A 72,089-nucleotide genomic window follows, 5' to 3' on the forward strand; every position below is an offset into this window, starting at 1 on the left:
GGATGCTGACTCATAATGGGGTGGGGGATGGAGAAACTTTGGGCAAAAGGAAGGGAGGCAAGAGGAGGGGACATGGTGACAGGAATGTTGGTGGAATGAGATGAACGTCATTACTGTAGGTACATGTATGACTGAACATGTGGTGGGGCTCTACATCGTGTACAACCAGAGAAATGAAAAGTTGCATTCCATTTGTGTTCAATGAATCAAAATGCATTCTGTTATCATATATAACTAATTAGAACAGATAAAATAATTAAAGAAAAATAAGTTTACACAGGGGAAGAACACATTGAGAGGAGCTTAGAATAGCATCTTCTCTGCCCATAGAATGAGAAAACCTGAGTATCTTGCTATAATCATCTGGTTTCCATGCTACCTGGCATTTGAAATACTTGCCAGGTATTCAACTCCTTACTAGCTCAACTTTTTATTTTCCCCCAAAATAATTAAAGATTTTGAAACTTGGGACAGGGTCTCTATGCTCCAGCTAAGATCTAGCAGCCATTGTAGAAAAAAAATGCCATTTTATATGTAAACTGGGAATTATTTTACATTCTATAGTTTTGTCCATATTGTACATTTATACAAATGCATTTTTATTATTTTGTACAGCACATGCATACAAAAATCACACTAGAATAATATATTTAACAAGTAAAATATATCTAAACAGAGGTTTACTCAAATGATGGTACAGTAAATATTAAATTCAAGGGAATAGAAGTATAGTTGGAATGACACTGATCAGGCCACAATTTTCAGAAACTTAATCTTTTCAAACAGACAGTTATTAATCTCTCAAAATTTCAGAAAAAGTGCAAAATAACCATCTTCAAATATATGTACACATAGGTTTTATCTGTTAAGTAATGATAATGAGAATATTTTCCCTCTAAACAAAGAGAGTTTAATTAAAGTACAGAGGTACTACATCCTGGTGAATTTCTAGCTCTGGAATATTTTTACTTAGTGTAGCAGAGTTTCACAGCATAAAAAAAAGTATGTGAAAGACCAAGTATTTGATGAAAGTACTATTTAGAAGCTCAAATCATTAGACCCATAAACCTATGAACCAATACTATTTTTGAGTATATTGACAGTCTAACTTCACTTAAAAATTATGTTCTTTCAACTTCATTTAATTTTTGAAGCTCTGAATGTTATGCTTTTCTATAATAAAATGGGCTGTCAAGGGAACCTTCATATCTCCTGTCTTAATGAGCAACTCTTCTCATTTATACTTGTCATTAAGGGTCAGAGAATCTTCTCAACATAGACTAACCCACCAGGACACAAAATTAGAGCCACAACATGGTTTGTGTCAAAATTAATCATAGTTTGTGTTTAAAACAATCCCTCCTGAAGCAGTAGATTATATCTGCTTATTTTGTTGTAATTTTGATGGTGCACTTCATGAATGCTAATAACTTTCTCTTCAGGGGAAGATCTAAACACAATTGTACTTGACCAAAGAACAACCAAGCTATGCCTACCAAAAAAAAAAAAGGCATAAACATAAAGAACAATGAAATGTAAACAACATTGTTAGCTTTGAGCAAATGTCCATTTTGAAACTATTTTTTTAAGAGCAAATTTTTCCTGTTGGAAGTAACAGTTTCCAGAAAGATTATGAATAATTCTGTAGTATTATGCTTGGAAATTGAGAATATCTTTCTTGTAGGAAAACCACATTGCCAGGCCCACCAAACTCTAAGCAATTATAACTGTAATTATAAGAAGATGAGTGTGATAAGTGAATGGTAACCTTGTTGTTTAAAGGCGCATGTGTGCTCTCTCTCTCTCTCTCTCTCTCTCTCTCTCTCTCTCTCTCTCTCTTCATTTTCCCTTTAAAATGATTGGAATTTTTCTTCTAATGTAAAGGACTGGTCCAAGATATGGCTTCCAATAGAGTCGATAAAGCACTGATTATTTCACTACGTATACAAAGGGAAAAAGGCACAAATTAGAGCAACAATGTTCAGAGCAAAAATGTTTGAGATTACCCCAAGTATAGCAAACCTCAACTCTACTCACACTTCTGAGTCTCAAATTTAGATAAAGGTCTCCATATAGCATCAAGAGAGGCTAGGAGATATAGTCTGTGTAGACTGTGGTGGGTGGTGAATACTCAGAGAGTTCTTTACCAAAGGAGAGAAGGGATTTAGATACAGGGACACCATCTTTAGTTTATACCTCATGGGGACTTGAAGGGTTTTGGCTGCAGGCCTCCATCCTTTCAGGAATTCCCTATGTGGATCCACCCTCTCCTGCTTTCCCTCTAGAAGAAGCAGTTTGGTTTTCATTTTATGACTCCAGAATTGGGGTATTTCACCCAGGTCACATTAATCAGCATGATTTTTTCTTGTTGGCCATTATTGTTTCTGGGTGGGACTGAGCTTAACTAGGTCCAAATAAAAGTCTTGGTCCCAGACTGGATTTTGTATTCTTTTTCATTTGATGTGAATATGATACCATTTCATCATGGCATGGAGTCTGAGAATAAGGTCAATATAGAGGAAAGCCAAATCAAAGAATGGAGAAAATTATAATGATCATCCATGAGCCCTGTACCCAGGCCTTTTTAAACTTATATTTATATCTAGAATTTTCAGTTCTATAAGCTAATATAACCCATAAGACTTAGTTAGCAAAAAAAGAAAGATGGAAAAAATAAATTAAGGAAGCACATCAGTAAGAAGATGTAATTTTAGATGATAATTCTAAAATAGAAAAAAATAGTAAATATTCACCTTATAAGCACTTACTTCAAACATGTAGAATTTTGAAAATATTTTTCATGAGTTGTTCAGTTCATTTAAGGTTGCTATAACTAAATATCATCAGTAACATAAATGACAGATTAAGTTTCTCACAGTTCTAGAGTCTGGGAAGTTCTTAAGGTCCAGTATCAGCAGATTCAGCATTTGGAAAAGGTCTGTGTTGTGTTCCATAGATGATGCTTTCTCACTGTGCCCACAAAAGAGAGAAAAGGCCAGGGAACTCCCTGGGGCCTCTATAAGGGCACCAATCCCATAATGAGGGCTCTCCCATCTTGATTTAGGCCCCACCCCCTAATACCACCACCCTGGAGGTTAGGATTTCAACATACAATTTTTGGGGACACAGACCATAGCCTAGGTTATTAAAAAAAAAAGAAAAAAACTATGTATATAATTACTTTGTAGTCCATCATATACAAACTCAGAATGTTGAAATAGAATTTTTGCCAATGTATTACTCTGAAGTGATTTCACATTTTTAATATTAATAACAATTCTATACTATTGTGCCATATAACATTATGACATAATTATTTTAAGACTGATACTCAAACAGAAAGCAAGATTTCCCACAGTAAGTTTTCTCTGGTATTTTTGTTGCTTATGTATCCTTTTTCTGTGCTCTATCTTATCACTCATTTATATTAAAATTATTTATCTAATTGTCAATCTCTATCACTACTATGCACTTAAACCATCTTTATACCCTCAAGACCAATAAAGATGCTGGCACGTATAAGGAGTTCAATTGCTTTTTAACGTAGACTTTATTTTTTGAGGGGTTATAGGTTCACAGGTTCATAGCAAAATATATAGAGAGTTCCTATATACTCTCTACTTTCTTACATCCACTACCTCCCACACTGTTAATTTCCTGACATCTCCATAGGGATATATTTGTTACAATGAATGCACCTACATTAAAATCTCATTATCACTCAAGCTCCAAACTATGCATTAATTACAGTTCAATCTTGGTTTTGTACATTCTATGTTTTTTGGCAAATGGATAGTGGGGTACATGTATTTACCATTATAATTTTACATATAATAGTCTCACTGCCCTAAAATGATCTTCCATGCTCTGCTTAATCTTCCGTCTCTCCTCAACACATGGCAATTGCTGATGTTCCAGTGTTTCCATAGTTTTCCTTTTTCCTGAATGTCGTATAATCACATTCATGCAGTATAGAATCATTTCAGATCAATTTCTGAGATGATTTGTACAAAATTTTAATGTGTTCCCTAAAGGTTCATGTGCTGCAAGCTTGATCCTTAGTGTGGCCACATTGAGGTGGTAGAACCTTTAAGATATTGGGCTTAATATAAAATAATTAGGTCATGGTGGTTACCACCCTTGGATGGAGTTAGCACTGGTCTTTCAGAAAGAGTTAGTTATTGCAAGACCAGGTGATTACAAAGTAAGGCTACTTCATGTGCTTTGGCACTTTTTATGCACATGGAAAATTCCTTTACCATTTCTCTGCCATGTTATGATCCCTTACCATGTGCTGAACAGATGGCGCCACCTGATTGGACTTTCATCCTCCAAAATGGTAAGTTAAATATAACTCTTTTCCTGATGAGCTATCCATCCCTACATATTTTGCTGTAGCATAAGAGCAGAATATGACAGTTCTTTTACTAAGTAATATGACTTAAAGTTCCTATGTGTCTTATTAAATTTTGATACCTGATTTTTTAAAATTTTTGAATCATAATCTATTGTATAAATGTACCACAGTTCATTTATTTATTCTCCTACTAAAGGATATCTTGATTTCTCAAAATTTTTGACAATTAAGAATAAAGCTGCTATAAAAATTGATATGTCAGTGTTGGTGAAGATGTAAATTTTCATCTCATTTTGGTAAATATAAAGGAGTGTGATTGCTGGATCATTTGGAAAGAATACGTTTTATTTTGTAAGAATCTGTGAAACTGACTTCCAGAGTGGTTGCTTCAATCTCCACTAACAATAGGAAGGGGTTCCTATTGTTCCATGTCCTCACCAGCATTTAGTATTGTTAGCATTTTGAATTTTGGTCATTTTAATAGATGCTGGTTGTATCTCACTTTAATTGCACTTTGCTAATAACATGATATTGAGCATCTTTTCATATGTTTACTTGCTATCTGTACATATTCTTTGTTAATCTGTCTATTCAGATCTAGTGCCTTATTTTTATTCAGCGTGTTTTGTTGTTGTTGTTATTGATGTTGTTTTAAGTGTCCTTTGTGTCTTTTGGATAACAGTCCTTTGTCAGATAACATCTTTTTCAAAAGTTTCATACCCATCTGTGACTCCCTCTTCTCATTCTTCGGACAGTTACTTTCACGGAGCAGGAATTTTTAATATTAGTGAAGTTCAGATTTTCAGGTCTTTCTCTCATGGATCATGCCTTTGGCGTAGCATCCAAAAAGTCATCAGCATGCACAAGGTCACCTTGACGTCCTCTTACTGTATCTCCTAGGAGTTTTATGGTTTCTTAATAGGCAATGCATGTGTGATTGCTCCTCAGATTCAGAATGCTATATGGAAGCAGTAAATTCTCATCAGACTGTCAGCATAGTGGAATTCCTCACTCCTCTTTGTTTTTAAGTGGCACTGTTTCCCTGATAGGATAATTTACTTTCTCAGTCAATAATAAACTCTGATGCTACATGTCCACAACTCTTCCATATATATGAGGGATGGCAAGAGAAGGCATCTTAGAACACAGTGATGTTTTCCTGTTTCTACTGTAGTTCAGAACATAAAATTCTTAAAGAAACCAAGATGTATATGATAGGTTTCAGTAATATTTTGAAATAAGCTATGCTGCTCTAGAGAAGTTAACTCTGAAACTCTTGAGAGATTTTTTAAAGGGGTATATGTATGTCTTTATGAGCTTTGTGTGGTTTTGGATATAAGATACTAAGATTTACATGTAAAAAATACAGGATTTTGCACGTTTCCTTTATCTAATTTTATTATTTAATCATTAATGACTTTAAGCCATATGTTGTTCATACTAAATGTCATTTTATTTAGTGGCATGGACACTTCGAGAGAGATAAAAATTGGTCAAAACAGAAGAAAAATACAGTGTATTTGTGAATCAACAAGGCAAGTTCTCTCAGAAGTTAATATAAAATGATTAATTTTATAAATTTTACTCAGAGAAAGAGAAGTCATAGATTAAACTTTAACTCAAAATGTAGAGAAAATGTTTTGTTTCTCCACACTGTTACTATATGTTTAATGTTTAATATATTTTATTATTTAGAAAATTTCTCTCATTCTTCTCAATCAAAGAGAAGATCAGAATGTTTTTTAGAATATGAGAATAGTTATTGGGAATAATCTTTCAACATTAGATAATCGTTTGTTAAAATTTTTTTAAAAAGGAAGTTTTTAAGCTCTTATTAAATTTCAGATGTTGTGTCCAACAGTGTATAGTTAAAACTTAAAAAAAATGATATCTAGATATATGAAAGAGTATCTCTGTCTGGGAAATTTTTAAAAAGGAAACATAATAAAAAATAAAAATAAAAACCTTTGGAGGAAAGTTTTTATCTGACCCATGTCAAGAAACAGAAAATTCAAGTGTAGTAGAGAAAATATATGTGAAACCATGAAAATCAGAGGGATTAGGGATTCTAATTAAATCTTAAATGAAATAGAGAAAGTGTCACTTTGTACACATGTATGCATACACTCAAATGTGGATTTGGCAACAGACAACTCACTGTATTGCAGAGAGGCAGGTATTCATTACCACATACTTGAATTGAAGCACCAACCCTAATAAATTGAAATGAAGGATATATTTTTAAAATCTTCAAAGTAGAAGTAAAAATATTTGGTGACAGAATGGTTGTGGATGATAAGGGAAGGTAAAGTGAGATCACATTGGGGATCTTAATTTGTCAGATCAGAATTTGTTGGTTTTGAAAAAGCATTTAAAGCAAGTATTTTGACAACAAAACACAATTTCTTTTGAGACTTAAAACCTCCCAAATGTTAGTGTTTTGTTTTGTTCTTTTAGACTAGATCAAAGCCAGCAGTAAATAGCAATGTTAAAAACGCCTAAATGTTTTCTCTGGTACTTCCTTCAATTGATAGACTAGTTCTCAGAATATAACTTTATTTCTAAACTACAAAATGAGATTGTGAGACTATGTTGATGGAGATTTGTAAAGAATCATATGAGGAGGTTTTTCAAAAAGCATACATTCCAAGTCATGCACAGATTCTGTTATACCCTGAGGTGTCCAGAAATGGAAAAGAATGAATGGTCAAATTTACCTGTATTTGTTCTCATTTTCTCAGTTGGGAATCTTTGAATTATAGTCAGAGTATACAAAACATGAAGGATTATATGTATTCATCATGCCAAGAACAGACTTGAAAATGTATTTTAATGATCTAGTCAACTTCTCAATTAAAAATATAAATTGAAGGTAGAAAAGATTATGGATTTGTTGACTACAAGTGTATTATTCTTACAAAAATATTGCTTTCAGGTATAAGATAAATACTAATCCTGGGCCCTTGAGAAATGTATATTTAAAGATGAAATTAAAAACCTGTTATTTAAAAATGATCCTTTACCATATTATTACTAAATTTGGTCATAGAGCATGCATAATTACAATTACAAATGAATTTAATTATGAGAGGAAACTGAAGTATTGAAAAGATCATAAGCTTGAATTCAGATAGTTCTGAATTCCTGGGCTGACACTTTTACCAAAGTTCTGTGATCCTGAAAAAATAAGTACTAAAAGTCATTTTCTTCATGAAAATTGTTATAATAACACTATATAACTCAATATGTTGTTAGAAAATTTAAATTAGATGACCCAGTTGAAAAGAGAAAAAAATCTGAATCTAATAACTACTCTTTGAATATGTACTCCATTATCCTTCAAATTAAAGCAAAACACTACAGAATTAACTTGTCAGTAATGTAGTCATGGATACTGAATATTTTCTATAACAATCTACTAGCATAATCAGAATAACTGTGTGGTTATGTTTAAGACTGATATGGACACCCCAAGCAAAAGCAAAAGAAACTGAAACAAAAAAAAATCCACCAAAAATGACCTCAGTAACTTTAATAACCTCAAAATAATATTTTTATGATTTTATAATAAACCTACAAATAAAATTAGAATTTGTTACATATTATGTCCAAAATGCCAGTCATAATCATGATTTTTTCCCTCTTTTTTGAATTTTGAAATACTGTTGAATTCATTGAAAGTTATAAACACAGTACAGAGAGTTTCTCTGTCATGTATCAAGCTTCGCCATTTTTTGTACCACTTTTGCTTCGTAATCTACAAATATATACACATACCTCACATACTCACACATACACAAACACATATACACACATCTATATATGACAATTTCATGTATGTGAATTTATATATACTTATTTAACTTTAATTACTATTTTCTTAACCACTTGAGGATAGATTACAAACCTTATGCAATATTACCCATTCAGACTCTACTATGTATTTCCAAAGAAGAAAGTTTTTTTTTTGTATACAAACATTTAGAAAGCTAATGTTCATAAATTTATCTTATCTGCAACTCAATTGAAATTTATCAATGATAAGAGCATAAATACATCTTTCCAAATCAATATTTGTGTATTTATTGAATACCTGCTTATCCATCAAAGACTGAAAACTGCACTGGAAATCCATAATTAAACCAATAATTGGTTTAAATATTGTTAAACCAAATGTATTTAACAATATTTAAATTGTTAGTAAGAGTAGTTAGTTGCCATCAGAATAACTTGGAGCTAATACTTGGTCCAGCTCTTTCTGAGATTGTTGAATCAGCATATGATCACAAAGTTATTCTCATCTCCCCAGTAGGAGTGATAAACCTTAGAGCTGAGTCTCCCCTCCTATCAGTAGATACAATTCACTCACCACTTGATGGAAAAAAAAAATATTAGGTCCAGCATCCTTCTTCCTTTCTGCCACACTTATTTATCATGGCTTTGTAGAGTGTAAAAGGAAAATATTGTGCATGCTACTCTTTATCTTATGTTGATGGTGAAAACTACATTGTGGATTTCTTAAAAATAATGACCAGTTATAAGATATCATCTCCCTACATAATTCTGGGAATATAAGTGCTGAAATGGCCTGCTTAGAAAGATTTGGGGCTGTGTAATTTAGTTTCTTCTGCTTTGTATCCATCACAGTGTATTATGACATTCTTGTTCTCTGTCCTTTTCCTATCACTTAAGACCAAAATGACATCTCTTATGCTAAACTGATAACATCAATCTGTGCACCTTGCCTGAGCTAACAGGTAGACCCTCCTAGCTAATTTACTTCTGATAGATGAAAATTACTCACCTGATTTAAGCATGAGCAGACTTTAAATACAGGCCACATCCTCCTTAAATCACAGCAGTTACCCATTTACACAACTGAAAACAGGAACAACATTGTAAAAACCAACATGGTGATGGTTACTTATTAGGTGCAAACTTTATTGCTTCTAGGTTAGTAACAGTGGCAATACTATATCCTTATCTGTTTAATTAATGATGTAGACTTTTAAATGTGGTTTTCATATGAAATCAGTTGTTGCTTGGTAACAGATCAGCCTGTGGGCTCCCAAAAGAAGCTGAGCTTTGTAAGCAAAGCACCCTGTTGTCTTATGAATAGGGCAGTAAAGCTTGCTCAGACATGCCTTAGGCATTCAGCATCTCTTCCCCTGTACACTATCTGATTCTGGCTGGGAAGTTTTCTTCACCAGAGACACACACAAATGGACAAAGAAGAAGAAAAAAATTGGCCCTGATTTCCATTTTAACCTAATAATATGAAGAAGACAAGAGAACAGTGAGATATTTGCTCTCATTTCCCAAACTGGGAAAATAAACTACTTCAGGGAAGTATTAATTAGCTGAAAATAAAAATCAATTATGATTCCTGGACAATTTAGCTTCAGGACAAAACAAAAGCACAGCAGGACAGTGGCAAACAGTGTAACCAAAACAGACATTGAAGAATTCCTACCTACAGAAATCGACTCTGTAGATTATGTATCTCTAAGCATGAGGAAAGGTTTTGTTCAGTTAGGGTAACTGTTCTCTGTGCTACCTTTTGTTGCCTGAATAAAATTCACTTGTATTCATTCTACATAGTGGTTTGTTTCCTATGTCACTAAAAGCTTCAAGAGGGTAAGGTGCTTTTCTTCTTGCTAGCCAGTGTTCACAACACTGAGAACAGAGAGGATGGCACAGGGTATTCTAATAAATGTTGGCTGAATAAAAGTTGAAAGCACAAGTAATGTGTAAGTTCTTTAAGGAAAGAGTGTAAAATTTAGGGTTCGTTTTTGTTTAGGTCTTATTTTGTTTTGTTTTAATTGCTATTGCTCAGAACATAGTTGCATATCAATAAAGTTTTATTAAATGATGGCATGTAGGAATGCATAGATGGACAAGTTAATGAAGAAGGGAAAGCAGGAAGGAAGAAAGAAGTCCTTTTTTGGTGAAAGATGTAGTTAAAAGCTACAAATATCAAAGAACACCATCTAGTGGTGGTGACTAAATGATTGTATATAAAACAGTTCAAAGTAGACAGTACTGAAAAGTGCTTGAGAAAGCAGTATTGATACAACCACTGAAAGTGGATATAGGTAGGACAATATACATTCTAAAAATCCATATGAACATTCACTAAAATATGTCTCCCATAAAGACACTTTATCATTTTTCAATTTAGCTTCCTTTTATTGAACATCTACTATATTCCAGGCACTTTTTTTTTCAAATTATTTATTGTTTTATTATATTTTAAGTTAAGTATACATCATATATTAAGTTATCTTACCTTTTTATACTTAGAAACAGACAAAAAAGAGACTAAGAGACTTGCAAAGTCTTTATATAAACTCTGTAGAATATAACTATGATGTATAAAATAAATTGAAAGTTTCTAAAAAATGATATTAACAATATGATTTTTTTTAAATTTAGAGTCAGATTAATATTTAGAATATATCTTCATGGGTAAATTAAATATTGGCTAGAAATTCCATAACTTTCCTTAGATTAATAGCCTGTTATACAGAATCAAGAAGAAAGAAAAAAATTCTTGTAAATATTGTACACTAAACAAGCATACTTTTGGTTGTTATTATTGCTATTATTCTTGCTTTTTGCTATAAATAACAAAGATGAGAAAATTTATTACATCGACATTATAATAGATGTAAATGAAAATTGTTTAGTCAACTTTTTAGCAAAAACAGAGCTCTTATTAGGAAAGGTTAAAATGTCTATTTTGTGTGTGGTGGAGGGATAAAGATAAATCAAACTTTACTGTTTCCCATGCTAGTAATATAATATCGACATATTAATATTATTTGAGTCTCAGTGTAAATAATAAATTCATTTTCTTAATGCAAGAATTATAAGTGAAGTATATTGTATTTTTAAAGATATACTTTTGGCGCTTACTAAAGTAATAAAATCTAAAAAAGTGAAAAAATCAAACCCATTAAACAGAATATTTTCTATTGTTTGATAATCATCAATTGTGCTATACACAGTACTATAACCTGTATGAAGCAGCAAATAAAATACAAAATGAATTGCTCATCTTTATATACATTTGTAATAGATTTCTCTTAAAATAGCCATTTTGCTGCATCTGTCAGATTGGAAACAGATCAACATACTAGCAACTCTAGGAGGGGATAGTAAAAAATGATGGAAAAGCAATGGTTCTGAAAATATAGTTTTGCAGTTTGAGCCAAGTGGAACAGAACAACTCAACGTATCTAATGGAGTACAACTAAAACTACATTCCGTGAATTGATTTATTCAAATTCACACTCTTAACTTTGGATCAAAACCCAAAAAGCCGAAAACAGTACCCTCTAAAACTTAACTTTTTCTTGTCTATTGAGTGATCCTTCCAAAATAGAAGCTTTTTTTCTTAATTACTTCAATTCACAAATGTGTTACCTTAAATAAATATCACCTTCAATAAGTACTATGTACGCATTCACCAAATACAACCGAAGGTCTTCAGCTGCCTTCATTAGCCCTTGGTGAGGCATCTTCATAACCACATGTGAGCTGCCACAGTAGTGATGGCTAGTGATGGCAGTGTGTCAGGGTGGTCAAGCATGCAGGCTGGAGAGTTGGACTGCCTGAGTTCTGGCATTTTGTAATTCTGCAATCTTGGCTTTACTACTTTGCATTTAACAGACTCATAAAATCGGGATAGTAAAAGTACCTCTTCTGTATGATTGCTTTAAATATTAAGACAGACCAATGGTGGTCGATATTGTTAGCTAATTCTGATAGAATCAATCTAAACTCAACACAGTTTAGACTTATGTATATTTTTCTTCATCTTTGACCCCTAATATCTAATGCAATATCCAGGAAACAATAAGAATTTAACAAATATTTGCTAAATAAGTAAATAAATGTACTACAAAGAAAACAGAAAATTGGATAGATGGATAAAAGAAACAACTTGACCATCAATTCAGTAGTTAACACATTTTAAAAATGAAAAATTGAATATTCAACCAATAATTTTATTCCCAGTAAATTGCTCTATTGTTAGTGCTAAATGGATAAAATAAACCTTGTGGTCTTGGAGCACAATTATTCCACTGTTGCAAGAAACAAACAATTTTTCCTCAATAGAATTTCAATGGATCTTTCCATCATCAAGCATTTGGAATAATAAGGGAATGTAATGGAAATATGTTAACGAGTTTGGAAATCCCCCTTCTTACAGTTCATATTATGATACTTGAAGTATATAGATTGATATTTTCCAAGTAATCTGTAATTTTTACTTGGTAGAGGCAATTTCACTTTAGTACTCATAGATGGAGAGGCTGAATGTGGTTTAGGCTGACACCAAAACTAGGAACTTTCAAACTTTCTCAGTTTGATTTGAAAACAGGGAAGTTGAATTAAGAATAGTCAAAATAACATTTATAGGAGAACCAACTATGCTTTGTGTTCTGCACAAATTTTTATCATGTATTCTCTAATCACAAGACAATTTTGATTTATAGGTAAAGGAATCTAAGATTCACAGAAATGAGGAAATTTAAATTAGTTATAAAGTGGCAAAGAAAGACTCTAGACTCAGCTGCAAAACATTCTGAAACCCTCTCTTATGCTGTTATGTTATTTTTTCTTTAATGCTGTTTGTTGTGTTATATAAAAACATAGTAGTTCCTAAACTGTGTTTCAAGGAATACTGGTGTTCCTTGGAGTGACAGTAAGTTAGAACATGTTCTTTACGAAAGGGGATTCACATCTGTGAATGTGAGTAAACACTGCAGTTTGAAATTCACAGTGAGTTTTATTGACCTTCATATTTTTCATATCAAGGACTTCAATTAGCATGAGGACAAACGCATAATAGACATTTGTCAAGTAAACTGAAAAAGAGGTTATTCAAATGAACATTGTAGTCATAGGGAGGAGTAATGATGGTGAGAAAGATCAATAGTGTAATGAGTTATTTTAGTTTTGTAAAGGAAATAATATTATTTAATTTAATCAGATGTTTTTTTAAATGCCCAGAGCTTTGCAAATATTCTTGGCATATATGTGCCAGTGTCAGTTGATACACAATCTGGCAAGAAAATAACATGCGCTAATTTTCTTAGGCTGTAGACACTATCTAGGTGCATTATGAATTCAGTAGCAAAACCCTCACACTCAATGTTTTAAATTATAAATAAACTAGACTTTTGAACCCTTTTTTACTTAGAAGCCATGAGATAGGACGATTAACTACACAGGAAATCAGTACATCTCTTAGATCAACGGTGTAACAAAAGTCCAATTCCATGGTACCAATTTTCTAAACTTAAAAATCTATGTATTTTATGCTTGACCGTATGTATTTCTTCCAGAGTATATTTCCCTCAAACCAAAAATAAAACATAGGGAACCAGGTATAGTTGTACATGTTGTAGAACTATGAAGCTAGTACTTTAAAAAGCTGATCCAAATTAAACAAAATTTTAGAAAGAATATTTTATTCCTTCATAGATAAGCCTATTCTCCAGTCACCTACAGATGCATATTTTAGAAGATTTAATTATCAGATCCTAACTTCTAAAGAATAGCTGCTATTTGCCATTTTATTTATTTATTTAATTTATTTATTTATTACTAGGGATTGAACCTAGCTAGGGACACTCTACCACTAAGCTGTATAAGCTATATCCCAAGCCTTCTAGCATTCTTTTTGTTTGTTTCTTTTTACTTTGAGGCAGGTGTTTCTAAGTATCAGGCTACCTTGAACTTGCAATCCTCCTACTTCAGCCTCCTGAGTTGCAGTGATAATAGTTGTATACCACCAAGTCTTTTTAATAGATATTTAAGCCAGTTCACTTGTGTGACAGCAAGAACTAATGGTTCACTGATATTTATGATCCTTTATGGTGTAAAGTTGTACTTGAGAACATTGGTTTGTCCTTTATATACAAGTGATGTTGTTTGACTAATTTTAGCCAATGAAATATAATCAGAAATGGTAAATGTCAATTCCAGGCTGAGATTAGGTATAAATGCTCTTCTCCCAATTTAATAAGTTAGGAAACCTTGTTTTATAGGTGGCAAATTCACAAGCTGGATCAAGCCTGAATCTTTGAGAGGCACCACATGGAAGAGAGCCACCCTGTAGAGGTACTTGACAGGAACATCAGCATCGGAATTTGCATAAACAAAAATATTTTTTTTGTATGTTTAGCACTCTAGTTTGAAGCTTGCTTAATAGAGAAATTAGTGTACCTGACTAGTGAAAGATGTCTAGACAATTCAGAGGACACAGAAGTAATTTTCATTATGCTTCAAAATTAGTCAATTATTAACAAGTAAGTTCTCCTAAGGAACATCAAAGGAATAAAAAGACTTGTTCTTTGATTTGAATTTCTCTAGCATCTTTCCTCTTTTGTATGTCAAACGTCATTTCATGAAACTTTTGAGCACTTATTATGTCCTAGTCATTAGGTATGTACATTCAGTCTCTATCTTCTAGGAGTTCAGAGACATGAGATGACACTGTAAAATCATTATAAAATATTATGACAGATCCTAGAAGTACACACAAAGGGCATAGAAAAATAGAAGAGTTGGTATTTCAACCTTCTTTGGAGTATCAGAGACATTTTCATCTGATAGTTAATTTTTAAGCTGAAAAGTATGAACAGGAGTTTGACAGATGGCCAAGAGGAGTGGTAGATACTTCAGGCAGATGGATTATTATGAAAAGATAGCACCAAATTTCAAAAGACATGGCATGAAGAGAAGTTCTATAAGGAGAAAGTCAGAAGATATGGTGGGTGGTAAGGGGATTGGAAATTACTGAGTGGTAGAAATTGGAGATGGAGGCTAGACTGAACTTGGGAGCTGTGAGATTACATATGCCTTACTAAAGAATTTCTCACCATGGCTTCTTAAATAAGTTCCTTTTATATTCATAAAAGGTTATTCTGTAACTACTTGGTCCAATTATCTGTCTCCTAATGTGAGCTTTTTCATGCTATAATCTGAAATAACCACACTGTATGGATAATGACAAATTACAGAATGCTCAGTCCATTGGAAATATGATTAATACATATTTGTTTAAAAATTGATTTGATGCATCACAAAATTGGATTTTGAACTTATCTAAGATGATTGGAAGAGTTGGAGTTCAGAGAAAATGTATGAAATCTGGGCCAAAGTCCTCAACAAAAGTCATTTAGAGGCCTGTGCACAAGAGCTAGGATGATAGAAAGTGGGAGGCAGAACAATCCCATGAAATATATTATTGTGAGCTAGTTATTTTATAAAAATTAGAAATGACCTCAAAATGTCAGTGAAATGCCAGAAGAAAAGTAATTTTTTTTTTAAACTGGACCAAGTAATGTCAGTAAAAGAGAGTATAGATTAAAAGAAAGAAAAAAACATGGCCAAATTCTATTTAAGAAATCTAAGAGTAAAGAGGGGTCAAATGGATTTGTTTAAGGTCACAGAGTAGATGAAGTATTATAGTAAAAGCGTGGTATATAAAAGAAATGTTTGTAAACAGAATTTCAGAGGATATAGTGTAAAATATTAGAAGTTAAAGGAAAGTACAGAATGAGATCAAGTTTGATTTAATAGCAATGAATCTATGGTAGCAACATTTCTTAACTTTCAAGGAATGTGTCTGTATTAGTCAGTTTTGCGTTGTTGTGATCAAAAGGCCTGACAAGAACGACACAGAGGAGAAAAAGTTGATTTTGACTCATGGTTTCAGTTGCCCAACTCTATAGCTTTACACCGAAGTGAGGCAGAACATGCAGAAGGGAACAGTGGAGGAAAGCAGTTCTGGACATAGCAACCAGGAAGCAAAGCCAGCTCTGCTCACCAAAGACAAAATATAAACCCCAAAAGCACACTCCCAGTGACCCACCTCCTTCATCCATAACCTACCATTACAACCCAGTTAATCCATGTCAGTGGATTAGATCACACTTCTCATAATCATAGACTCTAACCTCTTAAAATTTTTTGCATTGTCTCACACATTAACTTTTGGGGAACACTTTGTAACTAAACCATAACAGTATCGTTTTCAGAATAACTCTTTGGCATATTGTATCAAATGTCACATTTGACCAATGTGGGAACTGGGAGAACTTAATTGAAGATAAGTTGAGTGTATGATTCTCCATTACATTTATTGTTTGTGTAATCGGTGGAAGATTAAAAAAAAAAACTCACTTTATCACAGTGGTTATGCCAACACACTATCACATTGCAGCGTGATAACTTGTGGTCACCATGAAACTTGAAGACCTTTGAAGGCAATTGCTTGCTATTACCTACTATGCAGATGCATGATCAAAGTTGATGCTCAACAATCACTGGTACATAAAATATATGATTAAAAATTAAAGAAGCTCATTTATACTGATTTCAAGTTACCATGTCACTAAATAATGGAAAAAGTAGAAACATTTCAATTAATTCTATTGAAACATAGAAAGGACTTGAATAGCTTCTTTTAAACTCCTTGTTCATCCATCTATGAATGTATTGTCATTTTCTTCACAGTGGATGAAAATTTAGCCATGTTTATGAAATAATCACCATGAAATGGAACACCTGCTGCATTTTTTCTAAAGTACAGGGGAATGATAAGTCAACCAGATAATTCAATTGAGCACTTTTTCTTGACACCAGAAATGATGGATTTATTTTTTTCTTGTTGTTAGAATGATGCTGATGAAGTCTATACTTCTTTTGAAACACTAAGACATGAAATTCTTATCATTAGCTAATGTTTTAGAGGCTGAATTTTCTTTTATTTCATGAGCTTCTAAACTCAAAGATGTCAATAACATCATTAATAAAAGAAAGTCATTTGAATTTAATCATGACTTTTCAGAGTTGTTAACTTTGTCTCATTCAGTCCCAGTTCCCTTAATTTCACTGGACTGCCGGTCAAATGAAAGCAAGCAAAAAGTAAATAAAAAATACAGTGTCCAGCTGTCTTATTATTCATGTATAAGACCTAGCTAAAAGTTTTATATGAGAATTTGATACAAAGACAAAACTATAAATAGATTAGAAATAATGGATGAAAGATTAGAATGAAATTGTATGATACCAGCTGACACTATTAAGGCAATGGATGCTGTTTGCTTTAAGGGAAAATAGGCACATAGTCTTATTTCCATTGCTTCTCTCTCCCTTCTGAGATCATTTTAATTTATGTTGTGATATGGCAAACCCACAATCCATGAGATTATAATTCTTTCTGAATATGGAGTAATATATATTCCTAGGTAGTTATTGAACTGAAAAATTTATTTTTCTCTCAAATATAAACATTATGTCAGTTCCTGTGACATATTGCCATCAAGTGCACATATCTTGTAACTTAATAATTTTTAAAAGGAAAGAGTTTTTGTTACTTTTACTATTTTTTTTCATTAACCTCCATATTTAAGCAATTATGTAGGAAGAATAATTCTTGTTCCTAAAAACAGCAATTACAACATAACTTCCTAATTAATTGTTGATTCATCAGGTTTTAGACTTGATAATTTATTATTACTATTGATAGACTACATCGTTTTGAAAGTCAGCTTTATTCACCAACTTTTATTAAATAAAATACTCACTTAGTGTCTACTATATATGTTAGGAACTTATATGAGAATAAAAACATAATCCATCAAAATATTAAAATATGGTAAGGTTCACTGTATTTAATTGCCTTCTAGAAATAAAGTTTTTTAAAAAAAATTAGTGGTACATAAGAATTATATGGAGTAGTGAGTTTCATTGTGGCATATTTGTTATATATATAAAAATTTGAATCAGTTTTACTTTTCAATAACATCCTTATCCCTTGATTCCTCCCTCCACTACCTTATGGGTCATTTTTCTATTTTCATGAGATTCTTTTTCTTCTTTTATTTCCCTCTCTACCTTCTATTTGTGAAATAAAACATATGACCCTTAACTTTCTGAATCTGGCTTATGTTGCTTAACATGATACTCTCTAGTTCCATCCATTTCATGCAAATGACATAATTTTGTTCTTTCTTGCTGAATAAAATTCCATTGTGTATACATACCACATTTTCTCTACCCACTCATCTGTTAACAGATACCAAGACTGATATCATAACTTGGATTTTGTGGAGTAGGCTATTGTAAACATGGGAAAACGTGTGTCTCTAAAACATGCTGTCTTTAATTTATTTTGGATAAATATCAAGGAGTAGTATAGCTGGATCATACTGTGGTTACATTCCTAGTCTTTTGAAAAATCTCCATACTGATTTTCATAGTAGGTATTTTAACTTATATTCTCACCAACAGCATATTAAGAGTTTCTTTTCCCCTGTATACATGCCATATTTATTGTTGTTTGTATTCTTGTTGATTGACATTCTAACTGAAGTGAGATAAAATACCAGCATATTTTTCATTTGTATTTCCCTATAGCTAAAGATGTTAAATATTTTTCATGTAATTATTGGACTTCACATATCCTAGAAAGAAACATAGGGAAACACTCCAACATAGAGGCACAGGCAATGACTTCCTTGCTAGGATTCCTATAGCTCAGAAAATAATACCAAGAATCAAAAAACATGGATGGCATCAAATTTAAGAGCTTCAGTACAGCAAAGAGAACAATTAAAAGTGTGAAGAGAGAGCCTATAGAATGGTAGAAAATCTTTGCCAGTTAGTTTTCCAATGGATAATTAATATCCAGAATATATAGAGAACTCCAAAAACTTAACATTAGAAAAGCAACCCAATAAATAACAGGCAAATAGTCAAAATAGACATTTCTCAAAAGAAGAAGGAATCAAGTTTTTAATGACAATGTTAATGTAGAAAAGCAAAGAAAAACACAACTAGCAATATTTTAATAATTTTTAGAGATTTAGCATATATGCATGTAATCATTATTTAAGTATGATATGTCAAGAACTATGTAATGTTTTGAACAACCAACAAAAAAATTAAAGGAAAAAAAAAGAAAAAAAAAGATTTAGAACATTCCCAGAACACCTAAAAAATTTCCTCTCAACTTCTTGTGTCCACTGATACCCCCCTGCAAATGTAGCTAATATGCTGATTTACTTTACAGCAGATCAGTTTTGCTTACTCTTGAACTATATGCAATTGGAATTTTGTGATGTGCACTCTTTTCTATCTGACTTCTTTTGTTCAACATAAGTGCATGATATTTCTCTTATGTCATATAGTGGTAATTTACTCATTGTGTTGCTATGTAGTATTCTATTTATTAACATACCACACTTTTGTTTGTCAGTTTGACTGATATTGGGCATTTTTTATTTGCAATTTGTTTTCTAGTTACTTATAAAAAAAGTAGTCTTGCATGTGGTTTTTGTTTGTTTGTTTGCTTGTTTTGATAGAGGGAATTTAATCCAGTGGCAATTTACCACTGAGCTATATACCCAGTCCTTTTTATTCTGAAACAGAGTCTGACTAAGTTGCTTAGGGCCTCACTAAGTTGCTCATTCTGGCTTTGAATGTGCGATCCTTCTGACCCAGTCTACTTACCCGCTGGGATTACAGATATGCACCACCATGCCCAATTCTTTCAAGTGTTTTTGATGGACATAAACACTTTTTTCTCATGGAAATACACCTAACAATATGGTTTCTAGGTCAAAGGATGAACTTGTGATTAATTTTATTAGGTAACAGAAAGTGATTTTTCTAAAGTATTTTTGCCAATTTACACTACCACACCAATATGTAGAACTTTCACTTATTCTATTCTTTTGTCATTTCTTCATACTTAGTCTTCATAGTTTTAGTAACTCTGCTAAGTGTATGGTTAGCATTGAAATTATTTTTATTCAAGTAGTATACTCAAAAAAGATAAACTCCAGAAAAATGACAATTGTGTTTTGATGATATGATAATTCTTTAAAAAAAATCTCAATGAGAAAGAGCAGCAAAACCAAAAACTATGTTATTTACCTTTTGGACATAATAACAAAGCATTTCTCTTGATATATTAAGAGAACAATATACAGTACCTCCTTTCCACTCATTAATTCAAACTGCTCAAGAAATAAAACCCAAGATACAGACAAATGAAGAAATTATTATCTTTATTATAAAGCTAATGCTGTGGGGATACTATCACTCTAGATTTGATGTCACTGCACCCACCTTAGTTAGACAGTTATACCCACTGGCAGATCACAGATCTCTCTGAGACAGGATTTCCCCGCCATGGGCAAAACAAATAAATACATTTCTATTGCATGTTAAACCGATTCTTAAAGAAAAAGCTGAAGAAGCAAACTAAGTTTGTCCTTTAATTCTTCCAATATTGTTAGATAATTCCTGATAAGTAGAGGAATACAGAGCAAAGAAAATTTACAGGAATACTGGGATTATTCCTATATTTGAAGTATCTCTACATGGCTATATAAAGCAAGATAAATTTTCTTCACCTGCCTTTTCCTAAAAGGTCCACTTCTTCATTCCACCATATTATTAAGATCACTATTTGTATTGCTCAAATCTGTCCTTACGTGAACATCTCTAATACAGAAAAGCATTTTTAAGGTGATATATCATTTTTTAAACAGGAAGACTAAACTTTATACCTGCACTTAGTTTTATAAAATACACAATGTTCACTAATTAAAGAGACTCAATCAGACAGAACTTGGAATCAAGGGCACTAGACTCAGCAGAGGTAGACATACAACACTGAAAATAGCAGAATTAAGAAAAAACTACATATTTAATCTTACACAATATACAGCAATCCAGTCCTCAATTTTAATATAGAAGAAAGATGGTTCTTATCTAGGAAAATGAATACCCAAGAGTAAAGTCTTATATTTACTCTACCCTGTAATGAGTACCAGGGATTGACAAGTACACTGAGACCCTCTACTAAATTTTTATTCTTTCTAACAATGGTTTTGTACTGTTCATGTTTAACAAATACTGCTATGATTGGATTTAGGTTTATCATTCCACTTGTTTCCAATTTGCAGGAATTTTCTTTACCTTTTGCTGTAGGATTGCAATACAGATTTCCATACTTCATATTGCGTTGCAGATACTCTATTTAATGTAAATGGCAACAATCGTACAAACTTACAGTTTCAGTTACAATCGCCACCATCATTTATGCTGTAGTTTCGTTTATTATATATCTGTTTGTTATTAACCTCATAATATTAGCAATTGTTAACAAATAATAAATGCACTAAAAATTTTAAAATAAAATATACTTTCTATTTTTCTATATAAATGCAATTCCTGATGGTCTTCATTGATTCCTGAAAATGTTTCCTGTGGTATCAAACCTATTCAGATTGAAGAATCTAATTTTAATATGTGTCTACTGGCAAAGAATTTTCTTAGTTTTGGTTTATCTAAATGTTATCCACTTTTACAGTTAAAGAACATTTTCTATAGATGCCTAGTTTTTTTTAAAAGACATAGTTCTACTGTATTAAAAATTCCATTGTTTCTAATAAAAAATATACAGTATTTGAAATTGTTCCTATATTCAATTGTATATTTTTTTCATCATTTAAAAAAATTTTGTCTTTATCTTTCTTCCTCTCAGTATAACTGTAAGGTAATTTACTTGATATTTATTCTGCTTTTTGGCTTACTGACCTTTATAAATTTATAAATTCATGACATTTTGGCAGTAATTTTTGCAATTTTTTTCAATTCTTCTTATTAATCCATTTCTTCCCCCTGTGCTTCAGGGACATCAATTGCTTGTGCATTAGAACTTTCTTATCTCAAATACTTTAGACTCTGTTCATCAATTGGGAATCTATTTTTCCTGTGAATATTTCAGATTAGACAATGCATATTGCTTTATCTTCAAGTCTACTAAACATTTTATATATCATTTATGCTTTTTAGCTTAGCCCATCCAGATATATTTATTTTATATATTTTACTTTTTAATTGTAGAATTTCTACTTGATTTCTTTATATATTCCTTTATTTCAAGTATATTTTCTTTATATCATTGAAACCAGCCCTAATAGCTGTCTTAAAGTGTTTTTCTTTTGAATTTTGTACCTAAGTTTCAGTATCTACTTATTACCTTCTGTTTGGGGATGCTGTTCTGGCTCAATAAACAAAACAAACCAATAGTCTTCCCTTGTGAATTCTATGTTCTAATGGCAGAAGGCTGATAATATGCCAGTTAATTATATTACACAGTAAAAAATAATTATTACTACATATAAAAGTAAAGCAAGAAGCTAAAATAATCTTGCAACATTATTATACAGGGTCATTAGAGAAGATTTTACTAAAAATGATATCTGAGCAAAGACTTGAAGATGAGCAATGAGACATGCCACATGCCACATCTGGGATGAAATCTCTAGACAGAATGAACAAAAAGTGCAGCTGCCATTGAGTAAGAGGTTTCTTGTTATGTTCAGGGGGATCCAACTGCCTGTTTGCCTGGAGCAGAATGAAGGCAGAAATGCAATAGGGGAGGCAGATAGGTAACTAATGGGAGGCCAGATCCTATACTGAATTGATTTCCTTGTTGTAGATGTTGGGTTTTACCTTTAAAAAGGCAGGGACTCATTTTGGGGCTTTTATCAGGGAAATATTATCTGACTTTTTTCAAAAACAATTATTTCCACAAATATATAAAACACACCGCAGAAGAGCAGGGTCAGGAGCAAGAAGCCAGGTCAGGGACTGATGAAATAATCTAAGAAAAGAAGGTAGTAGTTGGGACCACAAGCACATAGCATTTGATTTATAAGCAGTGAATCTTATACACTTTGAGAGTAGAGTGAAATATATTTTTTGATTTGTATTGCGAATTGTGTGAAAAACAGAAGAATGAAAGTTGACTTCCAAGATTTTGGTTTGATCATCTGGATGAAAAGCATTATCAATATCTAACATGGGGAAGGCTCTAGGTAGAACTCATCTAAGTCAATGAACAAAGAGAAATTGTAATTTTGACAATTATATGTTTGAGTTATTGCATAGGTATTCTGGTAAAAATGTGAAGAGGGAAGAGATACATAGAAAGATTGGAGTTCAGGTGATAGGTCCAGGTGAGAGATCTATGATTCCAAAGCAACAAAGTACTGAGTGTTAAAAATGACATGGCTGTATGAGATTACTTGTGGACATAGTGCAAACTGGAAAAAGCCTAGGGCTGAGCCCCCAGCTAGCACTTTAGTAAGAATCTTAGGAAGATGAGGCAAAAATTATTGAAAAAGACAAGATAATCTTCCAGTGACTTAGCAAACAAGTACTAGAAAAAACTACAAGCCAAGTAAAGTATGTTAATCCAAGAGAATAAGCTTTTGTCAAATACAAATGACATGTCAATTAAGAGAACTGACAATCAGAATCAGCAAAAATTAGGCCTTGAATTGCTTGACAAATGTGGTCCCAACAAAACACAAAAGTGACCTACTTGGAGCAAAAATATGTTTTACATTAGTTTCAGAGAGAATAAAATAAGAAAAAAATTATAAGATTGAGTATAAATAAATATTTTTTCAAAAAAAAATGTGGGCTGGGGATGTGGCTCAAGTGGTAGCATGCTTGCCTGGCATGCGCGGGGCGCTGGGTTCGATCCTCAGCACCACATACAAATAAAATAAAGATGTTGTGTCCACCGAAAACTAAAAAATAAATATTAAAAAATTCTCTCTCTCTCTCTCTCTCTCTCTCTCTCTCTCTTAAAAAACAAAAATGTGAAGACAGAGAAAATGATTGATTACCTGTAGGGAAATAGGACATAAAGGGTTATGCTGAGATAAATTGCAGTATGATGATGTGTTGATAAGAATAATCTCATGGAGAATTAAAAATTGATACTGGTAAAAGATCTGAAAATTGCTGGAGTGATGTCCTTAAGTAAGGGAGCAGATGTGAAGTCTTTGATAGAAGCACATATAATTCACCATAACAATTTGCAGGAGGCTGCACAGGTGGGTCTAGGTGGTGTTATCATGTAGAAATGGTGCTAAGAATTTGTAGAAACACTTTTCTCATACATGAATATTTTCCTCAATGAAATTGGAAGCAATGTCTTCAGGTGTATATGAGCATGGAAAGACTTATAAATAAATCTGTGTGCAGGAATTGAGGAAGAAACTCACCATCTACAAGAAAAAGTAAACAGATTAGTGTGATTACTAATCTGTATTGAAGGCCTGGTAATAAGTAGAATACATTAGAAATAGAATATTCAGAGAACAAAGGGGAATTCATAGGAATTAATACCAAAAATGCAAAATTCAATGGAATGGCTGGAAAGACTCTTGAGGAAATCACCTAGAATATGAAGCAGAAAGATAAAGCGTTATAAAATAAAAACAAAATTGCAAATATAGATGGGGCCTAGTATTTAAATAATAACAGTTCCATAAAGAAATAAAAAGAATAATATAGGGAAAGGAATTATTAAAGAAACAAGAATACAAAAACATTGAAAAAGAGAGATGAAAATTTGCTTCCAGATAAAAAGAGTAAAAATAATAAGACCAAGACCTCATTAATATGACATGAAAATTCAATATTAGAAGCCAGATGTCAAAGAAACAATGTCTTCAAACTTCTAAGTGCATTTATTTCTCAATTTAGAATTATTTACTTAACCAACAAGTCTATCAAATATGAGGATGTAATAAATACATTTTCAGACTTGTAAGTACTTGAAAAAAATTTTTGTTAAGCCTTTCTTCAAGAATCTATTAAATATTTGCTCCATCATAAGGAGAGTTATGAAGAAAATGGAAGACTTTAAATAGTAAACAAGATATCCATCACAAGCAAAGGGCATCTTGCACATGATGATAAAGAAGGATTCCAGCATGAGCACATTTTTAGGCAATCTGTGCAGACTGCTGGATGAGAATGTGAACCCCTGAAAAACAATTAAAAGGAAAATACAGAAACCCTAGAGCTCCTGGCATGTGTGAAAATACAGCCACAAAACAAATCATCTAATTTCCAGTCATTGCCTCCTCTTCTTTCTGTTCTGCCCTTAGCATTTCTACACCTGAAATTTTCACGACAGCAGCCAAGAAAATCCTCTTAAAACAGGTCAGATCATATCACCTCCCTGCTCAAGTTCTAGTAAAAGTCAAAGCCAGAATTGTGGCCTACAAGACCCCTTATTATGTAGACACTACTTTCCAACACCATCCTCTACCCCTCACTTCCTCACTCCATCAGTTTTTCCACACACACTTTTCCAACATGCCAAGTATGCTTCCATTTTTGGTCCTTTGCAATGACTTCTTCCAAAGATTTTGCCTCCTTTTCATCTCTTCTCAAAAGTTGCATTTTAAGAGACTTACCTTTATTCCCCATTTAATAATGAGTTCTGCATTCTACACACCAGCCCAAATCCTACCCTTTGGTCCGCATAGTTTTAACCTTTCTAACATTACCAATAGTGTACTTATTTATTATAATATTATGTATTATCTGCCTCACTAGCTAGACTGTGAGCTTCAAATGGTCAGAAAACTTTCTGTGGGATTTTGTTATGTCCCAGATTCTCCAAGCAATTTAAAGACACTTGGTGAATCTTTATCAGAGATTTATATTTATGTCAAAGTCTGAGTCTAACTTTAGTAAATTTATATGCTATTCAAACAATGAACTACATTTCATTAATCAATTTTAAGGAAAATTAAAATTTGTATAAGAAATAAAATGAAATTATAGTTCACTACCTGACTGAAATTTGAAAATATTTTATAGTATTAGAAATGTAAACTGCATATTGCTTTACACAAAATTGGTTATGTAAATATAAGGAAAAAAGGGTGAAAGAATAGTGTGTGTGTGGGGGGGGGTGGTATTAATGTAATGAAAGAACTAAATCTTTCTATTTATTATATGATATCAAACCATAGAACATATCTAACTGAAAAATTGGAGTTTCAAACACTGCAAGAAGTATTTTAATAAAAAATAGTGGCAATGTTTTTTTCCCCCCACTGGGGAGTGAGAATTGAAGAATTTATGTCAGGAAAATATTTTTTCATAATGAAGCTCATAAAAATAATTTTTAAAATATATACATGAATAAGCCTGCTTTTTAAAATAAGTTAATAAATATTTAAAAATATAATTGCTTATTTTGTTAACTATTCTTTTCAGTCATGGCCATAAACTGTGTTTAATAGCATGGTTCATAATCATTAAATAACCTAGGCCCTTTATTATTTAAAGATCCAGAGCACCAACAAATTAGTTTAGCCAGTTTATATATAAAATTGATCCATTTGTTTAAACATAACCTATCTTTAAAGCTATATTACAAAGAACCACAGTCAACTAATTTAGTGTTTATTAAAATGTAAATAAAATCATAAATTTCTAATCCATGCACAATTTGCCATGATTATAATACTATTAATTCATATGGTTCTGACATGGAGCAAACAGGTTTGTCATTCTTGGATTGTTTAAGGGCACGATTTACATGTAAGTTCTACATGGTCTTAACTTAGATTTGATTCATTCTGAGTTGCAAATTTCATTTCCTCAACCAAAGGACAAGAGAGTAAAACATGAGAACTCCAGGAAGACTAACATTCTAGGACATTAAAAATATGTGACAGAATTAACTTTTGAAAGATAAAGGCAATGAGAAAAATCCGAAGACAAATAGTTATTTGAATTTTGAAATCTTTCTGCAAATATTTTGTAAGTGTGCTACTTACCAGAAAAATAAAATCCACTAGGTGAATTGGAGTAAATGAAGTGCATCATTCAAATGACTCAATACTAGATTACAAGTTCATCATCTCAGTACTCAAAATGCTTATAGTTTTCAACTAACCCCTGGATAGAGATGAAGGTTCTAGGTTAGCTAAAGACTCTTTATAATCTAATTTTATTTTCTCTAAATTGAGTTGACAGAGAGAAATATTGTTTTTCAGTAAACTTTAATTATAAACCAAGGCACCAATAGGAAGAAATAGATTCTCTTCATTTTCTCTTTGAAAGGTCAGCTGTCTCTCATATATCATTCTCTGGTTTGAAGGCACCATGAGGTCACATGGTCTTACCTTATTCAACTTGCTCCTGATATACCACTTCTCTATCAGTGGAACACCATATACAGCATGTTGTTCACATAAACTATTATATACATCTTTCAGGAAAATATCCTAGATTCTTTTAAGATTGCTCTCTCTCTCTTTTCTTTTTGCTATTATCTCTTCATTGATATATTACAGTACAAAGGCTACTAATACTCTTACAGAAATAGTGGTTTTAAAGTAGCATTTATACTGATCCCATAATCATCTGCAACACAAAAGCCTTCTTTATGACCATCTTTCATTCTAAGATCATTCTTTTCATTTCATGTCTGGTAAATGTAGAAATTCATCAATAAATTTGTTTTTGTCTTACTTGATTGACTATCCTGGCATTGCATAGAAATAGCTTCACCTTGATGATTCTTTAAATGGAGGATTCATTAAACTCATACTTGGTTGTATCCATGCCTGGAAATTCATGACTGCCATATTTTACAGCTGCACTGTTCAAGCAGGTAGCCACTAGCCATGTTTATCTTTTTAAATTTATATTTTAAAGCATTAAAAATTAAAGTTCCACTATTGCACTATCCACTTTTTAAGTGCTCAGTAGAGATGTGGCTACCATATTTGACAGTGCAAATATTAAACAATTCCAAGAATGAAGTCACTGACAAATTTCTAGAGACAGATGACCTACTCCAACTGAATCAGCAGGACATACACAATATAAACAGATCAGTTTTAAGCAATAAAATAAAAGATGTTATCAAAAGGCTTCTAATCAAGAAAAGCCCAGGATCAGATGAATTCTCAGCCGAGTTTTATAAAACCTTCAAAGAAGAATTAACACCAATACTCCTCAAATTATTCCACTACATAGAAAAGGAGGAACCCTTCCAAACTTATAGTATGAGGCTAATATCACCCTGATATCAAAACCAGACAAAGGCAAATCAGGGAAAGAAAACTTCAGATCAATATCCCTGATAAACATACATGCAAAAATTCTCAATAAAATTCTGGCAAATCGCATACACTTTAAAAAGTAGTTTACCATGATCAGGTGGGTTCATCATCCCAGGGATGCAAGGTTGGTCCAACATATGGAAAGCAATAACCATAATTCATCACATCAATAGATGTAAAGACAAGAATCAATAGATCATCTCAATAGATACAGACAAAGCATTGGACAAAATACAATCTTTCACCCTTTTATGTGATTTAGGTGGGGGTTGCTATTGTCTTGATATGTGGTAAATCTACTATCGTGTGGCCAGACTTTGGACACCAGAGGCTGGAACTCAAACTATTCTATTTTTCCCGCTGAGAATTTAATAAAGGTCACTTTAAACAAAGATTCAAGCATCAGGATGAAACCAACCTGTGGAACTAACCTCATGCTTACTTCCCAAATCCCCAGAACTTATTATCTTCACAAATTTTGAAAATCATCAATGTTTAACTTATAAATGCAGATGGGTTTTTCTCTAAGTTTATGTATTGACCCTATGTATTAACCTCTTCACTTTATCCTAAACTTAAATCCAAGTATAGCAAAATGTGTGGACGATTGCACAGACTCTGCATTGACTAACCAGGAGATATCTAGTGCAACTCAACTCTATCATTCATGATAAACCTGGCCAGTGATTTGATGCTGATTTGAGTTTCACCTAGGGCTGCAAATTTAGCAGCATAGAAGAAGTCAGAGGCAAATTTTTTAATATGTTTTTCCCAACTGGAGGATTCCCAATGTGTGTGTAACTAAATGACCAGGGAAAGCTACCATTTAGAAGGGTCTCCATAATCATCTAAGACTACATGATAGACTGCTGGTGTTCTCTGACATAAGTAAAGATCTCTGTGCCCATCTGTAAAATGCAAGCCACTGTATTCTTAGGAGAGAAGTGAGTTAATGTCTGGCTTCTGTAGAAGCAATATAATTACTGGGATTTATATAGAAATAAAAAGATATATGTAGTTGATGGGACAGACTAAATGGGGATGACATGAAGTGAGTAGAATCAGTTGTCATTTCTTCCAAAATAGCCTCTCAATTAACTAATGTTCCATTAAGTTTCCAGTTCAACTTCAATATTTGAGTCTAGTTCTTGATTTTGGAGATAAATTTTGAGATTAGTCTGTTCAACTTGTCCAGCTTGTCTTTGTCCCCAGCTGGTTGATATGTATTTGCTCCAAGAAGAAAAGTGGTTTCACTGTGAAGTGGGACTTCATCCAGGGACATTTTTCTTGGGAGGCACAGGATCCAGGGTTCAATACTTCTGCTTCCAGTAAAATCAATGGGAATGTCAATCAAATCATGATTAGATTAGAGACATCTGGGAGAAACGTATGGCCAAGCCAGCAATCAGTTAAATTTAAGGAGTTTCCAATAACTTGGGAGAGACACATGGGGAATGTTCCTTTTTATAAAAAGGTTGAGGGCAAAGGAATGGAAAGAAAAATGATCACTAATGTTCCCTCTATGTCATACCTATCAGCATCTAAGACATTCCTCTTCAGATGCCCTAAGACCACAAAAATCAATGTGTTCCCTCAGAGTAGCTATAACTCCACTGTTTTCCCAATAATTCCCTATTCATGCCAAGAACTTTTGAACAGAAAGTATCAAGTGCAAAAGAGGCAACAGCACTTCTGTAAAACAACTCAAATTAAATTTGAGTCCCCTCTTTCCCCTTTGGCTGAGCTGCCACCTGCAGGGTTCCCCAGCCATGCTGGCCTAGGGTTTCTATTGAGGGAAAAAGGACACATCCTGCCTATAAATTATATGGATGCTCTGAATATTTTTATATTATTTTCTTCCAACCCAACCTCACTTGGATAATACCCATCATTTCTAATTATAAAAATTTCCATCAGAAATTCTTTCATCCCTGTAGATGAAGTTGTTTTTTTTTCTACTTTCTTCCACAAACTATTTTCCATAATATGTACAATAGCCTTCTTAGATCTCCAAATTCTCTGCTCTAGTCTCTACTGGTTTAGATGACATTTTATTCAATAGTCTATCTGCAGCATTTAACACAGGACCCAACATATAAATGGTCCTAATAAAAACTATATATATATATATATATATATATATATATATATATATATATATATATATATGAATATATATATAATCAATGAATAAAATGAAGAAATAAAATATTTACAGGATAATTTCAAATTTTTTATTAAAATTCTTAAAGGGGACAAGCTATGTCTCAGCAGTCTGACAGCTAAATTCAGAAAAAGTGCATAAAATTTTATAGGCATTGGTATACTTGTCAAACTATCCTTTATAATAATAAAAATTGTAACTAAATGTTTATCAATGTGAAAATTATTGAATAATAGGAGTCATTCATGTCTAGAATGCTGTGCAATATGACAAAGCAAAAATATATACATTGAGATAACATATGGAACACATATATTTAAAAGATAAAATTATATGTAGAACATGATACCATTACTATTTTGTAGAAATAAAATGTCTATATGCAGATATGTAAAGAGATGACAGAAAAAAAGCAGGGAGATAAGATAGAGATTAGCAAAATCGAAGGAAAAGGCAGAATTCTGTTTCTATTCTAGAAAGGAGTTTACTTCTGAAGAAGAACTGGTAGGAAAGTTTTTTTTTTTTTTATTTCTTTATATCTTACCTCCTGCTCCCATAAAAAAGAAAAAGCTTTGGAACCAGGTTAATATATTTTATTTATTTTTTCTTATTTTTAAAATAATATAAGTAAAAAAATTAGAAGGAAACTGAATAGAACATTAACTACTATTTTTGTGAAGTTGAGTTAAAGATATTCATTTTATTACTTATATTCCTTTTCTTTTTCACTTTTCCATCAATAAATTTACTTATTAAATAAAAGTTATCTAAGAAGATTTCTTTGCAAAACCTGAGAATGCAATGAGGATTATTACTAGCTCTGACTATGATGTTTTTGTTTTCACCTATGTATCTTCAAGTAAATTATGATGGAAGTTGTAATTTTGTGTTTGACTGTAACCTGTGTACGTTTATGGCAGCAGGATCAAAATAGAAATAATGAAACTAATGTGTATACTCTCTAAATAAATCTTTAAAAAGTATTTATCTGGGTTTCTTTGCCATCAAAAGTAGATGTGACATCTATATTTAAGTATCCATTAAAATAGTGTAAATACTCATCCTGCTTATTCACAAAGTGCCTGGGCTTGTGTTAGGCACAAGAGGTTTAACAATTTTTATTGAGCAAAATCATTGAATAACTATAAAACTAACAAAAAAATCAATTAAAAAAAATTAATTTCCCTAGGGAGTTTTTTTCAGAAACAAAATTTTACAGCCCAAGGGAAATACCCACTTTGGAGTTGAACTCTTTATGGCTGAAGCTGCATGGGGTGTGGTGATAAATATGTTTCCTTAAGGTTGCCTTTGTCTAACTGTTAGCAACTCACTAGGTGGCTGCAACTGTGGAAAAATATTTAGTTCTTAAGCATTTCACTCAGTGCAGTCGTTCTTTAAACAGTGACAAACAGCAAACATTTCTCCATAGTTTATAGCCTTTCTCTTAATAGGTTTTCCAGTGGGAATGAGATCTCCTATTTAGTCAACATTCAGTTAATGTTATTTTTCTAATTATCCAATAGGAGTAATTTAAAATGTCTTAATTTTTAATCAAATTATCTTTTTGCCACAGCATGACTACTTTTTCAAATGCATAGTTTCATATTTCTTAGCTACTCAGCTATTAAAAAACTTTCTTTTAAATTATGAATTTAGCCAACATTATTAATTGTGGTCTTAATCTAAACTAAAACAACCCTACCTTTCAAAGCTACCTACTTTATAAAATTAATCCACACAAAGCATTAGGATATTTGTGTTTGCTAGCCATTTTTGACTTTTGCTTTTCTTATGATTTAAATGTAGTGTTCCCTCCAAAAAAAACTCATATGTGAGATAATGCAAGAAGGTTGGAGAAAAAAATAATTGGGTTCTAACCTTAGCCTGATCAGTAAATTGAACCTTGATGAGATTAATAACTAGAGGCAGGTGGGGTATGGCTGGAGGAAGTGGTTCATTGGGGGCGTGGCTATGGGTATATATTTTGTATCTGGAGACTGGCGTCTCTCTGCTTTCTGATCATCATGTGACCTGGTTCCCTCTGCCACACTCTTCCGCCATGATGTCTTGCCTCATCTTAAGCCCTGAGGAATGAAGTCAGTCACTTATGCACTGAAACCCTGAGTCCCTAAATAAACCTTTCCTCCTCTACAGCTGTTCTGATTGGGTCCTTCAGTTGCAATGAAAAAGCTGACTAAAACAGCTTTCATTTCTCTCCATTCTAAGCAATATCTTAATATCCGTTTCTTAAAATCTATCCTATAAAGTTCAGTCAAATGCCACTTCTTGAAATTTAATTGATTCTTCTTATTCAAAAGTGATTTCATTCTTTTGAAAATTCATAACAGTTTTTATTTACATTTTAATGTAATTTATACTTTGAAATCTGTTTTCACCTTCTTATTTCTTTCAATACTGCCATTATTTATTTGATACTCATTAAAATATTTATCAAGCATTAACTAAGTGGATTCTACATGATATTGACCATTTATAGGCTCTGAGGAAATCATAAGAGTGTTTGTCTTTATGGAGCTTACCTTTTGAGGTTTGCATGCAGTTCATTACAAATTTATCTAAAGTTATTCTGTTCTGGATGAAAACAACTCTGAGGAAAGAGACATTGTCATATTTATTCTTGGACACCCCTTTGCTTGGCCCATGATAAGCATCACAATATTATTTATCAAATAGATAATTTATATTTATATAATGTCTTATCATTTGCCAAATGCATTGTACTACATGCTGTCTTTTAATCTTTATTGCAACTAAGATATACACTATAAATTCAATTTTTAAAATAGCACTCAAATTTCAATGCGCATTTATTTATATCAAAAAATATAAAGAAAATTTCCAAAGATTTCTTTCACAGCAAAGCTATAAATATCTACAATTATATGGTCAAGACATCAGAAGTTGTATAGATCAAATACCATAATCATTTTCTACCAGAATAGCCCATGTAATCATGCCAAAATAATCACAATTATTTGAAAATAGGCATCAATGTCATATAACTATGTATGTTCAAATCATTTCTCACAAAAATGGTGATGAAAAAGCAGAGAAATAAAAACTTCTGAAATAGATGTCCAATGTGATAAGACACTAATAATAACTATTATTATTATAATAAATATTTGACCTTATAATAACTGCAGAACATGTATTAATATTCTAACTTTAAAAACTATATACTAAAGCTTCAAATAAGAATTCAGTCATTAAAATAATTCACAGATACATGTCTAATACTAGACTTTCAGGTGCTGAGAATGTTGTTCATTCATCCCTAGACACTATATCTCTTGATGCCTCTCCATCTTCAACCCCTGAGTGAATCCTTACACCTTGCATGTAACCATTACCAGTTTAAGTTCTTCAGGACTCTGCAGTAGACTTCTGATCTTCTGATTTGATTTTCTACAAAAGTAGATATATACGTCCCATAACTTTAATTACAAGGCTATACTTCAGCCCTTGCCAAATGTCTAGTTCTAACACTGATTCACTTTCTGAGCTCTAATCTGTACTCTAGAATTATTTAGGAACTAAATTAAAAAAAAAGTTCTGAGTATTACATTCCAAAGAACTGTCGGTGGCTCATTCTGGTAGATGTTCTAGTTACATCAAGTCATGGAGTATCATGTAGGCTGTTGCAAGATTTTGTTTTTCCTTCCAGTGAAATAGTGAGAGCAGAAGATTGGGTGATATCGTGAACCACTCTTTTTGGCTATTTTGGTAGGAAATACTATATGTATTAGGGGCAGGGGATCTCAAAAAATGTAGGCAGAGGCCAGTTAGGACAGAAGGCTGAACTGACATGCTTTGCTGATATATTAGAAAAAAAAGAGAATAATCAAGAATGAATCTAATATTTTTAGTCTGTGTGTCTAGAAATTAGGAGTTGCCATTTTCTGTAGAAAACTACAGAAAAAAGAAACTTGAAGAACAAAATTGGGATTTCCCTTTGGAAGTTAGTTTTAAATGTCTAGTATCCTATGTCTTGATCTTGTAATACTGTCTTGATCATCTGTTTCTCTCAGTAGATAGTGGATCAATAGCCTCTGTCTGTTCACATGTATGTAATATGACATGTGCCTCACCCTGCTTGCAGTGTCACAAAACGATTGGGCCCAGGACCCTGTTTTAGGATAGAGACAGAAGAAGGAAGAAGAAGTGAAAGGGAGATGATGGAGGAGAACAACAATTCTATAAAGAAAGGAAGATAGCTGAGAAAGAAGGCACCTGGAAAGCTGATGTGAAGAAACTGAGGCACAATGTCTAGCTGATGGACTGTAAAATGTTTTCCCTCTTGATCCATGGAGTCCTTATTTGGTAAGGAGAATTGTAGGAATTAGGGAATATTTCCTTGACAATGTTCATTTACCATTTCTTAACTTACATGAAAGAAAACTAAAAGACAGGTCACATGTAAGAAGACTTAGTGTGAACATGGCAATGAGAAGGTTCTAGACGTGAGATGAGTGAGATGAAAGAAAGACCAGGCTGTCAAGTATAACGACGTCAGTGATTCTGCAGACAACTTGTCTAGCTCTGCCTCTTGTACTATGGTGCAGTGGCTGGTTGGAACTGGTAGCTTTTCATCATTATAGTTCTTGGTTTCTGCTTCAAAAATGTAAAGGTAAGCCTATTTTTATCTTCTTAGCTGTATCTATTGATAATGAATAGATACAAAGCTCACCTTTCAGGATAACTAAAGATACCACACCTGTCAGGATTATTGGTTTTCTTTTTAGTCTAATTATCACTGAACAGAAATAATCACAATGATTGTATATTATTTTAATGATGGTGTAAACCTATTGGTATTTTCCCCCTCAGGTGGGTGAACCCAAAGTGAAGCTTTCAGACTTCTGGAGAGAAACACTGTGGTTTCTTCATAGACCAGCCTATTACACCCCACTGCTACCTGCCCATTATTCATTCTCTCTGTCAAGAGATAAAATAATGAGCTTTTTTACTCTATTGCTGTGCCTGTTGATACTCCTAAGGTGGCCTATTGAGAGAACCTACCCTTTCATAAAGTAGATGTCACAGTTTCAGGGGAAGATCTTAGGCCTTCATATGTTCACCTTCTTTAATGAGGGAGGTAAGTGGTAGGAAGAAAACGCCACCAGCATCCGCCTGGGAATAACTTGTTTCCTTACAAAGAACTGATGGCTTGTACCCGGATCCCTATCTTCTTTTGATACTATGACATAGGTGTCTGAGAAATACAACATATGTCATTCTACATGGTGAGAATTATTTCTACATATTTCTGTACAAAAATCAACTCTAGGGATCTATGATAACAACCTAGGAGGAAACATGAAAATCCTTTTCCTCCAGTGGTTTGAGAGATGACCTAACTAGTTAGTAAAACAAAAGGTACTATTAAATTACCTTAACCCTATAGAATAAGTAGGTTAACCCCATTAAACATGGGGTTGATGGGTGTATTAATCTTCTAATACATGGGCATTTGCTAAGCTCCTGCTTGTGCCCAGGGTAGTTTTGCCATTCTATTGCTTCATTAAATTTTTTTCTCCATTGAACTTCAACTTAAACATTATTTCCTTACAGACCTCTTTCTTAAACCTCTAAATCAAAAGTAGAAACTTTTCTTCTGCATCCCCCTACTATATTATTCTTCCTTAGTTCTACTTGGCCCTTGGTATATAGATTCACTGACTACTGATATGTATCTTCCATTATATGACAAACCCTTTGGAAGCAAGTTCAATGTCATATTAACCTTTATTTTATGAGTACTTAACCTAATACCAGACCCACAGAGAGAATATTTTTTTAAAAAAGCATCAAATACTGAATTAGTCCTTTCCCCTTTCTAGGGGCACTTGAGAAAAGATATCAGTTCAATCAGTTATAAGAGTAGACGTAGCCTAACCTAAAACTGAACACACTTTACAATGTTAAAACAATGATGAAATAATTTGTATACTTCTTTACTGTTTTACCTGTTTTCCCATATTTTAGGGTCTTCTTGCCTTTTGTCATATTATCTTCTGAAAGCAATCCTTAATGCAGTCTAGTGATCCCTCTGAAGAACATGAGTCACAGTAAGTGGGGAGACAACATAGGGAGTGAGGATGAGCCCATGTTATTGCTTCAAAGAACATTCTTCCACTTCTATCACGCATCTTAAACTACATAATCTCTTCCCAATTTAAGTGCATTTCTCCCTTTAATGTACTTAGACTGTTTTATAAATGTGGAGTACTTACTTACTTATTACAGAATTAAAATTAATTGTTACCTCTTTTGTTTTCAAATTTTGTATTGTTTTCTGAACTGGAACTTCCCACTTTGATAGATGATGGGAAGAGCAATGTCTGTATCCTGGCTTATTCTGATTAGCAATTGATTTTATCCACAGAAATAAGCCAATAAGGTTGGTTAAACATTTTATTGACTGCCTAATTCTTTGGGAAATGTAAGTTTTCCTCGGTGTACTTTTTGCAGAAGGGGAGGACAATACAAAGAGTAGGGAAAAGGCCAGTCATAATTCTGCACATTAGTCAGTTATAAAAGATAACACACTCAAGTTGAATAATGTTACAAGAGCTTAATAAAGGTACTATTAACAAAAGTTCATCTATAATCACAACATCAGGCTAATGCCTTGCTCTGGGGTTAGTAACAGTGGGGAATGAAGAGACAAAGATAACTAGAACCTGCACACAGAGACTTGCACATAGGTCTGAGTGGCCTTCAATAAAAGATTGAGTACATTCATAACATATCCATAGGAAATGGGTTTTCTTCCTTATCTCTCTTCCCCTAGTGTCTAGTCAGTACTCCAGAGCAGCTAAACAGAGCTAAAGTTAAGAGACAGAACAAAGTTTATCAGGGTAATTCTCACAGATCCACTTCCTGGAGCACAAATCAAGTCAGAGAACATTGGAGAGTAGATCTGGAAGGACAGGCAAGAGTTTTCCAGTATAGTGTAGTTCCAGTAGAATTTCCAGCTTCCTACTGTCAAGTAACTTTCAAGTTCATTGGAAATAATTCTAATTGCCTTAGTCTAAGCTGTCATACACCCAGTTCCAGGCCCTTTTGCTGAAGTCAATGACTGTACCATCCCTAAAGAAAAGGTGGACAATAAACATCAAGTCCCTGAATGCCTCCTTTGTGTTCCCAAAACCTAGCCAGATTAATGGGACAATGAGAGCAAACCTGGGCTGAGAAGTCCAGAAACATGCTATCTTGTAGTACAATGTTTTCTCTTTTGCACACTAGGAACTAGGGAAAGTTAGTGTTATCTGTAGAAAGCTATTTCTTGTATGTACATTGGAATAGTTCCTCCTTGGGATGCTGGTTATACAATCAAATGAAGCAAGCTAATGCTGATGATGTCACTGCTTCTGTAGCCTAAGATATACAATCCCTCTCTGAGTGGGGACTGTGAACAGGAGAAGTGTCACATGTCTAGTTAGCTACTGTGAGACAGAACACATTAAGGGGAGAGGAAGCATTGCTTGGGAACACACTGTGAGGGATGGAGGTGCTCTCAGCATATTTCTCCTGAACTCCTCTCGAAGCAGTCACTGACCCCTTGTAAGCATTCCCCAATAAACCATATGTCCCCCATGCTGCCTCCAGACAGTTTTCTTGGCCTGTCTGTAACCTACCCCCATGCCCTAGCACAACTGGGCTGTGGATAAGACAATGACTCTGCCTCTATGTTAGAAGCACTCACTGTACAAGTTCTTGGTTGACAGCTGTCATGTGTATCTTCAAAGGCCTCTTATTTCTACTACACCATTAATACCTACTTATTACACAGATTTCTATAGTTGGAGAAGATATGTTCTTATTGCCTTTTCCTGTCTTCTGGAAAGTTTATGTCATTGCTTTCATAGCCCATTGTCCCTTCAATATGTGGTTTCTCTGGGGCAAGAGATTACCTAACCTCTTGTTACTAGATTCAAATTTCTATAAACAAATGATTTATGTTAGGATATATACTTTTGCACGTTTAAACTTCTACCTCAGTAGGAGGTCTTTTTAATAAACTGAATGATAATTGTTTTCACTCTTTTTTTCCTCCATTTTAACAATTAGAAAAATTTATCCTAATGTACTCTCTTTGAACTTTTTAAAAGGAAACTGAATCATTTTCACCTCTTTATCAAAGCCTCTGTCTTAATATATTTTTCTTACGAAATATAGGCCAAAACAAGGAACTCATGTAGAGCTTGAGACTTCGTGGGAAATGCATTATCAAACAGCAAAAGTGAGGAAAGGAAGTGCATAAAATACAATGTACATTTCCAAGCTTATCCCAAACTCCACAACAAAGCATAGCCATAACTCAGTCACATGAGACATTTAACATGATGTTCAGAGCCAGCTAGTCTTGCAGCAGCTACCTGAGGAAGAAAAGGAAAATCATTATATGCAGGCTTCTTGATTTTGTCTTCTCTTTCTCACCAGCCAACAAATGGACACAGCATTTACTCCCTTAGACTTCTAGGCTTTATCCACCAGACACAGGAATTAGCTATTCTAGAAGTCATATCTAATGTCCTAAAGGGTGAGGCTTTATCTGAATTCCAGATATCAGAAGAAGCCCAAGCCTCTTTAGAGATTTATGTCTGGCCTGGACAACTAAACTGTTAAAGTTTTCATTATGTAGGGGCCCAGGGTAAAGTCAGAGTCAGACTTTGACTTCAATCTTAAGCATAGCAAAGACAGGTGTCAGTATTATACAGGGTAACATAATACATGTCTTAGGGTAAGGGAGATTATCTGTCTATCAACTGTGGAACAAAATGAATGTTGGGAACAAAAATTGAGTCACTCAGATTCACATATTTCAGGTCTGGTTTGGTGATATCATAAAAAAAAAACTAATTACCATGTGTCATCAGTTCTCTCCTGAAAAGAGAGAAAGTTCAGTCTTTCAAGGTGCTGGAGGAGTATACCAATACCTTAAAGCCATCTGGAGTTACAAATTTATACCATTCTCCACTTCATGAAGCCCTTCTAGAGATGTTCGTCTAAAATCTACATGCATTTTTGGTCTATTTAGAACTGAAACAGGAGTAACCAATAAAATCAGTATCGTTTTCAATAGTAAGCTCTGAAGACTTACACTTGTTTTAAAGTGTATATTCTTGTCCTGCTTAGAGTAAAATAACAAATAAAACACATTTCTGATAAACTATTCCAATTCAAAATATTCTCAACAGGATCAACACTGACTGAAGTAGGTCTTTTTAATTTTCCTTACAGAATTATTTTATAATTACAGAAAAACCCCACACATAGGCTGATCACAATTATACTAACATCTTATATTTATGAAACACTTAACTTTTTGAATAATAGCATCATTAAGGAAACACAAAGTAGTTTTGACAGTTGCTATTTCCCAAGAAATAGGAAGATTCTTGATTGCATACATAGTTTTTAAAGAATTCCTTGTGTATAAACTCATCCAAAGGTTTTATTTTTAAATTTCTCATTTTTATCTTTTGTATTGATATAGTAGTTCTATTTTTTTCAGCATATGTAATTTGCTATAACAAATCACTAGAAATAGAAGTACCCCATTCTTTTTCTCTTTGAATTATATTCTTTCTTGAAACAAACCAAATTCAAGCCAAATGGATCTGACTACATCAAAACTATTGTTGCTGCAATTCCCAGGTCTTCCCCAATATTCTATGGAAGGTCTGGCATCTTACCTGGAAATTCAGACAAAAGTGATTGAATTGCTCATTCTTCCCTTATTAAAATATTTTCTTCACTTGACTTCTAAGATACAACAAACTTGGCAACAGTTTTTACTTCAAGAGCCACTGAAATCACAACCTTCTAAAAAGTGTTTCAGTTTTCTAAGTTCTTCTTTACACTATTTATATTTGTATACCTAGGTAAAAGCATTTCATTCCACTTGTAAAATATTGTTCATAGTCTAAAGATTCTTAAATGTCATTGGCCAGTCTAGAGCTTTATCCTGAATTGCATACTTATAAATACCCAATCACCTTTAAACCTATTTCATATTCTAAAAGACATCTGACAGTTTATCTATCAAGCCGGAATAAAATTCTTTTCTTCCATGTAAATATTTTCACCCTCAGCTTTCCTGGATAAGTTGACTATTCTTTCAAGTAGTTTGGCAAAAAAACCTCTAAGGTTGTTCCTTGATTCCTCCTTTCCTTCTAGATTTTTTTTTTGTGTGTGTAAGTGTGTGTGTGTGTACAGGAATTGAACCCAGAGGTGTTTAACCACTGAGCCACATCCCTTTTAATTTTTTATTTAGAGACAGGATCTCACTGAGTTGCTTTAGGACCTTGCTAAATTGTTGAGGCTGGCTTTGAACTCCTGAATTCTCCTGTCTCAGCCTTCCTCCACTTCTAGCCCCAGCCAAATGCACCCCCGTGTCCAGCATCAAACTTCTTAATCTGTAAGCAAATATTAATATATTAGCCTTCAAAAATATATAATGAATCATCATTTTTGATATTACTATTTTATTGGTCCATGGCACTGTTCTATCTTCAGTGAACTACTACCTCAAGCTCCTATTTTTAACCCACATGTAAAAAGCAGTCAAATTTCCTTTTTTCATTCCACCTTTTTCCTCATGCATATCATTCCTTATCAGAACAGAACAGAGGAATAAGAAACATGCCACCTGCATCTCTCCTAAGACTTGGAAAATGAGAAAATGCTGAATTTTTTTCATACTGCTCATGTCCTCCTAAAATTCCTAGGTTATCCCTCCTTTTCTATAGTTTTTAATTAACATGGAAGGAATTTAATTGACTAAGTTTTTAATTTTAAAAGCATTACATGACTATAGGATCAATTCTAAAACAGCTTCCAAAGAGAAATTTTCTTAAAGGTATCCAACTGTTTTCTTACTGAACATTTTAAGCATATAACTAAACACATTTTGAACCTAGTGTTTTGGTCACACTTTATTCACACTCTGTGAGAGTTCCAGAAAATTTGCATTTTAGTCAAATATGTGTAAATCAATTCAAATCAATGCAGTAGAGAGATTCATTTGAAGAAATTGTGTAGTGAATCCTTTTTAAAGCCATCTATTAAGTGAATCATCACTCCCTAAAACATCTTGTTTTACATTACAAATTTTCATTTATCAGGTTTATTTATCATGGATTTCCCACCCCCTCACCCCACCTGCTGTATCTCCAAATTTCTCTAGCTTAAAATATATTTACTTGATTCTTCTCTTGGGAATAAAGAGTTTGATTATTATATCATCTTATATTGATTTTATAATCAACACATTTCCATGGCTAAATCCTTCTAAGGAGTAATCCAACTGGTCATATTCAAACATCTTCAAAATCATCATTACTTGACATAATTAAACTCAAAATTTGCCTCTTTTTATTTTTATTTAGTTTTACACTTTATTATGGAATGATTTGGCATATAAAAAACAAAATAGTTTTTATACAAACCAATTGTTTTTAAGTTATAGAGTAAATAATTCTTTGTATGAGGGTGTGTGTGTTTGTGCTTGCATGCACGTGTGTTTGTCCTGTGCATTTTATGATACTTAGCAATAGCTTTAGCCTCTACTCTGAAATGCTAAAAGAACATGGCTCCCTATTGGAACAAGATCATGCCATCTTACCATTTGCAAAATCAACATTATTTAACAACTTCTATAAATCTCTCTTCCCAAGTATAATATTATTTAACCCATAAATTCTCCATTCCATTTATCATCGGTCTATTTATATTTGTATCAATTTATAATTGTAGCACCATAAATGCATCTACAAGTAGGGAACAATAATTACTTAATATCATTAAATGTCCAGCACCTCTCCAATTGTTCATAAATGCTATATTTCTCTGTGTTCATCTTTCTTTAAATGCTCTTTTTGTCTCCTCACTGACTCATTTTCAGTCTCTATACAGATGTAAATGAGATGATAGAGAAATAGAAGAGAGACACAGAGATATCTATACACATACTTATTTCTGGAGGGTTAGGTACACACACAGAGAAAGAATAAACACATATGTATGTGTGAGTGTGGGTATAGGGGAGTATGTGCAGATAGTTTAAATTAAATTACAGATAAGGTAAAATATTATAAATTATTAGCTTTACGACTTTTTAAATCTATTTGAATTTAACCTTAATTATTCTCTTGTTTTTCCTAGTAAGTTATATACTGAATAAATTACCTCATTTTTTTTCCACAGAAGTTTTTACAAAGTCTGGATTTGTTCCTTGTTCCTCCATAATGTAGGTAATCCTGTTGTCCTCTGTATTTCCTCATAGTTTAATCTAAAATTTGAGGGTCTTTCTGCCTCCACTTGAGGGACTTAACCCTGCATTCCCATGCAAGACAATGCTGAATCTCTTCAGAGGAAATTCTACCACATCTCTGTGCTTCTTGACCTATAACTAAGCTCAAGTTCCAGCAGCATCCTAAAGATGAGGTATGAAGTGAGGTTGTTGAGAAGATATGCACACTCAAGAAGAACTACTTGAGTTTTCTAATTTATAAAGACAGAAATTCAGGGAACATGTGTACAAAGATTATTAAATAATAGTTGGAGGAATATAAAGTTGGGTCAGATCAAATTAATCTATATGGGCTTATTTAGGAGTGAGTCTGCACTCAAGGATACATCTCAGGGAGTTAGACACTGTTTTAATAGTTTGGATTTTTGACTAAAACAAGGAACAAACAATGATTCCCTATGAGCAAAGTGGAAATGCCTGAGCTCCCTTAGTTTAATGTTTTTTAAAAAATGTTCAAAGTTTCAGAATATTGGATTTTAGAATCATTTGAAAAGTATTTACAAACACTAGAAAGGTCCAGAAGACATATTTTTCACTAATACAGTTATCTCTTGATATACATGGGAGACTGGTTCCAAGACTCTGTGTAAATACAAAATCTGTGGAAGTTTTAGTCCCTTATATAAAATGGTGCAGTATTTACATATAAACTAATTTCTAGATTACTTATAATACCTAGTATAACGTGAATACTATGTAAATAATTTTATTGTATTTTTAAGGAATAATAACAAAAGAACCTGTACTTGCTCAGTACAGACAAAATTTGTTTTTTTGAATATTTTTTGATTTGGGGTTGTTTGAAACCTATAGATATGGAAGGTCAACTGTATTTCAGAAATGAACTTGGGAGAGGAGGCCCAGCATCCTTGAACTCTTCTTTTATCACTTTTCTCTGTAGGCCAAACATTATTGTGGCTACGGCAGGCACTCCATTGGGAACCCTGAATGCGATGGAATTATTATATCCCCAGAAGACAGCAGATCAATGGAAGCACAGAACTGCCAAAAGCAAGATGGAAGTGGTTACCATAATTGGCGATAAGGTCAAAGAAGAAATCAGAATACTTTTGCTCACAGACTAACTGATCATAGTGTTACTAGAAGTGCCATAGATAGGAAGCCTACTGAATTCTTACTTGACCTATGTAAGCAAAAAAAAAAATCTATATCAAGTAAGCAAAGTTTAACTCAAATCATAAAACAAGAGTCACATTCCCTAATCAAATCCCCAGACTTAGACCTAGAAGCATTTGAATAAATAGGGCAAGTCCCCTCCTTGAGGAAAGACCTAGTACACTATCAAATATTAATACTGTTAATATTTCTCCCAGCCTCTGTCAAAAGGACCTATAGCACTTTATCATGGTAGTTGTACGTTGGGAAAAAGAACTAATCAGACCCTTTGGGGACTACTGGAGATGCCTCTGAACTGATCCTAGAGACCAAAATGACATTTTGGCCCTCCAGTGAAAATAGAACCTAATGGAGCTCAGATAATCAATGGAATTTTACTTCATGCTTATCTCACAGTGTGCCCTATAGATTTCTGAGTTCATCTTGTGATCACCTCCTCAGTTTCAGAGTGCATAATTAGAAAAGGTATAGTCAGCAAATGATGGAATCTCTCCATTGGTTCCCTGACCTATGGAATGAAAGTGGTTGTGATGGGAAAATCAAGACATGTCATTAGAATATCTCTACCTGGGAAAACAGTAAATCAATGCAATATTTTAAACCTGGACACATCACTTACATTAGTGCCACATCAATGACTTAAACAATATAGGGGTGGTGATTCCCACAACATCTCCCTTCAGCTATTCTATTTGGCCTGTGAAGAAGATAGATGGGGCTTGGAAAATTACAGTGGTTCATTGTAAGCTTAACACATGTTGCTTCCAATTGCACCACCTGGTGTCATTGCTTGAGAAAATTAATATATTGCCTGGTATCCAGTGTTATGGCTTGGGTCTAGAAATGTCCCCCCAAAGCTTATGTTTTGAAAGCATAATCCCTAAGGCAACAGGGTTCAGAAGTAGAGCTTTTAGTATACAAAGAGAGTTGTAATCTCCTCAGTGGAGTAAATCATTTGACAGATTAATAATTTAGATGGATTACTTAGTAACTGTAGGCAGCTGGAGTATGTTTTGGAGAAAGTAGGTCACTGGGAGCACACCCATGGGGACTATATTCTGTCCCTGGCTCCTTGTTCACTCTCTGTACTTCCCACCCTCCATGAGATAAACAACTTTCCTTCACCATACACTTCTGCTATGATGTTCTCTCTCATATTAGGCCCAGAGCAATTGAGTCAGTCAACTATGAACTGAACCCTCTTAAACCATGAACTCAAATAAATCTTTACTCCTCTAAATTTTCCTTCTAATATATTTTCATCACAATGGTTAAGAACTAACTAATACACACCTGGTATACAACTATTATTCTGGCAATTCTCTCTTTGAACAAGAGAAGCAGTTTGTTTTAAGCTGCATGTCCAGAAATAATACATTGTTCTATCACAGGGAAAAAATTACCTCTCTAGCCTCATGCCATAATTTGGTCCATAGGGCTCATCTTTCCTTTGCACACGATATCATATACTGGGCTGGGGATGTGGCTCAAGCGGTAGTGCGCTCGCCTGGCATGCATGTGGCCCAGGTTCAATCCTCAGCACCACATACAAACAAAGATGTTGTGTCCGCCGAGAACTGAAAAATAAATATTGAAGATATTCTCTCTCTCTCTCTTTCAAAAAAAAAAAAAGAAAAATATCATACACTTATTCATAAAATCGTATGACTTTATGATGATTTAATCTAGTAAGCAAGAAGAAACCACTACAGACATTGGTAAGAAATTTTCATGTCAGAATAGGACATAAATCCAAATAAAATTTAGATATTGTCTACCTTGCTGACGTTTCTATTGGTTCATTAATACAAAGCATGTTGAGATATCCATTCTAAGGTAAAGAATAAGTTGTTACAACTGGTTTCTCCTATAACTTCAAAAGGGACACAGCACTCAGTAGGCTTTTCTAGAAACAACGTATTGCCCATTTAGGAATGTCAAACTGATTCATTTCCTAAGTAGCCCAGAGAGCTGCTAGTTTTCCATTTGACCTAGGTGGGGAAAGGCTCTGAAACAGGTCTGAGTTTCTGTGAAAGTGGTTCTTACACTTGAACCATAAAACCTAGGAGATTCATGAGGGCATGAAGAGTTAATGAAAGATAGTGATGCTGTTTAGAATCCTTTGCAGATTCCTTTTGGTGAATTGCAATGCATGTCTTTAATTTTAGAGCAAGGAATAATAATCATCTGTAGATAACAACTTTCCCTTTGAGAAACAGCTCTCAACTCACTTCTGAGCTGTAGTAGAAATTGAATGTTTGGCCATGGGCTGCCAAGTTACAGTTCCTCCGGTATAACCATTTTGAACTTGATGACTTCTGAATAACAAAGACATAAATTTGGGTATACATAACAACACTCATTCATAAATAGAGGTGGTATTCATGTTATTAGTCCTGAGAAGTCTTTTTAGGCACAAGTAATTTACAAGAGGCAGCCCCAGTGTCCATTGTCTGTACTATTGCTGAACTGCCTTCTCTTTCCTATTCTAAACTGATGTCCTCATGGGGGAGTTTCTTATAATCAATTGACAGAGGAAGAAAAGACTGAACCTTGGATTAAAAATAGTTCTGCATATTATGCAGCCACCACCAGAAAATGGTCAGCTGGAGTACCATAGTCAAACTCTGGAATATCTCTGAAAGACAGTGATAAACAGAAACTCTCCCAGTGGGCAGAATTTTAAGTACAACTACCTGGGCACTCTGCTTAAAAAGAGAGAAATGGTCAGATATATGATTATAATCCAATTCATGGACTTTAGGCAATGATTTAGCAGGACAGACAGGGACTTGGAAGAAACATGATTGGAAAACTAATGACAAACTTAGAAAAGAAATATATGGATATCCTTGAATGAGCAAAGACCATAATAATATTGGCATCCCTTGTGAGTGTTCCCCATAGAGTGATGTCAAAAGAAGAGGATTTTAATAATCAAGTGGATAGGATGACCCATTCAGTGAATACCAGTCAATCATTTTCTCCAGCCACTCCTTCCATTGCCCAATGAGCTCATAAACAATGTTAACATGATGAAAAGGATGGTGATTATGCACACATGACTTCTATTCTCCAAAGCAGCCTTGGCTACAGTCCCCTTTGAATGCTGAATTGGCTAGCAGCAGAGACTATCACTTATGCAACACCAATCCCCAGGGCAATAAGTGACCTGCAGGCATGTTGAAGATACTAACAACTTGGATTATGTAAGTGACAGGCCACATTTTGTGGAATGGGTACATCCTCTGTATAGATTTACCTTTCCTATACTCAATGTTTCTGACAAAATTGTCATCTGTAAACTTGTAGAATGCCTAATTTACTTTAGTTTTCACAACATTACTTTGATTGAGGAACTCATTTCACAGGCAAACAAGTATTGTGATAGGCCCTTGTTCATGGAATTCACTGTTCCTACTATGTTTTCTGTGATGCTAAGCAATTTGCTTGATACAATGGTGAAATGACCTTTTGAAGACTCAATTACAGCACTAGCTACATGGAAATACCATTGTAAAGCAGAAGCAATGTTCTCCACAAGGATGTATTATGCTCTGAATCAGCATCCACTATATGGTGCTATTTCTCTGATAACCAGAATTCATTGGCTCAAGAATCAAATACACCACTCACTATTACCTCCATGAACTACTAGCAAAAGTTTTGTTTTCTGTTCTCATGACTATATAATCTGCTGGCCTCAAGGCCATTTTTTCCAAAGGGACAAATATTCCACCAGAACATAAAGTAATGCTATTAAACTTTAAGACTTCCACACAGCTACTTTGAGTCCTTCATGTCTCTGATTCAACAGGTAAAGAAGGGAGTTACAGTGTTGTCTGGAATAACTGATCTGAGAAATCAGCAAGGAATTGGGCACATTGTTTACAATGGACACAATAAAGAAACTGTCTGCAATATAGGAAAGCACTTAAGGTGTCTTTTAATATGGCCCTGAATAAGGGCCATAAAAAAACTACAACTCATTCCAGTAAGGACTACTGATTGATCAGACCCTTTATCAATGAATCCTCATATCACCCTACCTGATAAAGAACCACAGTCAGATGAGGTGCTTGCTGAAACAAAAGGAATACAGAATTGGTAGTAGAAGAAGGTAGTTACAAATAGAACGTACCAGCACATCAGGAGTTACAGATATGAGACCTACAATTGTCATTAATATTTTCTCTTTATATTTTCATAAAAGTGTTTGTGTGTATATATACATATGTTAAGAAAATACCTTTGTTTTTTTTTTCCTTTGTTCTTCCTTCATCATGTAAATGTGCACTAAGTTTATGTATTTAAGTAGTGTTGATTTGCATTGCAGTATTTAAATTACAGTATATCAAGAGAAGAGTAAACATTACTCAAGGACTTTACCTCCTCTTGCAAAGAATGGATTATTAGATTTTGGTTATATGCAGGATATTTATGCCCTGTTAGGCAGAATTATGACTTTGTCTTTATTTAGAGATGAAATATGGTTTAAGGAGATCGATTTGGGTACGAAATGACAAATGATAGATTTTTGATGATAAATTTTATTTGTCAACTTGACTAGGCTAAGCACTGCCCAGATACCTGGTAAAATATTATTTCTGGAAGGGTCTGTGGTGTTTTTGAAAGAGATCAGCATTTGAATCCCCAGACCAAATAAAGAAGATCATCCTCACCAATGTGTACAGGCATCATCCAATCCACTGGAGACTTCAATGGAACAAAAAGGTGAAGGAAGAAAGATTTGCCTCTGTTTGAGCTAGGGTATACAATGTCTGCTGCTCTTGTACATCAATGCTATGGGTTCTCAAAACTTTAGGCTTGGACTGAATTTGACTACTGGTTTTCTTGGTTTCTAGCCTGCAGAGCACATAGCAGAGAGTGACTTAATAATCATGTGATTCCAGCTCCTATAATATATGTACACACTCTCTCTGTGTGTGACTCTCTCTCTATCTGTGTGTCTCTCTCTTGGTTCTTTTCTTTTAGAGAACCTGAAAGATACAGAATAATGCAGATGAACCCACAAGTTTATTTTTTCCTTCAATACAAGATACATGAAGGTGATTGTCTCTATGGAGTGCTAGGAGTTGTTGATGTTTGATGTCTAGATCCCATAGTCAACTAGGGCTTAAAAAATTATGATATTCTAATTATTGCTATTCATCATTAATATATTTATTTAGTTTTCTCCATCTATAACAATGCATATGATTTATTTTCATATGTATCTATGGCATAAGTATTTATGTAATTTTAATTGAAAATAATCTAAAAGATATAATGATGAAACATAATGAGAAAATCATCACTGGAATATATAATTAAAAAGCATGTATTATATTAAAAAAGCATATATACTATGGATTTGGATTCAGCTCTTCAATTAACTAGTTCTGTGACCTTGAAAGATATTAAATCCCTGAGCCAGTTATCTCATTTTTAAAATAGGAACACAATATTTATTTTTCTTTTTAGATTTACTGCTAGCTAAACTTATCAGTATATTGTACTATTCCATGTATACTTTCTTGTGCCTGAATACGATAGCTTTAGCTGTATTATTGTTATTACTATTTTTTCTAATTGACCCCCTTCTTTCAGAAAACTTCATTTCTTATCAGAACCTTATAAGTTATAGCTCTTTTATGGTGGACAGCATATTATCTGTCCATACAATGGTGATAAGTTTTTCTGAGCTACAGAAACCACAAATCCTTAAGATGACTGTGGAAAGAATAGAAAAACTGAAATATAAAGAAATGATAGTTGATCATTCCCTCCTCTCTTGCTACTAACTTCACCTATTATCTTCTTTACCTTCCTTGCCTACTGCTGTGCACTGAACTGAGAGTTTCATTGTTTCCTTCATAATAACTTCCAGAAGCTTCTTATTGTCGATGTACTGAATAATTCTTTCATTTAGCACCTACTCCCTTGGCTTAAATTCCATCTCCTGGCGAAATGAAGATTCGTGTTGAACTCTAGCAGCCATCTGGATTATAAACCAGATGACTTGTCACAAGAGTCTTTGGGGAGGAAGGGAGTGCTTGTGAATTTTGAGGCTGAGACTATCATGCCAATTTAAATGGGTGAGATGACTTGCCCTGTATTCTTACTTATTCCATCAACAAGAGCACTTTAAATTTTCTTGCAGGACTGAAAAACACTCTCTGGTTGAGTGACACCTTTAGGAAAACCAATACCTCAGTTCAGAGATTTCATTGCCAAGAAAGAAAGAAAGAAAGAAAAAGCTTTAAAACAAAACAAAACAAAACAAACCTAATGCCTGTCTTTATGAGGACTCAGCACATGCCTTGTTCTCAGTCCTGCAAAAGCTAAACAGATTTAATTGCCTTTTCATATGTCAAAACCAGCCTGTCCAGAGGGACACCAGAAGAGAAACTTGTACAGGAACATTTTACGCTATATCTGTTCCTGGAGCAATGGTGCTTGTGTTTCCAGGGCTGTCAATTAAGCATATTTTTCCCCAACACATATTCATTAAGACACAGTTGCCAACTTCATTGCCACTGCATTTTTTATTATATACATTAGTTCTGGTTGAAGGACAATTTAGGAATGTTTTTATGGGGAATAAAGAGGACCTCTGGCTGGATGATTTTTCTATCATTTATTATATTATACTAGCAGAGCAAAATGGCTTTGTGCCCCTAATGATACACTCTTATCTGCATTTAACTTAGTCTGATCCTTTGATTTTTTTTTTTTTTTTGAGTAATGACCTATCACACAGAACTTCTTCAAACACACATCAAATATATATTTATAGACAATGCATTGAAGATATATTACTAAATATTAGTGGAGATGGAAATATGCAGCAAATGACAAAAGAGATTTTATAATAAAATATGAGATAGATATACTAAGAATCAACCAAACTGCTATGGTTATGGAACAAAGGGAGGACCTAAGAAATAAAACTATAACAAAGGAAATGGGGGAGCAAGTGATGTCTAAGACCAGAAGAGAGATTTTTGAGATTGTTTTCCAGTACCGTCTCTTTGGACTATGTCCTAGTCCTAAGAAAGTTGCAAGAAAAACACTGTTCTTGGATAGACTGTGACCTAATTTGAGGTGCAAACAGCTTCTAATCCTATGATCGGTGAGTAAGTATTCTCTAACAGTACTGAATATGTACCAGAAATTACATAAGATGTTGAAATTCAAAGAAATTCAGTTTTCTAAGAGGTGAATCGTATGATGTATTCAAAATGTGTTACTTACTTACTTTGTGATAGTGACTAGGAACTCCCATAGAACTATCATTGGAAAGGAAAGGACAGGACATCTTGGTTTTTGATGTTATGTGGAACATTTCTGTAAACCCTAGGATATAGACACACCAAAAAATATGGGAAGCTCATTAATGAGTGCTCATGGTATTATTATCTATGAAAGGGAAGGAAAGATACAGGAATGGGGAGAAGGGGAGTTAAGGTGTGATACAATATTAGTAGAGCCTCCATTTTCCCTATGGAAGGTTTTGAATATAGGGTGATGATTTTGAGTTACAGAGTAGGCTTGAGAGGTGAACTTTGAACTCCAAACTAATCACTTGCTGTGAATAGTGATGTCCTTGGGTGGCAGTGCTCTGAGGTGGCTGGCTGCTGTAGGATTAATTGCTGGAGAGCTGTCCCAGAAGATGTGGAGAGTCTGGGTGCTGTATAACTTCTTCTACAACAATGGATATGAGTTTTCCCAAACCACTGCTGTAATAGTTAAATATAATGAAGTTTGTTCTAAGCATACAGACAGAGTTCTGTAAATGGTAGTCAAAATTTTCCTTCTTCTAAAATTTAAGTAGGGGTTTTGAAAACTTGAAATTTACAAAGTTTTGTGTGGATGATATTTTGGCTATCTTTATGTCTTTCAGGGTTAGGGGAAATATTTAAGAAGAGCAATTATATTTACAATAACTTTATAATGAAGACATTATATGAGTTTCATTTTCATAGGCAAGGAAACTAAGAGTCAGGTTAATTTAGAAATATTGGCACAGTTACAATGATCAATTTTAAATAACCGAAGAATTTATATGACAGCTTCTGTTTTTCTATTCTAGAATGAAAGTAAGACTTCTAATCAGAAGATCTAATCTGATCATGAATCTTTCCCTTATGAGTTTTATGACTCCAATGCACACGACACCTGTGGATCCCTGCACCTATATTGATGCAAGCAACTTGCATCTCCAGGTTCTCTGAACCATGTTTGCCAGGGATACTTCCTACTATGCCTGACATGCATAGAGGCTTTTTAACGGCAAAGTAAGAAACATAGGAAGTGTGCTTCAGAGATGAAAAAATGACATATTTGGGTATCTGGAAACAGTTTTCTATGCCTAGAGCACATGAAGTGAAATGTGAGTTTCTAGCGAGAAGCGGAAATGAGTAGGAAAGAAAAATGTGTTTCATAAAATGAAAAGGAACTTGGACTAGGGTTATAAGCAATGTGTTTAATTTTTTTTATGGAATCAATTTTTGTAATATTTGGATATATTCATTGATTTCATGTAGATTTATATTTCTTTTTGCCTTTGTATTTAATGTTAGTGTTTACTTTCATTATCTTTAATTTTATTTATGACCATATAATACTTAGATATGTTTCAAAAAAATCAATGTCCACTTCTGTATCAACCCCCTTTTCCTATGACATCAGCTTAAACAATAACCTAGATTCTGTGCACCTCACAACACATAAATTAAAAAAAAAAGCCAAGTTGCTCACTCAGAGAAATAATTCTTTTGAAATCCTACTTTAACTAAAATTCGTGATATCTGTATTTTAAAGACATTAAAAGGATAATAAAGGTATATTATGAATATCTTTGTGTACATAAATTTTATAACTGAAGTGAAATATACCAATTCCTTCAAAGACACACACCACAAATGACACTACAACAAGTCCTACTAGGAGGAATAGTCTGGATGAGTGTATGTGTGTGTGAGCATGTGTATATATCAATTAAGGTTTGTATCAATGACTAATAAATTTCTAAAGCAGAAACTACCAGGTTTATATGGATTCTAATTCTGGTAAAGTATAGAAAACATTCATGGAAAAAAATGAATATTCTCAATATTATGTTTTCTGGAAAATATAAGCCAGAGAATCCTTCCTAATTTAGCCTATATGACTAATATTATCCAAATACTCAAATGAGACAAAGACATTACAAGAAGAAAATTGCAGACTTGTGTGTTCTTTGAATATAAATACAATTGTCAACAAAATATTAGCAAATAAAATTCAATGATTTATAAAAGGAATTACATACCACAACCAAGTGGAATTTCATTCCGGGTATACAAGGCTGGTTGAACATTAAGAAATTAATGACTGTTCTCCATCATGTTAGCAGAAAAAAAGAAAAGTTATACAGTTTTATAAATATATGAGACAAACATTTGATAAAGTCAACATTCATCATGATATAAACTCTCAGTAAAATAGAAATTGGGGGAAATTTCTTCAATTTGATTAAAAAAAAAGAATATCTACTAAAAACCTTACATCTAACATTGTACTTAATGGTGAGTAAGTAGATATTTTCTCATTATGATCGAAAAGAAGGTAAAGGTATCTGCTATCACTACCCTTATTTCACTGATGCAATTAGATAAAGAAACAAAGCCAATGCAGATTAGAGAAGTAAGAAAGAAAACTATCTTCCCAAATTTAAATTTTATATATTATTATGCATAATATAGGATGCATGACATACTATATGCTACATGAAGTGCATATGTACTGATAAACAGATAATTATATAATAACAAAAGAGAAATCTAGGTGACTTTGGGTTTGTTGACTATTTTAGAAACTGTACCACAAATCCAATCCATTAAAAAAATGAGTGGTTTTGATTTGCATTTCTCTAATTGCTAGTGATGATGAACTTTTTTTTCATGTATTTATTGATTGATTATACATCATCTTCTGAGAAGTGTATTTTCAGGTCCTTGGCCCATTAATTGATTGGGTTATTTGGTTTTTTTGGTGTTTAACTTTTTGAGTTCTTTACACACCCTAGAGATTAGTGCTCTATCTGATGTATAAGGGGTAAAAATTTGCTCTCAAGATGTAGGCTCTCTCTTCACCTCACAGATTGTTTCTTTTGCTGAAAAGGAACTTTTTAGTTTGAATCCAACCCATTTATTGATTCTTGATTTTAATTCTTGCACCACAGGAGTCTTAATGGCAGCTCTTAGGCATACAAACAACAATAAGTATTGGTGAGGATGTGGGGGGAAAGCACACTCATACACTGCTGGTGGGACTGCGAATTGGTACAACCAATATGGAAAGCAGTATGGAGACTTCTTGGAAAATTGGGAATGGAACCACCATTTGACCCAGCTATCCCTCTCCTTGGTCTATACCCAAAGACTTAAAAACAACATACTACAGGGACACAGCCACATCAATGTTTATAGCAGCACAATTCACAACAGCTAAACTGTGGAAGCAACCTAGATACCATTCAGTAGTTGAATGGATAAAAAAAATGTGGTATAAATACATAATGAAATATTACTCAGCAATAAAAGAGAATAAAATCATGGCATTTGCATATAAATGGATGGAGTTAGAGAAGATAATGCTAAGTGAAGTTAGCCAATCCCCAAAATCCAAATGCCGAATGTTTTCTTTGCTATAAGGAGGCTGATTCATAGTGGGATAGGGAGACAGAGCATGAATTCTAGATAGGGCAGAGGAACTGGAGGGGAAGGGAGGGAGCATGGGGTTATTAATGATGGTAGAATGTGATGGTCATTATTATTATTCAAAGTACAGGTATGAAGACACAAATTGGTATGAATATACTATGTATACAACCAGAGATATGAAAAGTTGTACTCTATATGTGTAATAAGAATTGTAATGCATTCCACTGTCATATATATATGTGTGTGTATATATATATATATATATATATATATATATATATATATATATATATATGAAATGTTAGACATCATTAAAACTGAAATTCCTTTTCTGTGAAAGGTACTATTAAGAGAGTGAAAATGCAAATTTGTAAAATACACACCTGCTTTTAAAAATCCGATATTTGAAATATACAAAGATCTATTAATGCTCAACTGTAAGAAACTTAATAGCCGAATTAAAATATTGGCAAAAAATCTGAAAATGCCTCCTCGATAAAGGGGAAAATCACAAAAAACATATTTAATATCATATGGCATTATCTCTAATACCAAATTTAAACAACAATAAGATATCATTATACAACTATTAGGCTGGTCAAAATCCCAAACACTGACAAAACCAACTACTATTTAAGATGTGGAGCCATGAGAACTCTTATTCATTGCTGGCAGAAATGCAGAATGTGGGCTCACTTTGAAAAATCATTTGACTGTGTAACTGAATATCCACTTATAATATGATCCAGAAATCACACTCTTTGATATTTACCCAAATAAATTATAAAATAGATTTTCACTGGAAAGCCTGTACATAAATGTTCATAAAAATTTTATTTATACTTATCAAAATTTAGAAACAATTCATCCTTCCTTCAGTAGGTGAATGATAAACAAACTAATGTATTCTTATAATATTATTCAGCAATACAATGAAATAGGCACTAAGCCACTTAAAGACATGGAAAAATCTTTAAAAACTCGTTCTAAGTGAAAGAAGTCCAGTTAAAAATGCGATGTGATATATGAATTCAACTAGAAGACATCCTGACAACGACAAACCTATGGAGCCAATAAAATTCAGTTATGGTCAGGGGTCCATGGCTGGGAAGCAGTTGAGAGTAGGGAGAGTAGTGTAGTTGGAAAACAGGTTTTTTTGCAAGAGATGCTATTTTGTGTGACAGTGTAATTGTGGCTACTTACCATACATTTTCAAAATTAAAAGAATGAACACTAATGAGTGAAACCTAATGTTAACCCTAGGGACTTAGCTAATAATGTACTAATATTGGCTTATTAATTGTAACAAATGTACCACACTTGTGAGAGATGTTAATAATAGGGAGGTGTGTGGTGAGGGACTCCTTGAGAACTTTCTGTATATTCTGCTCAATTTTTATATAAACCTAAAACCACCTAAGACAATAACATTTATTATTTGAGACTATTATGTTAATCAAAATAAACCAGACTCAGAAGGTCAAGGGTCATAGATTTTCCCTCATATCTTGAAACTAGAGAGGAAAAAGGAACAAAAAAAAGTTGAGGTAGGAGCAGGCCGGGGTCTCATGAAAATCAAAGAGAGAGCAGTAGAGTAAAGGGACCAAGGGGTGGAAAAGTGGAGGGTGGGGTGAGATGCTGGGGACTGATATTGCCCAAATTATATTGTTGTCTTGTGGGCATGTATGAATATGTAACAATAAATTCCATTATTATGTACAGCTCTAATATGCTGATAAAAATATAGAAAGAGAAAAAAATAACATCTATTCACAAGAAAGAATTTTGTCTATTTTTCAGTATCTTGGGTTTATGAGTTTCTGTGATGGGTTTTCTGAGTTATAAAATGCTAGTTACCTTTAGTAGAACTGAATAAAGTTAGCACTATTTTGCACAGGTTGATAAATTTTTTTCTTGTTATTTAATTCTGAAGTCAGTGTTGGAGACAAACCTTTATTTTGTACATGCAAGAGTTTATATTGTCTAATTGTTCTGGCTAGAGTTTCAAGGATGATGTTGAATAGAAGTGGTGAAACAAGATATCCTTGACTTGTTCCAGTTTTAGTGGGAATGCTTTCAATTTTTCTTCACTTAGCATATATAGCTTTTACAATGTTGAGGTTATGTTTCTACTAGCCTTAGTTTTTATTTTGAACATTAAGGTGTGCTATATTTTGTCAAATGCTTTTTCTGCATCTATTGAGATAATCATATAATTCTTGTTTTTAAGTATATTAATATGATGAATAATGTTCACTGATTTCCATATGTTGAACCAACCCTGCATTCCTGGGATGAAACCTAATTGATAGTGGTGCACTGACTTTTTAATATGTTTTTGTATGTGATTTACCAAATTTTATTGAGAATTTTTGCATCTATATTCATCAAGCTAATGGTCTAAAGTTTTCTTTCCTTGATGTGTCTTTGTCTAGTTTTGGTGTCAGGGTAATATTAGCCTTATAGAATGAGTTTGGAAGATTTCCCTCCTTTTCTTCATGGAATACTTTGAGGAGTATTGGTATTAATTCTCCTTTGAAAGTCTTGTAGAACTCAGCTGAAAATCTATCTGATCCTGAGCTTTTCTTGGTTGGTAGGCTTTTGATGGTGTTTTCTATTTCATTACTTGGAATTGATCTGTTTAAATCATATATGACCTCCTCATTCAGTTTGGGCAGGTCATATTTCTTTAGAAATTTGTCAATGACTTCAATATTTTCTATTTTATTAGAGCATAAATTTTCAAAATAGTTTCTAATTATCTTCTGTATTTCAGACGTGTCCGTTGTGATATTTCCTTCTTTATCTTCTATTTTAGTAATTTGAATTTTCTCTCTCTTTCTCTTCATTTGTATGGCCAGGAGTTTATCTATTATTTATTTTTTTCAAAGAACCAACTTTTTGTTTTGTCAATTTTTTCAATTGTTTCTTTTGATTCAATTTCATTAATTTCAGCTCTGATTTTAATTATTTCCTGTCTTCTACTGCCTTTGGAGTTGATTTGTTCTTCTTTGTCTAGGGTTTTAAGATGTAGTGTTAGGCCATTTATGTGTTGACTTTTTATTCTTTTAATAAATGCACTCAATGCAATAAACTTTCCTCTTAGTACTGCCTTCAATACTAAATGTCCCAGAGATTTTGATATGTTGTATCAATGTTCTCATTTACCTCTAAGAGTTTTTTATTTCATCCTTGATTTCTTCTACTGTCCATTCATCATTCGATTGTGTATTATTTAGTCTCCATTTGTTACAGTATCTTCTATTTTTTATTTTATTGTTGATTTATAATTTCATTCCATTGTGGTCTGATAGAAAGCAGCATATCATCTCTGTTTTTTTTTTTTTTTTTGTATTTACTAAGAGTTGCTTTATGGCATAAGATTTGGTCTATTTTAGAGAGGAGCCATGTGCGGCTGAGAAGAAAGCATATTTGCTCGTTGATGGATGAAATATTCTATATATGTCTGTTAAGTCTAAATTATTGATTGTATTATTTAGTTCTATAGTTTCCTTATTTAGTTTTTGTTTGGAAGATCTGTCCAGTAGTGAGAGAAGTATGTTAAAGTAACTCAGTATTGTTGTATTGTGGTCTATCTGACTCTTGAAAATGAGAAGGATTTGTTTGATGTACATAGATGCTCCATTGTTTGAGGCATAAATATTTATAATTGTTATATCCTGCTTATATATATACTTACCTTAATAAGTATTTAATGTCCTTTTTTGTCTGTTCTGATTAACTTTGGTTTGAAGTCTACTTTATCTGAAATGAGAATGGAAACTCCTGCTTGTTTTTGCAATCCATATGAGTGATAAGTTTTTTCTCATCCTTTCACCTTCAGCCTGTGAATGTTTTCCTCTGAGGTGAGTCTCTTGAAGGCAGCATATTGTTGGCTCTTGCTTTTTAATTCAATCTGCCAGTATGTCTTTTGATTGATGAGTTTAGGCTGTTAACATTCAAGGTTATTATTTAGATATGGTTTGAATTCCCTGTCATTTTGATGTATTTCTAGTTTTTTATTTGTCTTAGTTTCTCATTTGGTTGAATGTCCCTTTAGTGTAGATCCTCACTTTGTTGGTTTTCACTTTTTTTTTTCATCCTCATGGAATACTTTGTTGACCATGCTGTGTAGTGTAGGCTTTCTAGTTGTGAATTCTTTTAATTTTTGTTTATCATGGTATGTTTTAATTACATCTTCAAATATAAAACTTAATTTTGGCATCTGTTTTTTTCAGAGCTTGAAATATATTATTCCAGGACCTCCTAGCTTTTAGGGTCTGGGCTGAGACTTACACCTGGGGTGAGAAATCAGTTGAGATCCAAATAGGTTTCCTTCTATACATAATTTGATTTTTTTTTCTCTCACAGCCTTTAAGATTTTATGTTTATTCTGTGTGTTAATCATTCTCATTATAATGTGTCTTAGTGAGAGTCTGCTGTAATTTTGTACATTTGGGATCCTGTATGCATCTTGTGTTTGATTTCCCATTCCATTCTTTAGGTTTGGGAAATTTCCTGCTATTATATCATTGAAAAGATTGTGCATTCCTTTGGTTTGTATCTCTGCTCCTTCATCTATTTCAATAAATCTTAAATTTGGTCTTTTCATGTTATCCCATAATTCTTGGATGTTCTACTCATGGTTGCTTACCATCTTCTCCACATGTTCAACTCTACTTTCAAGATTCTATATTTTGTTTTCATTGTCTGAGGTTCTGTCTCCCAAGTGGTCTAGTTCATTGGTGATGATTTCTATTGAATTTATAATTTGGTTTACTGATTCCATCATTTTGAGGATTTCTGCTTATATTTTTGTTTGTTTGTTTTTTGTTTTTTGTTTTTTTACAATCTCTAACTCTTTTTTGAAGTGGTTTTTTACTTCCTGTATTTTTTTCTTTGATTTCACTCCTTATCCTATCCTTTACTTCACATACCAATTTAACTATACACTATCTGAACTCCTTCTTGGACATTTCTTCTACTGTGTTATCAGTGGTTTCTGTTGTTGAAGCATCTTGGTTTGTTTGGGATTCTTTATTTCCTTGTTTCTTCATGTTGTTGGTGTGTTTTCCCATCTGAAAGTATGAGTATAAATCAGAAAAAAAATTTTATTCTTTAGACCTATTTTGTCCCTGAAGTTTTCCAGTACTTCATCTTTACTGATGAGACCAATATCAACAGCACCCAGTGTACACAATATATAGTTTAAAAAAGCTCCCAATTAGGCATCAACTGCTTTCTGGCATTAAACTTTTTTGATGAATTCAATAACTATCTATAGTACAAACAGAATATTTGTTAAAATGATTTACAATTTCAAATGATGGATGAAAGAACAGAAGTAATGTAGTAGACAATATTTTCAAGGGAGAAAGAGAGAAACTAGAAGTAAAAATTCACAGGAAGAGTGGAAGAGGAGCTAACAGAGATTGGCTGTTGGTTGGAGAAAAGTTGGAAAGAAAATAGACAAGGGAGAGAAAGAATAAGAACAAAGGGAAAAAATAAAAGACATAAGAATACAACAAAAATGTGAAACACCATTTATATCATTGTCTTCCACACACTGATACATAAAAAACAACCTGTTCCAAATATGGTAGAGAGATTAGTGAATCAAAAAAATAAATGTAGAATAAAGGAATGCAAATAGGTAAAGAAGAATTCAAACTATCATAATTTACTGATGATAGGATTCTATATCTAGAAGATCCAAAAAATTCCAACAGAAAACTTCTAAAACTAATAAATGAATTCAGCAAAGTAGCAGCATATAAAATCTACATCCACAAATTAAATGAATTTCTATATATCAGTGATAAATTCACCTAAAGAGAAATTAGGAAAACTACTCCATTCACAATAATCTAAAAATTAAAAAAAAAAAAAAACTGGGAATCAATCTAACAAAAGAGATGAAAGACCTACAATGAAAACTATAGAACAGTAAAGAAAGAAATTGAAGAAAACCTCAGAAGATGGAAAGATCTCCCATGCTCCTGATTAGGCAGAATTAATATTGTCAAAATGGCCATAATACAAAAAGCATTATACAGATTTAATGCAATTCCTATTAAAATACCGATGACCTTTTTCATAGGATAATGATAAAAAGAATCATGAAATTTACTTGGAAAATAAGAGACACAGAATAGCTAAAGTAATCCTTAGCAAGAAAAGTAAAGCCATCACAATACCAGACCTTAAACCATACTACAGAGCTATAATAACAAAAATGGCATGGTATTGGTACCAAAATAGACTTGTAGACCAATGGTACAGAATAGAGGACACAGAGACAAACCCACATAAATATGGTTATCTCATACTAGACAAGGGTGCCAAAAGCATTTACTGGAGAAAAGATATCCTATTCAACAAATGGTTCTGGCAAAACTGGAAATCTATATGTAGCAAAATGAAATTAGACCTCTGTCTCTCACCCTACACAAACATCAACTCAAAGTGGATCAAAGATTTAGGCACTATAACAGAGACCCTGCTCCTAATAGAAGAAGAAATAGGCCCAAATCTTAACCATTTTGGCCTAGGATCCTGGGAGAGAGCCTACAGATTGGGAGAAAATTTATACTACCTGCACCTTCAATAAAGCATTAATCTCTAGGGTACCTAAAGAACTCAAAAAACTTAGCACCAAAAAAACAAATAACCCAATCAATAAATGGGCTAAGGAACTGAATAGACACTTCACAGAAGAAATATGATTGATCAACAAATATATGAAAATGTGTTCAACATCTTTAGAAATTAGAAAAATGCAAATCAAAACTACTCTAAGATTTCATCTCACTCCTGTCAGAATGGCAATAATCAAGAATACAGGAAACAATAAATGTTGGTGAGGATGTGGTTAAAAGGTTACACTCTTACATTGCTGATGGGACTGCAAATTGGTGTAACCACTATGGAAAGCGGTATGGAGATTCCTCAGAAAATTGGGAATGGAATCACCATTTGATCCAGCTGTTCCACTCCTTGATTTATACCCAAAGGACTTAAAATCAGCATACTATAGTGACGCAAACACAGCAATTTTTATAGCAGCTCAAATCACAATAGCTAGACTATGGAAGCAACCTAGGTGTCCCTCAATAGGTGAAGGGATAAAGAAAAGGAATAAACTCAATGGAATATTATTCAGCTTTAAAGATGAGCAAACCATTTTCCAGTAAATGGTTGGAGAATATCATGTTAAGCAAAATAAGCTAATCCCACAAAACCAAATGCTGAATGTTTTCTCTAATATGCATAAGGAATTCACAATAAGGCAGGGGGCACTAGGGAAGAATAGTGTCACCTGAGATTAGATAGAGGGAAGTGATGGGAGGGAGAGAAGGGGTATGGGGAGGGTAGGGGATATGGGGATAGGAAAGATAGTAGAATGAAACAAACATTATTAATGTATGTATATATGTGACTGCATGACCAATATGATTCTGCAACATGTACACTCAGAATAATGAGAAATTATATCCCATCTATGTATGATATATCAAAATGCATAAATGCATTCTACTGTCAAGTATAACTAATTAAAACAAATTTAAAAAGGAGTTTATACTGGTGAATTAGATACTCTGACTTTTTTTAAATTAGTCCATGAAAAAGAGGATTACTTTTACTTCCAGGACCTGGTAATATGGCCTGTGGATGGTCTGTCCATGTATATCCCCTGTTGTTCTGAAAAGATAATCTCATGAGATGGCTACTGCAGTTGTGTGAATGAGAACAAATGTAGAGTACAAATGTGAATGGCAATTTCTTTTTTTTTCTTTTTTTTTAAATTTTTATTGTTGGTTGTTCAAAACATTACATAGTTCTTGATATATCATATTTCACACTTTGATTCAAGTGGGTTATGAACTCCCATTTTTACCCGTATACAGATTGCAGAATCACATCAGTTACACATCCATTGATTTACATATTGCCATACTAGTGTCTGTTGTATTCTGCTGCCTTTCCTATCCTCTACTATCCCCCCTCCCCTCCCCTCCCCTCCCCTCCCTTCCCCTCCCCTCCCCTCCCCTCCCCTCCCCTCTTCTCTCTCTACCCCCTCTACTGTCATTCATTTCTCCCCCTTGTATTATTTTTCCCTTTCCCCTCACTTCCTCTTGTATGTAATTTTGTATAACCCTGAGGGTCTCCTTCCATTTCCATGCAATTTCCCTTCTCTCTCCCTTTCCCTCCCACCTCTCATCCCTGTTTAATGTTAATCTTCTTCTCATGCTCTTCGTCCCTACTCTGTTCTTAGTTACTCTCCTTATATCAAAGAAGACATTTGGCATTTGTTTTTTAGGGATTGGCTAGCTTCACTTAGCATAATCTGCTCTAATGCCATCCATTTCCCTGCAAATTCTATGATTTTGTCATTTTTTAATGCAGAGTAATACTCCATTGTGTATAAATGCCACATTTTTTTTTTATTCATTCATCTATTGAAGGGCATCTAGGTTGGTTCCACAGTCTTGCTATTGTGAATTGTGCTGCTATGAACTTCGATATAGCAGTGTCCCTGTAGCATGCTCTTTTTAGGTCTTTAGGGAATAGACTGAGAAGTGTCGCTGGGCCTGTTCCGGCGCTGGCGGCGGCAATTTCTTACTCATTCACCATTATAAGGTTCTTTTACAAGAGTGCTATCATTAGTTGGGATAGGCAGAGAGAGAATACTTTGTCAATCACTCAGAAAATATTACAGCACTCTTCCTTGAAGGCCTTAATCTCTTTCTCCTAGTCAGCTTTCACTAAAGTGCCTTTTGTACTATTTTGCTAAATGTTTTGTTCCTGTTGATTCACTTGTAATACAAATATAAGCATTGTTTTTTTCTTCTTCTTCTTAAAGACATCTGAAAAGTAAAGGAAAAGAAATTACAATGTATAGAAAAATAGATAAATTCCCAGAGTCATAACCTCCTTGAAAATGGTGTGTTCCTTTTGAAAGAATTAAGTAAAAATTTTCTTTAGCTATAGGCCTCAAAGAAAAATGTGGAAATAAATAACTCTTCTTCTGCTTGAGAGTAGGACAACTAATAAAAAAGGAATATATCAATGTAGTGGGATGCCAATTTGTTGAAATAATGACAATTATGATGTTCTAATTTATAAAATAGGTATCATATGCCAGATAAGTGTTTTACATGCTTTATGGTATTTAAAATTTTGTCACATAACCTTGAAATAATGACTATGATTGTATATATCAGATATTTAAGGCTTCATATATTTATGCAACTTGCTTATAGTCAAAATGTATAAAACCAAGATTTGAACTTAAGGTCAAATATGGACATATTTTTATTTAAAAGAGATATATAAAATAATTAACACAGATAACTTCATATAAACAATGTTATTTTAAATTCCCATCTGTACTTGCAATATACCTCAGATGCTAGCTTGTGATGGGATAGAAATGTCTCCTATTCTGGCTTGGGAGCTGAGGCTACAGGATCATGAGTTTGAAGTTAGCCTCAGCAAAATCAAGACCCTGTCTCTAAATTTAAAAAAAATACAAAATAGGGTTGAGATTATGGCTCAATGATTCAGTGCCTCTGAGTTCAATCCCTGGTACCCTAGCCCCCCCCCAAAAAAAAAAAGAAAGAAAGAAAGAACAAGACATTTTTCTATTCCTAGAAAAAAAATTGTATCAAAATTTTCTGATCCATTGCCTTACATACTTGTATGCCAGTCCATGGGCTATTTAAAAGATGACTATTCTAAGATGTTCTCCCCTCTCAGATTTTATGCATTGCTTTCCCATTTTCTTGTATGTTTACTTAAAACAACAACAACAAAAACAAATCATTTCTTTCTTTTAAATAAAGCAAAGTTTATTGGATCTATTAGAACAGGTTGTGATCAAAAGTGAGGATAGCTTGTGGAATTTGTAGCCAGGGCTTCTGATTTGTGTCCTTGGTATTCTTTAATCATCAAGAATTATACTCTTATCCTAAGTCTATATTATTCATTCTCTGGAGTCCCAGGTTAAAAAATCAGGAACCTGAACTCTGCTGGTTTGAAAAAGACAAGGAATTTAGTACATTGAATATATTGTTTTAAAATAAATTTGTTTAGTTCTTTTAAAACATTGAACTATCATTCAAAATGGAAACTTCATTTCACCTTTTCCAGTCTGAGCGTATGACACAACCAGTCCTCTGAGAAAGGACAGGCAAGGAAAGGGAGGTGATGTCAGCTGACACTGGACTTCAGGTTATGAAGGATTCACCTGAGACTGGTTTCTGACTGACTAAAAATACAACAAAGACTTCCTGCTCAGATGATGGATTAAGCACATATGGTTATCATCTGTTTCAAGATCCAGTGAAATGATAGCAAAAGGAAAAAAATGTAATAATAACACAAAGAAAAGAAGGATGGTACCGATTCAAACAATTGTTAGAAAATAGAACAAAAAGAATTTCTGAGTTAAGAAACAGAGGAAAAACACTGTAGCCAAGGATATATAGGAAAGGAGCCGCTGCCAAGAAAGAAATCTATTTGCCCTCTAGCACCCTAAAGAGACTCATAAACAAGCATTTCAAGTATTTCAGAGAAAAGGAAGGAGAACAGGGCTCTGAGGATTGATCCAAGTAGAAGGAAGAGTTTTCCTTTCCAAATCCTGTCAACTTCTGACTACCTAATCCAGCCAGAGGCATTTATCCCTCAGCAAATGAAAAGGAAATTTCTTCTGTAAAGAAAACTTTGTCTGGAGATTGTGAAAAGCAAGTCTTAGCACACCAGAGCAAAGCCTGGCAGATGCTGTTTCCTCAAGGCCACAGGATAAGGTGGACAGGGTCCTGCCTACCCATGAGGTCAAGCCTTCAATTTCATAACTATTTACAGACATGTGTAAAAATAGAGGTCTTTGAATGATTCATTCTGAAGTATGGAAGTTGATCTAGGTATGTTAATAAATCCTGAAACATAAATTTCTTCATTCAAAAGTAATAGTTAAATCCTAATAATATGCCTTACAGTATCCTAGGCACTGGAGGAAATGCAGTGAACAGAAATAGTCAACAAACTCTGCTCTCATGAAGCCTGGTGGGAGACAAATACGGAAATTTTGGAAAGTGACAGAATGTTACAATCAGAGTAAAATAAAGAAGAAATGCAGGGGAAGTGAAAAAGGAGAGACCTGGCAATTTTTTAAAGGTGTTGCCACAGGAGTCCTCACTGAAAAACAATATCTGTGCAAAGACCTGAAGATGGGACAGCTGTCCTAATGGATACTTTAAAAACTAAAAAGTGAGAATTACTTAAATTTCCAATCTATACCTGTAGGTATACCTCAAATGCTTTCATGTGATGGGATAGAAATTTTTTATATTCCAATATTAGGGGAAAAGCCTTGAGGTCAAGATAATGCTTGAACATTCAAAACAAGTGTTCAAGTGTAGAGGTATATATGTTTGGATTGTAATGAAGATGTTAAGAAATGAGGTTTAAGGAATTAATGTGAGGCTAGATTGTATAAGGACACATAAGTCTTTACAAATAACTTTGGCATTTTTATATTCAATAAAGTACACAAATCTTAAGTTTGCTGCTCAATGAATATTGACAAGCAAAAGGTCCATTGTAACCATAGGCTGGATCAAGATAAAGAACTTGCCCATCGCTCCATAAAGATTTTTGTGCTTTCTTTTCCACTCAATTCCCTCAACCAATCAAGAATTCAATTTCCCTCATCATGGAGTAGTCATATATATTCTTGAACATAATGTAGATGTTTATAATCCAACATGTGTGTCCTGCTGTCTGGTTTCTTTAACTAACAAAATGTGAGGTATATATATGATTACATCAGTAGCTCATTTCCTTTTTGTTATGTATAATTGTAATTTTACGGACAATTAAGATCTAGGAATTTTCAATGTAAATTATAACTTCATTAAAATGTAAATATTTATGTGACAAATGCTATTAAATAACTTTCAATGAAAGAACCAAGGGAAGATTAAAAAAAGAGGTGAATGTACAAGTGTTACTTGGAAATCCATGAACAGAGGAAGAAAGAAAAGAAACTCAAGCAGAGATAATTACATGTTCAAATATACCCACAAGGAAACAAGAAATTCCACAAAGCTCAGTATACATGACGAATCTGATAGATTGTTAGGAGAGAAACAGGAGAAAGAAGCAGAGTCAACATGAAGCTACATCTTATATACTGACATGAACATTTGGCTTTACACTGTAGGCTTCAGATAAGCACTGAAGAGCTCCTAGCAGGTTATGAGGTAAAAAAGGTAAACATAGTCTAAAGGGTTTTGGTCCTTTATGGAGCAAAATTAAAGAGACTATTTAACTCAATGTCACTTAATCAATTCTCCAGCTCAAGTAGGGTTCATCCCAGGGATGCAAGTTTGGTTTAACACACAGAAATCAATAAATGTAATTCATTACATAAATCAAACTAAAGGCAAGAATCATATGATCATCTCAACAGATGCAGAAAAAGCATTTGACAAAATACAGCACCTCTTCATATTTAAAAGTAGGGATAATAGGAAAATACTTTGACATTGTAAAAGCTATCTAGGCTAAGTCCAAGGCTAACATCATTCTAAATGGAGAAAAATTGAAAGCATTCCCTCTAAAAACTTCAACAAGACAGGGATGCCCTGTTTCCGAACTTCTATTCAACATTGTTCTTGAGGCTCTAGCCAGAGCAATTAGACAGGAGAGAAAAATTAAAGGGATATAAGTAGGAAAAAAAAAACAACTCAAACTATCACTATTTACTGATGACATGATTTTATATTTTCATAACCCACTTGAATCTAATGTATGAAATATGATATGTCAAGAGCTTTGTAATGTTTTGAACAACCAATAAAAATAAATAAATAAATAAATAAAAAAGAAGAAGATCAAAAAAATTCCACCAGAAAATTTCTAGAACTCATAAATGAATTCAGCAAAGTAGCAGGATATAAAATCAACACCCATAAATCAAACATATTCCTATACATTACTGATGAATTTACTGAAAATTAAATTAGGATAACTACCCCATTCACAATAGCCTCAAAAAATAAATCAACAAAATACTTGGAAATCAATCTAAGAAAAAAGGTGATGAAAGCTACAGAATACTAAAGAAAGAAATTGAAGAAGACCTTAGAAGATGGAAAGAACTCCAATGCTTCTGGATAGACAGAATTAACATTGTTATATGGCCATACTATCAAAAGTGTTATACAGATTTAATGCAATTCCTATTAAAATACCAATGATATTCTTCATAAAACTAGGAAAATAAATAATGAAATTTATTTGGAAAAATGAAGACCCTGTACCTAATAGAAGAAAAAGTAGGGCCAAATCTCCATCATAAAGGATTAGGCCCCTACTTCCTTAATAAGATTCCTATAGTACAAGAATTAAAATCAAGAATTAATAAATGGGATGGATTTAAACTAAAAAGCTTCTTCTCAGCAGAAGAAACAATCAGTGAGGTGAATAGAGAGCCTACAGCTTGGGAGCAAAGTTTTACCACTTGGACATCAGATAGAGCACTAATCAATAGGGTAGATAAAGAACTCAAAAAGCTGAACTCAAGAAACACAAATAACCCAATCAATAAATGAGCCAAGGAACTGAACAGACATTTCTCAGAAGGTGATATACAATTAATCAATAAATATATGAAAAAATGTTTAACATCAAAACTACTCTAAGATTTCATCTCACTCCAGTCAGAATGGCAACTGTTGAGAATACAAACAATAAGTGTTGGTGAGGATGTGGGGGAAAGGCACACTCACACATTGCTGGTAGCCATCCTGACAAGAATAAAGTAAAATCTCATTGTGGTCTTAATGTCGATTTCTCTAATTGCTAGAGATATTGAACTTTTTTTCATATATTTATCAACTGATTGCATTTCTTCTCCTGTGAAGTGTCCATTCACTTCTTTTGACCATTTATTCATTGGGCTATTTGTTTTTTTTTTTTTTTTTTTTGGTATTAAGTTTTGTGAGTTCTTTGTATATCTTGAAGTTTAATGCTGTATCTCAAGGTGCATATAGTAAAGATTTTCTCCTATTCTGTAGGCTCCCACTTCACATTCTTATTTATTTTGTTCTGAAGAAGATTTTTAGTTTGATGTCATCCCATTTATTAATTCTTGATTTTACTTCTTATGCTTTAGGTTATTGTTGAGGAATTTGTTTCCTAAGATGACATGATGTGAAGTTAAACCTGCTATTTCTTCTAGTATGCACAGGGTCTCTGGTCTAATGCCTAGGTCCTTGATCCACTTTGATTTGAATTTTGTACAACATGAGAACTAGGAGTTTAATTTCATTTTGCTACATGTTGATTTCCAGTTTTCCCAGCACCATTTGTTGAAGAGGCTATCTTTTTTTTTTCAATAAGTCTATGGCATCTTTGTCTAGTATGAGATAACTGTAGTTTTGTGGGTCTGTCTCCATATCTTCTATTCTGTACCATTGGTCCTCATTTTTTTTTTTTTTGGTGCCAATACCATGCTAGTTTTGTTATTATAGCTCTGTAGTGAAATTTTGAGTCTGGTATTGTGATGCCTCCTGCTTCACTTTTCTCACTAAGGTTTGCTTTGGCTATTCTGGGTCACTTATTTTTCCAGGTGCATTTCATGATGACTTTTTCTATTTCTATGAAGAACATCATTGGAATTTTAATAAGAATTGTATTAAATTTATATAGTGATTTTGGTAGTATGGCCATTTTGACAATATTAATTCTGTCTGTCCAATAAGATAAAATATATTTACATCTTCTGAGTTCTTCAATTTCCTTCTTTAGTTTTCTATAGTTTTTATAGTAGAGGTCTCTTCCCTCTTGTTATATTGATTTCAAAATTACTTTTTGAGACTATTTGAATGGGATAGTTTGTCTGATTTCTTTTTCTTGTTGTTTGTGTGTCTACCCATCTAACAATATAAAACAAGGCAGTAGAGTTTCTACCCTAGTGTATCTGAAGGTTTCCAGTTTCTTACCATTTAGGAGGAGACAAATAATAACAATAACAAATGTAAACAGTATATAGCATTAAAACAAATAGTTCCTGCTATGGTATCTATAATGTTAATTTTCCCAATAAACAGAAATTATATGAGCAGTTATTGCCTAAAATAAAAACAGTAAGCTTGCAAAATGGTTTGCAATTTTAAATGGTGGACAAGGAGAGAATAGAAGTGATGAGGATGTGATGATTATGAGGGAGGAAGAGAGAAGAAAGAAGTCAAAAATTAAAGAAGAGTGAAAGAGAATAATAGATATTGGCTATTAGAAGAAGAGAAGAGAGAAAGAGAATCAAGGGCAATAGATAAGTGAGAAATATATATATTATATATATATATATATATATATTATATATATTATATATATTATATATAATATATATTATTATATATATTATATATATAATATATAATATATATATACATTATAAAAATAAAAAAAAATACAAAACAAAGCTAAATATACTAATCAAGCAAAAATGCTAGAAATGAGCAAAAAAACAAATATGAATATGTATAAATGTCCTCAAACCATTAAGGTCACAATTAAACAAAAAAAAATGAAAAAAAAATATCTTGATAAAAAGTTGAAGAATTGTTTCCATTGGACTTTAAAAGATTCTCAACTTACCTTCTCAGCTATTTTAGTGGCATCTTCTGGAGCATGATGCTTGCTCCACCCTCAGGGTGGGGTTGCTGGTGTGAGAGAGGTGGTAGTTCCCATAGGCAGAACTCCTGGAGGTGGGATTTATGCTGAGGTAGGCTCTAGGCTCTTCACTGATTGCCATTTGATCTGAAGATTTTTAATCAGTACACCTCTAAGGCCCACAATTGCTGGTCCAAGTGAGAACACAGCACCCCAGAAATTTCCCCTGCAATCCATTCATGTGGTATAGGAGCCAATTCTTAGTCCACTCTGTCTCCTGCAGTCCCCATGTTTCTTGGTCTTGGTTCAGTCTCCAAATTTAATATCTCCCACCCCAGTCCTTTCAAATTACCAGTTTCTCTGACCTAGTCCTGCAAGCAGCCAGATTGTAGCAGGTAGAGAAGAGGCTGTGAGTTTCCATGACCAGTAGTCCCCTGTGTAACCTCTCTCCACATTTGATTTTCTCCTGGTCACTTAGGTACACTCTATGTCCTTTAGTGTGGTTTTGCTAGGCCTGTATTTCTGACCAAATTCAGGTTTGCTAGGAATCAACTCCTTCAGCTGCCAGCTCCTATGCAGCTGCAAATGGTTCCTTCCTCTGTCCTTCACACCTTCACATGTAGCCAGAAGAGATCAAAACCACCCCATCCCACCCCCCTGCACAAGGATATTGTGCAGCATGCCTTTTAGTTTAGTAGGGCATGTCTTTGTTCTCTAACCTCTCTGAACCCAGACAAGCCTTACACCTTCTAAAATGTGTTTTTTGGTTTTTTTGTTTGCTTGTTATGTTAAGTTTTGTTTTGTTCTTCATTTTCTTACTCTTCCACTGTGCTCTTGGAGGGACCACATTGGCTGGTGCCTCAGGTTATGGCAGGGGCTGTGGTGCTTGGGGTTTCTTCCTTATTTTTTTTTATATATCCAATCCTCTATATCCCAGATCTGCACTGAATGTCCAGTATAAAACTCCATTAAAGTACACCTCTTTTTTTTTTTTTTTTTGGTTCACTCACTTTGCTGAGAAACTCTCTGTATGCTTTCTTGGTTTCATGTCATAGAGTAACCAAGGAAGTCATGTTCTCTATTCTGCCAGCTTGAAACCACCCCCAGGAATTATCTTAATAATAAATGTAGGTAGGTAGGATGTAACTGGAGGAGGTGGGTCCTTAGGGTGTGTCTTTTGGTTTTATATTTTGTTCTGGTGAGAAAGACTTATTCTCTCTGCTTTTTAGTATGATACTTAAACCACTTCCCTCTGCCACATTCCTCCACCATGATATTCTGTTTCACCTGAGCCCCAGGAATGGAGCCAGCTGTCTATGGAGTGAAATCTCTGAAACTGTAGCCCCCCAAAAACGTTTCCTCCTCTAAAATTGTTCTTGTCAGTTCTTTTAGTTCCAGCAATTAAAAAATGTAACTTAATTAATGCTTGAAGAATAAATGTGAGTCTAAGTGTTGAAAATAATTTTGGGTGAAGAATACAGTCCATGTTTCTGTTGTCTGCAGCAAGGAAAAATAAAACTTCCATGGAAGCTTGTTTGGGCTTTAGAATGTATAGTAGGACTGAGAAGTATAATTGCCCAAGAATATTTCCCAGTGCAAGCAAGCATATTTAAAAGAGAAAGAAACATTCTATATCTTGAATCATCAGTACTAAACCAGTGTTGTTTAAACTTTTAAAACTGCAACTCACAGTACAGACTGCATTTTA

This window comes from Marmota monax, unplaced genomic scaffold (genome assembly GCF_021218885.2).
Source record: "Marmota monax isolate L192 unplaced genomic scaffold, Marmota_monax_Labrador192_F-V1.1 WCK01_AAM20220418_F8-fsc00023, whole genome shotgun sequence".
NCBI classification, from domain to species: domain Eukaryota; kingdom Metazoa; phylum Chordata; class Mammalia; order Rodentia; family Sciuridae; genus Marmota; species Marmota monax.